We start from the raw sequence: 72,089 nt of genomic DNA, 5'->3' as shown, positions 1-72,089 counted from the left end.
AGTATGCAGTATCTGTGTTTATGCTAGTAGTTATGATTATGCTATGCTATGTTCAGTCAGTTTCGGACTTCGGTCCGATGCAGAGGGCAAGGCCCTGGTTAGTTCCGGACTTCGGTCCGATGCAGTTTCCGGACTTCGAGGGCAAGGCCCTGGTTAGTTCCGGACTTCGGTCCGATGCAGTTTCCGGACTTCGGTCCGATGCAGTTTCCGGACTTCGGTCCGATGCAGTGGGCGAGGCCCAGTATGTGCTTTATATGTTATTGTATGGTATGTGGTAGTTGTGGAGACTCACTAAGCTTCGTGCTTACAGTTTTCAGTTTTGGTTTCAGGTACTCAGTTCTCAAAATAGGAGCTCGGAAAGATTGCAGTGCACACACCATTTGTTCAGCCTGGGATGTTTATACTCTGATATATTTGACAGTTGTTATGATATTTTGAGATACATTGTTTATGATTCTTATATGACATTTGATGAATATGGTTTATTACTGATTTAAAACGAAATTTTCAAACTGTGTTTTTGGGATGTTTCACAAAGACATATCATCCTACATCTAAGGTTGCAACAACGAACCAAAGTTATTTCTCTCATCATCTCCATAAATAGTTTCCCTTCGCTGTGCATCTAATAGAAGCTTCACATAGCTCAACTTTTTCCTATTTTGCATCAATCAACACACGATCATTGCATGTAATATCATATTTATTAGCAATCATATTTATAACATCCAACCAAACATTTGTAGCAAATATATCACCATCGTCGTTCCTTCAACACACACACATCCACCGTCTATTTTACTTTTCTCTATTAAATTGTCTTTATCATTAAACCATTAATTGAACCTGTAAAGACACATTTTTCCAGTAGGGATATGTTCAAGGTTGAGAAGAATTTTCCATTTTTTACGTCTATGAGTGTGTCTATTATATGATAAAGCGCATTGAGATCGTTGGCGACGAGTTGTTGTTGGGTTGTGGGGGATATTGAGTGGAAAGGTGTAAGAATGAGTGTAAGTAGTTGTAGGAAGGAGATTTGAGAGGAAGTCAGTGATAACGCAATAATGAAACTTTGTGTTCACTTTTTTTTGGTAATGTTGTGCAATACCCATGAAAATGAGTACCTCATGGGTATTACACAAACATAAAAACAGAGATACTCCTTTGTTTTCACTTTTTTTGCTGCAAATCAAAACACATACCCAAGATGAAAGAAGCTTTGTTCAACGCTCTTTTAATCAAATTCCCTTAAGGCGCTCTAAAAATGTCCTCCATCGGAAAAGGGTGCTTTGGCGAAGTTGTAACCAATAAAGGTAGGGTTTTGACAGCACATGTGGCGGCGACACGACAGTGGTGCTGGAAGGATACACATCACACACACACACACACAGCGAGAGAAAGAGAGAGAGAGGAGAGGACCAAAAAAAAAAATTAGATCACCCATAGAAGTCCAAAAAAATTTAGATTAAACCTACTGTTTTTCCAACCAAATGATTATTTGGGAAGTTCATTTAATTAAGCATTCCAAATAAGTTGTTTAAAATAAAGAACCATACTTTTTCAATTTTTTTAAAAATGAATATTTTCTTGCGAATGTCCTATTCTCAACTATTATTCAAACTAGGTATAAAACTCGTGTATTACACGGGTTGATTAAAGAAAATAAAATATTAAAATGTAAATAATAAGTATTTTTTAAAATAAAATTTTGAAATAAGTAATGAAGAAACATATTAATTGCAATTTAGTATAATATTTATTACATTTGATACTTTACATATATAAGTATAAGTATTATGTGGCTTTTTAATTTTAAAAATTGAAAAAAAAATCATAAATTGACATGTGTATATTATTTATTTAAAAAATATTACAAAATGACAAGTGTTAAAACTCATTAGAGATTGACATGTGGCAAAATTATCTCATTTATTATAGTAGATTTTGATTTTTTTAATTCTTTTAAAGAAATCTCTCCATTTATATCTGAAATGTTTATTTCGAAATATGTAATATCACTGTTTTTAATCAAATGTCTGATTTTATGTCATAATATCATATATAATTTTCATTTATTATGTTTGTTTAACTTTTAGTTATACTTTAGTAAAAAAATTAAAATTTCAGAATTGTTCATCAGATTTCGAACTTGTTCTTCAAATTCTAGAGTTTTCTTTTTCAAACTCTAAAATCGGAATTCAGTTCGGAATCTAAAATGTTTGACCGAAATGTATTTTTTTTGTTAGAAAAAATATTTTTATTCAGTCTGGAATGCTCTGTTCCATAATTGATGGTTATTTTGTAAATAAAATTTTTTTCAAATATACGTTACATTGTAGTTAATTTAATGAACTTCCTAGTAATTTATCCTTTTTTTATATGCCACCTTAGTTTAAATTAGGGATGTCAAAAAGTCTTGTGGAGCCTCCATCCCGTTTGGAAGTATTTATTAAAAAAAAATCGGGGGCGGGGGCAGGGGTGGGCAATCCCGTCCCGAAACCCCCATGGAGAACCCGTTAATAAATTATACATATATTAATTATATAAATATAATAAACTATAACATGATTTTGAGTTTCCAAAATTCAATAAAAAAACATGGTTTTAAGTTGTTAGTATAATGTTTTTAAGATGTCATAGCTTTTTTATTTTTAACATATAAAATTCTATTATAAATAATTATTTGTTACCTAAAAAATAGTTTTCTTTAGCCAAATAACAACCTCTTTTGGCCCAAAAAAAGGCAGTCCAAAATCAATCGGGGGCGGGGGTAATAAGGGGGTTTCTGGGGTGGGGACGGAGGTAGGAAGGTTGGACATTTTGAGGGCGGGGATGGAAACGATGGAACGGAGAAATTTCGGGGGCATGGGCGGGAGCTGCACTTCCCGTCCCGTTTGCTTCCGTTGACATCCATACCACCAATGCTTGGTTATTTTCCCACACCCCATTAATTTTTCACAATATGTTACGAGATAGATGTAATTACGATTCCTTTACTTGCATAATTAACCTTGCAATTGTATTTAAAATCAATGGTCTATTTACGAAAGCATTAATCAAATATTTAATTTTTCGTACTTGAATGTAGCCATGTAGGTGTTTCAACAATAATTCTATATTGTCTCTTAAACTATTTGAACAATATTTTAGCTGAAAATAAATAAAACGAAATAAAGTTGAAAATAAATAAAACGACATAAACTTTCTACTTGTTTATTTGTCCAACAAACGAGTGGTTATGAATTAAAACATTATTTTGTGTAGCATGTTTTTATGTGGAATGAATATTCAATTCGAGACTTCTAGTAAGACAATTTATATGTATAAAATGTCAGTATTAGTTATATTAGGGTGTTCTAAAATTCCGATTGCTCATTGGTAAATCAGGTTTCTAATTCATCTAAAAATTTCTTTTTTATTACATGTCCAATTTACTTGTATTCCTGCCTAGAGCTAACGTATTTATAAACTAGTTTGCATAATACAATTGAGAAATCACGAATATGTCGTCAATTGGGCATTGAGGATAAGCACGAGACCATTCACTTAGACTCATTGTTGTGTTGTCATTAGATTTAAATAAATAACTTATGGTCTTCATTATTTATTGTTATCTCCACATGGTCTTATAAATTAACATTATATCATGTAAATTATTTGATTAGTCTTTAATGGACATGACTACAGAAAACGATTTGTTTGGCCTACAACCAATGAAATCCCTTGCAATTTCAAAGTATTTATTTCACTTGAGCATGATATTTTTCTACAATAAAATATGACACTCGTGACTTAGGGAAATTTATTTTGATGGATTAGTTTGATCCTCACAAGTAAATTTAAACTGATTTTGGTTTTTAAAATATTGATTCGAAAAGTACTAACTAAATTAAGATATTAATCAAACAGTCTAGATTATAATTCTAGATTATAATTTGATTGGATTGATTTTTACAATTTGTTTCAAGAGTTGGAGCCTTTTAAATTATATATATATATATATATATATATATATATATATATATATATATATATATATATATATATATATATATATATATGGTTTTTAAAGTATTGATTACTAACTAAATTAAGATATTATTTGAACAGTCTAGATTATAATTTGATTGGATTGATTTTTACAATTTGGTTTTCAATGGAGCCTTTTAAATAATATATATATATATATATATATATATATATATATATATATATATATATATATATATATATATATATATATATATATTAGTGGTGTATCTGTGTAAAGCGGCAACGCCGAATAATTTTCGTTTGTAACTAGTTCCATTGGGGAACATGTGATATGCGATGCGGCAACTGAAAATAGTTTTTTCGCACAAATACTTTAGGTGGTGATTATTTTTTTTGGCGAGCTATTTCATGTTAATAGTTTTCTTTTGGAGGATATTTTCTTTTTAAGAAACATGTTATCGATTTTTAATTACATTCGGAAATCGAACCTTCATTTTCTCCAGAAGCATAGATTATGAAAACAAGCTTCATGAAACCTTAGTATTAGGTGGGGGATTAGCTTGTAAATTTAAAGAACACACTTTTAATTGTCGCATGAATACGAGAATATCAATTCGTTGGACGACTAAATGATTAAGAATTTTCAAGATATATAAATCCTAAAAACCGACAAACCGTAACCACTTTTAAGTTAACTATAAGATCATTTTGACTTTGTTCAATTTGGTTAACCAAATTAATAAAATGTTTGATTTTTTTGGTTGGGTTAGAGTTTATGTTTTTGAATACAAGTCAATGAGTTACTCACCATATCTTCTATATGTTTTACCAAATGAGTTATCAAAAGATGGTTATGATTCCATTAATCAATTTGATTATTTTGAACGGGTCCATACATTACTCTTTCACTTTGTAAACATGTCAAATTTTGAAGATTGGTTTCATTAATTTTCTTACACCCATGTAGTTGTAGTAAGTTGAACCTTCTATTTAACTATTTTTTAGTTGGGTTGTGCTTTAATATTTTTGTATGTGTTTAGAGTTTAAGCTCTTATGCAAAGTCTCTTCAGGCAAGATGAAGTCAATACATAATTAGTCTTATTTTTAGTTTCGCTTTCTTATTGTTTTCCTTGAGGGGTCCATATAATAGGCCTTCTTATTGTTTTCATTGATCATATTCCATGTCTCCCATATTCACTAATAATTGTAACGCTTTCGTTAACTTCAAATAAAAATAAAAAATGATATGAGATTGACTTGACTCGTAAAAACTATTTACATGTGATACACAAACCAACATAATAGACACTCAATATTTCTTTGTAATTGCAAAAAAAAAAAATAACAAAACGACACAACATCTCTTTAACATGCCATTTCCACAACACAAAGAATTAGGCTAGAGGCACAAACATCTATTTCACATTAGTAATTATATAAATGAAAACAAACCATCCCAACATCATTTTGGAAACAACACTTCCACAAGAGGAAAAAGACACAACATAACCAGAATTAGGCAAGAGGCACAAACATGATCTGACATGCTCGAGTAAGCACCAATTAGGAAAAATATAACAACTTAGAATGCTACCATAAAGATTATTTGAATAATAAAAAAAATGTCTAGAAGGCTAGAATACATCTAAATGTTTGCAAAACCAATCATTGTGCTAGATATGATAATTAATATAGTAAAATTACCAAACTACCCCCGACTTTAATCAAATATTTATTTAGGTTTTGTTGTATATATCAAGGCATCAGACGGACCCCCCCCCCCCCCCCCCCCCTCAGATTTATCTATAATTTTATTCTTAAGTTTTGTATAAAGGTAAAACAGTTATATGAAAGCAAATATGCATATTCAATGTAACAAATACACAATACGCAAGGCGTTAGACTACAAATCATTTGTATACACCTGAGGATGTGTATACATGTTTCACTTGACTTGCTTCTACATAAAAATAGATAAAAGTCAGTTCCACTTTCAGCATGCAGCTCGTTAAAACTCAGTTCAAAGAAACAAACACAGTTTAAGTTTTAAGATATTATAACATTAAAAATACAAGAATTCATTACACATTTGCATAAATGAAGCTAAAAGCTAAAAGGTCACATTACAACAATCCACTTAAAAGGTTTTCAATCCTATTAGCTCCTTTTGTGAGGAATTTGAGTCTACATTTTTCATTCATAACAGCTTAATCCTCAACCAAAACAAGCCAGAAACATGATTTTACATATACACCCCTGCATAAACTTTTTACATCCTAAGACTTTCATAAAATCAAATAAGTAATGGGTCTTGCAGTCACTTTTGTTCCTTCAACCCATCTCTTTAACCTGCCATTTCCACAACACAAAGAAAGAATTAAAATTAAAATATGCAAAACATATTTTCACCTTTTACCTATTAAACTAAGAAGACCAACTTCTTTTCTACAACTTGTAAAACGGTATCCTCAAGTGCTTCCTTTAGTTTAATTGAAACATATAAATTAATAGAAACTACTAAAAAAATGAAAGTAGGATTGATCATGAAGATGGAAGGGATCAAACGACAATAATAAGACACCATCAGAGCAATTCCATGTATTATAGTAAAACAAATCATTGGAACGGAGAGCATATAAGAAACCATAAAAGTGAAACTAATGTTTGAACAATCAAGAAAATTCATAGAAAACATAGAGTTGTGGACCTGTTGCTGATATCACTTCCAGTTTTTATTCCAAATCTATATGATTTGGCATAGATTTTGTTCTATGTGGTGGTGCTTGTGTGTGTCTATACTGGAAGAATGATAACCACATTACAGTCAAATGAAAATGATAAAATGATGATATCAAATGCCAAATAATGACAACAATACCTTTAGGTAAACATTCCACAACATCAACATCCTTAGTCACTTGTGTCATTTAATTATTTTTTCTGCTACAAACAAAAGCAAGATTAAATACAAAATTAAGTATTGGGGCACTATGTAATTACAATTATGGCATTTCAACTCAAAGATATGGACTTTAGATGTTTATATATTGTATTTGTTACCTTGTAATCCCTTTACTAAGAGGGGGGTTCAGCATTGTTAGATCTGTAGGAAAGTAAAAGAAAACCAAAACATGAAGATGTTTTCTTTGGCTAAAGAGTCAAAAAAGGAACTTAAATTTCGAAGGGAGTGTATAATCGTAATAAATAAAAACCTGGTCACGCCTTGATTATGATTTCCCCAATTGCTTTGAACTCAAATTCATCAATAATTTCTGTCATCTTGGAATTTTTGTCCCTATAAGTCCAGATCCCCCAGTCGAATCAATTATCTGCACCTATCTAAAAGACGATGGTGTAAAAACCCTACCAAAAATGCCTTAGTATTTGGGCGATGGAGAAAGGAGCAAGCGGCTGTACATGTGTCGTCACAAAGAAGGTGAGTGTGTACTCACAATGGGCGAAAGAGATTTAGGGTTAGCTAGAAGAAGGTTGGTACCTTCGTTTTCCAAGCCAAGTATCGATAATACATGGTGTTAACCTCTCGACCCGCACCAAGAAGGTTGTAAGTAGTTGGGATTTCTCGTCGATGGTGGTCCTGTAATGTTATGGTTTCACTGGGCTAGAAGAGATAGTAGTTGTGTCATGTGTGATAGGGTTTATACATAGAAAGCCTCCCTAACCTATGTCAGGTATATTGTATGAATGGTGGTACATGGTGGTGTTAAGGGTTTTCTATGATTCCAACCATCATTTCCATCTACAAAAATTAAGGGTTTGTTCGGTGGTGGTGAGAATCCGGTGATCGTAAGCATAAGTTAATTGTATATGATGTAGTAGGTATCAAGAAATGTATAAAATAGTAGTAATATATATATATATATATATATATATATATATATATATATATATATATGATGGGTTTTGAGCATTACATCAATCCTATGGTGCACATGCAAACCCTAAAGTTTTGGATCTAGGTTTATCTAATTGTACATGCAAATCATCCTAAGCTTGTAAACCCTAATTCTAGCATACAAAAATCGAAAATCATAACTATACCAAGGTTAGGAAATTTACCTTTCAATTGTAGCTTGAAGATCTTGAGCTTTGAGAACCTAACACCTAAAATGTGATGCCTCTAATGAATCACAAACACTAAAGCAAGTTGGATGATCTTGGAGAGAGGGGAAGGAGGCTCAAAATCGGCTCTATGATCTCTAGGGTTCAAGTGGTAGCCGAATTGTGAAGCCTAGGGTCCTTTATATAGGTGAGCTGCTAGAGTTTCAGTCAAAACCCAAATTGGACTGCTTAGGCCTTAAGCAGTCTACAGGATCCTTCCAGAAGCAAGGCTTGGACGAATTCAATGTGGGCATCCCCTTTGATTTCGTCCATCCCATTCTAAGGGATCCGCAGCACAAAATCCAATTATCTTATAATTGCAATTCCAAGCCCCCAAGTTCAATTAATATCTTTTGACCACAAAATTAATTCTTGACCAATATTAATTAACCAATATGATTTCTCTTTTAATATATTAATCATATAATATATTAATAAACCATAATAACCTCTTTCTCCATTATTCATCCAGTCATGTTGCTCTGGTGAAGGCAACCCAAAAGGACCATGCTACAACCGGGTCAAGTACATACCAAATATAGTTATGGGCTTAGACATATAATCCAACAATATATATATATATATATATATATATATATATATATATATATATATATATATATATATATAGAGAGAGAGAGAGAGAGAGATAGGAAGGCTCATTTGAAAACTCATAGTTTCCCGAGAACCCGAGATCTAAAAGTGGAGCATTGGATCAAAAAATGGATGGAAAAGATGGATTGTGGCATTTTTGTAAATAAGTGGAAAAATAAAGGGACGGGGGCAACGAAATTAAATGGTATTAAAGGCATTTTAGGGTTAAAGAAACTACTCCATACACACATGTCTCCTAGTCACCGTTCCTTATCAGATCTCTCTCCCTTCTCTATACACCGTATCTCTTCCCTTCCATCGATCGTCTTAGTCCTCCGTCAATCGACCGCCTCTACATCTGTCGACGATCAATATCAACTACCAATCAACAATCTTTAATATCCAGATCATCAACGAAAAATTTACGAACCAATAGATCGACATCGTCCATGTTCATCTTCGATTGCGATAGTTGAAGCCCTAAATCGCCCGATTCATTATCATCGATTCATCGAGATCGATCAACAACGATCTATCAAGAGTTTGTAAGCATCAATTTGTCATCATTGATCACTGCCTAGGATTGGAAATTCAAGCATATGACCATGGAAATTCATTAGCGATTCATCATATATTGGAACTATTCTTCCACCTCCAGTCTGATCCGTGCCACTCTCTACCCTAGCGACGGTATCGATCCCGAGATCACCAAATCCGTGAAACAAGTCCGAAAAGTTCTATCTCATGCTCAAATTATTTTTTATTTCCAAACTTATCATGATTCCAGTGGTTTGTGTAATGGAATGGATTCTTAACGGTAAATGTTACTCAAAGGAAGTAAAAGTTGATGTTGTGGTTGTGGTGATTGGTGTTGGTGTTTACACTGTGACTGATGTCAAAGTCAATGCCAAATATGATATCTTCGCCACCACTACCACTACCACCACCACCATAAAATATTATGCCAAATATGAAAAATCATCGAAATCTAACTATTTTCAAGAGAATTAAACAATTTAGCACTTTTTCAACTTCAGTAGTGTCTTTTTTTAAAGAGACCTCAACTTTAATAGCATCTAAGATACCACGTCCTTGATGTGTAATGATTTAAACAAAATCAATGAGTTTGACGGTTTTGATTCTTTACTTGAAAATGCAAATGACTTTGTCATTTCATTAATTTGCAAATCACTTTCACAACTAGAGATTGGGCCGCACTTAAGGCGGTCTACAAAACTAGTTGTCATATTAGATGTGATTAATTCAACCCTTATCTATGAGAGATCCATGGATCATTGCAAGAAACATAAATTATACTTTAGAAAAATTGAAGAGACTATACCATCATATGTCATGTTGAAATAAAACATGGATAAGCGATTAATACCTACATGTTCTTAAAACAAAAGCTTTAGCATGTTCCGCTGAAAAAACAAATAGAGATGTCAAATCTGCAACATCATATGGTCATTTTAGTTCAATTACGCAAAAAAAATCCATAACCAAATATTTTTGCATTTTTTACCTATGGAATTATTACCCAAAATCCCACTACTCATTGTCAGATCTTTATATTTCAAATCCTATTGTTCAACCATCATCTTCTTATATATTCACATAATTTTGGTATATTTTTTACTTTGGATTGACGATGACAGAGAAGAACACAACAACGCCAAAAAGGAAGAAGATGTGTAACATCCAAAATTCTTGTAAGTCTCAAAAACCCTAAAAGAGTATATTATTTGCAAAAATGGTCCCTTAAGTACGCTGAGCGTACTTAAGTGTACGCTTAGCGTACTGCATGGATGAAGTCGCGGACGAATCAAGGTACGTTGGGCGTACCTTGAGTTACGCGGGGCGTACGCGCCAGGGTTGCAAAACCCTAATTATCCGGACTTGAGGCCTATTTAAGCAACCTTATGTTCCTTGGACTAAACCCTAGAGAGCCTCCACAACCTTAGAACGTCCATATGCTCCTGGAAACCTTGTGAGATCATTCTTGAGCCTAAAAGTGTGCATTTGTGGCCTTTTTGTGTGTATTTCAAGAAGAAGGGGTGGTCAAGCAAGTTTGGATCAAGTGGGTGCTTCAAGATCCAGCATTAAAAGCATCTTGCAAAGCTTCTGGAGGTAAAAAGCTTGCATCTTTCCTTTCTAATCTTTAGATCTAGCTAGAATTTTGGTGGTTTGTCCCTTTTATGAACTTTGGATCTCTTTTGTTGAGTCAAGCCTTCCCTTTTGATATGAAAGTCAGATCTGAGGTCCCCTAGTCATTTAGGAGCATAAAAATGGAAGCTTGATGAGAGATTTGACCTCATGCATGGGTAAAAGACTTTGGAAAGGTCTTAATGGAGTGGTTGGGTGTATATGAGAAATGCAAGGGCATAAAGTTGCCAACTTTATGCCTTAGGACATCTTTTCAGACTTAGATCTAACTTTTGGTAGTGATAGATTCGAGTATTAAGAACTTAATGGAAAAAGTGCTTAAGCCGTTCATACGCTGGGCATAACCAGCTGTACGCGGCGCGTAGTTCCCAAACCTTCAATACGCTACGCGTACCAGGGTGGTACGCTGGGCGTACGCAGCTCAGTTGGGCCCTAAGCTGTTTTGGGCCTTTGGGCCTTTCGACCTCATTTGGTTGTTGGGCTTGACTGGATTCTGTGAGTTATAGGCCTTTTTACCTGTTTGGGCCATGGACTTATTGGTTGGGCCTTATTGGGCCAAGGGGCCCATTAAGGATATTTTACTTGGACTTTGGGGCCCATTTGTATGAAAAGGGTAATTGGGCCTTGGGGGTAGACTTTGAAGATTGGGCCTCTATTTGGGTAATTAAGGCCCTATTAATGATTGTATTATGATTGTTGTTATTCAGCTCGGGAGGCTGCGAATTATTAGGAAGGCAGTATTCATATTCATCGGACGGAGGTGAGTCTTCTCACCATACCTATGGGTCTACGGCACCAAGGCCGACCCATTATGTATATGTGTTGTATGTGTGTTATTCATTTATGAATTGTTATGTTATGTGATGTTATGTTGGTATGGAAGACCCCGGGGGGAGCCCGTGGCACTAGATATAAGACCATGTGGGGTAGCCCATGGCATTCCTAGGTAAAGACCATGAGGGGTAGCCCATGGCATTGGATGTAAGGCCATGTGGGGTAGCCCATGGCAGTCCTAGGTAAAGACCATGTGGGGTAGCCCATGACATCCTTGCTGAATCATATTGCATAGTTCTGTGGCATGTTTATAGCTTATTTAGCTATCAGTATATGTGTATGTGAATGTGTGTGGTATGCTCTGAGAAACTCACTAAGCATTTCGCTTACAGGTTGTTGATTTGTTTCAGGTACTTCTGAGCCTAAGGGCAAGGGCAAGGCGTGATGACGTGGCGTGCACTCTATCTCTCTTTTGAAGTGTTTGGGACCCTCTGATGTTTTAAAAAGGAAAACAATGATGTAATGAATGTTGATTTGAAAACAAATGTTTTGGGATTTTATGGTTTATGAGATTGGTTTTGATTAACTAAAAATGAAAAATTTTATTGGTAAAATATGGGTCGTTACAAGTTGGTATCAAAGTCTTGGTTTGAGGGATTCGGGCACATCCTCGGGTGTGTCAGGACTCAAACTAAGAAGGTGATAAAATGTTTTCAAAAGTAACCAAAAGGGAATTAAAAGAAACCCAAAAGATGAGAGTGCGACGCACGTGATCAGCCGAGCCAAGTAAGTAGTTTCTCAATTTGAATAGCCATGTTATACTGGTATTTGAGTCTTGTTGCTTATATGGAACTTGCTATGTGTATGCTTTTAGAATTATATACGGTTAGGAGCTTATAGCCTCAGAATGATTGATTTGACCTTATTTTCTTTTCCTTGTCTGGATGTAGGCTTAGGGTAGAATCTCTTATTCGAAAGTCTATTTGATCCTTTCTGTGTATAATTTGCATGCATAAAAGCAGCCTGTTGTGATGGGTTTGATTGTCATGGGTAGGACAAATCATAGGGCAGCCCAGGATTTGTTTCGGGTGTTAGTTGTGGATTATGGTATTGTATTGGGTTGTATTGGAGTCATTAGGTAGATTAGTGGGGGAAAGGTACAGGTAGGTGTGGAAGGTAGTATTGGGCCCGTACTACTGGAAGCATAGGACCTGTACCCAAAGCCATGTTTTACCCTGGGGCTCCAAAGGGGAGGGAAACCGGTGTGAAAGAACCCTCGTTGTAGGTATCCTGATCATTATGTTTTGATATTTCAGTTCAGCATGGTGATGACACAGTTTGGAGCAGGGGGATCAGGATCGGGATCTGGGTCCGGGGCTAGGTCAGGCGGCCCTACTGATGGTATTGATGAGAGGCTGCGTGAGTTGATTGCGGCCGAGGTTACGAGGGGCATCCTTGACGCTACCCCAATCATCTTTGGGATGGCCAAGGAGGGTATGATGGAGATTATGGAGGAGAGACTTGGGGCATTCAGGGCTGATGTTTCTGCGGGTCAGGGTGGAGCCCGAAATCCCTCGTTTCGGGAGTTCAAGGCATATGGAGCTCCATAGTTCTCGGGGGTCAGGGACCCCATTGTGAGCAGACGCTGGGTAGCGGACATTGAGAATGCCCAGCGCACGAGTTCTTCCCCGGAGGAGGCAAAGGTTGGATTTGCTTCCTGTATGCTGAGGGACAGGGCCCGAGATTGGTGGGGCGAGGTTACTAGTCAGGTGGGAGCAGCCGGTGTGGCTGAGATGTTGTGGGATGAGTTTGTTCGACGTTTTGATACGGAGTTTGCGCCACCTATTGAGGTGCAACTGTTGGTGAGGGAGTTTCATGGGTTGCAGCAGACCACCGAGACGGTGGCAGAGATCACCGCCAAATTTCGAGAGCGAGCTTTGTTGATTCCGCAGTATGCTACGGATGAGGAGATGAGGCGGACCCAATATCATGTTATGTTGAGGGATGATATTCGGGAGTTTGTGAGCCTTATAGGGTGCAAAACCCTGAACGAGATGGTGGAGAAGGCCCGTGAGAGGTAGATGGAGTTGGAGTCCCGCACGAAGCGGAAGACTGAGCAGGTACAGGCAGCAGGGGCTCAGGCTAAGAAGCCTAAGACCTCTGATTCTTCGGGTAGGGGCCAACAGGGTCGGGGCCGGTGTGCCAAGTGCGGGAGGTTTCATAGTGGGGCTTGTCGGACAGCCGGGATATCAGGATGTTACTCTTGCGGCCAGCAGGGCCACATGAGTAAGGATTGCCCCAAGAAGGGCTTGATATGTTTTCACTGCAACCAGACAGGCCATAAAAGGCCGATTGTCCGAGGTTGCAGAGAGGAGGAGGAGGATCAGTGGTGGCGCCCGCGCCCGCCACTATGAGGATTACTGACGGCCGCCCTGTCAAGGCGGAAGCTCCAGCGGTGAAAAGCCGCGCTTTTCAGCTGACTAACGAGGAGGCTCGGGCAGAGCCAGACGTTGTGTCTATTCTTCTCTACCTTGTGTTATTAAATGCTTATATGTATGTATTATGTTTTGTATATGGACCTTTTTGGTCAATGGTATGTCGGATCATGTTTTATTTGATTCGGGTGCTACCCGATCGTTCGTGTCTCTCGCGCTTAGCAAGAAGTTCCGAGATGCGCCGGGGACTCTGGATACCCCACTTGAGGTGGAGATTGCAGATGATCGTACTGTGAGTGCTGCGAGGGTATATCAGGACTGCGTCCTGAATGTGCATGGCGAGAGGTTTCGCGTCGATTTAGTTCCCATACCATTGCGAGGATTAAAGGTAATCATTGGGATAGACTGGCTGGGGCCAATGGGGCCATGATCGATTGTGAGCGACAGTTGGTCCGGGTTCGAACCCCAAGGGGGGGGAGAGCTGGTCATTACGGGCGAGAGGGCCTCGCAGGGTCCAACCCTCTGTTCAGCCGCGAGGGCCAGGAGGTTTTTGCAGCAGGGTTGCACAGGATTTTTGGCTTATGTTTCAGATACGCGAATAGAGGTGGTAGCGGATATTGACAGTGTTCCGATAGTGCGGGACTTTCGGGACTTTTTCCCGAAGAGTTGCCTGGGGTGCCTCCGGAGAGGCAGGTGGAGTTTCGCATCGATTTGGTGCCGGGTGCCGCTCCGATAGCCAAGGCACCGTATCGGTTGGCACCACCTGAGATGCAGGAGTTATCTACGCAGCTTCAAGAGCTACTAGACCGAGGGTTCATCCGTCCGAGCAGTTCTCTGTGGGGAGCACCGATCCTTTTCTTGAAAAAGAAGGACGAATCGCACAGGATGTGCATTGATTATAGGGAACTGAACAAGCTGATGGTGAAGAACCACTATCCTTTGCCAAGGATCGATGATTTATTTGATCAGCTTCAGGGTGCATCTTGATTCTCCAAGATTGATCTTCGGTCCGGGTATCATCAGATGAGGATTAGGGATGAGGATATACCGAAGACAGCTTTCAGGACTCGTTATGGGCATTATGAGTTTGTGGTGATGCCATTTGGGCTCACCAATGCGCCGACAGCGTTTATGGATCTCATGAACCGGGTGTGCAGACCGATGTTGGATTAGTCAGTGATCGTTTTTATTGATGATATCCTGGTTTACTCCAAAACCAGGGAGCAGCACGAGCAGCACTTGAAAGAGGTGCTGGAGACTTTGAGGGCGGAGAAGCTTTATGCAAAGTTCTCCAAATGTGATTTCTGGCTGCGGGAAGTGCAGTTTTTGGGGCATGTCATCAATCAAGAGGGTATCTCGGTTGACCCAGCCAAGGTGGAGGTTGTGATGCGATGGGAGGTACCGAGGAATGCCTAGGAGATTTGTAACTTCTTGGGTTTAGCGGGTTACTATCAGAGGTTTATCCAGGATTTCTCCAAGATTTTCGTGCCATTGACCCGTTTGACCAAGAAGAATGTGAATTTCCGGTGGGGTGAGGATCAGCAGAGGGCTTTTGAGGCCCTGAGGCGGAGGTTATGTGAGGCTCTACTGCTTAGGGGTTGGATTATTTAGTGGTATACTGTGATGCATCGACATTAGGGTTGGGTGCAGTGTTGATGCAAAGGGGGCATGTGATTGCTTATGCCTCGAGGCAGTTGAAGCCTCACGAGGCAAATTACCCCACGCATGACTTGGAGCTGGGGGCGGTGGTGTTCGCCCTCAAGATTTGGAGGCACTATTTGTATGGAGTGCGGTTCATTATTTATACCGATCACAAGAGTCTAAAGTATTTGATGGATCAGCAGAACCTCAATATACGGCAGAGGAGGTGGTTGGATGTGCTGAAGGATTATGATTGCGAGATCCTATACCATCCAGGGAAGGCTAACGTGGTGGCCGATGCATTGAGTCGCAAGGCGACGGGGTCCCCGATCAGGGATATTTGTATGAGGATGACTGTGAGTTCACCTTTGTTGGACATGATTCGAGGGGCCCAGGTCGAGGGGGTGAAGAAAGAGAATTGGAAAATGGAGAAAATTCGGGGTCAGTATCCTTTGTTTGTCAAGGATAGCCGCGGCCTTTTGACTCAGTGTGGCCGAGTGTGGGTACCATTGGCAGGGGGAGTGAGGCACATAAGTCCAAGTTTTCTATACATCCAGGTGCAACAAAAATGTATAGGGACTTGAGACTGAGTTATTGGTGGCCCTGCATGAAGCGGGAGATCGCCTGGTTTGTGGAGCGGTGCTTGACCTGCAGGAAGGTCAAGGCCGAGCACCAGCGGCCTCATGGCAAGGTTCAGCCGTTACCCATTCCCATGTGGAAGTGGGAAGAGATCACTATGGACTTCATTACGAAGCTAATGAGGACGACGAGGGGAGTGAATGCCATATGGGTTATTGTGGACAGACTGACGAAGAGTTCCCACTTCATTCCGATCTCCGAGAGTATATCCGCAGAAAAGTTGGCAGACATCTATGTTCGAGAAGTGGTGGCAAGGCACAGAGTGCCGGTGTCAGTGGTTTCGGATAGGGATGTTCGGTTTACATCCAGGTTTTGGAAAAAGTTCCACGAGGAGCTAGGTACTCAACTACACTTCAGTACAACATATCACCCTCAGACTGACGGTCAGAGTGAGAGGACGATCCAGACATTAGAGGACATGCTGCGAGCATGCGTGCTGGATTTTGGAGGAAGTTAGGATACGTACCTTCCACTGGCAGAGTTCTCGTACAACAACAGTTATCATGCCAGTATCGAGCGAGCCCCATTCGAGATGTTATATGGTCGGAGGTGCAGGACCCGAGTATGTTGGGACGAGGTTGGACATCGGGTGATGGGGAGCACGGAGGTGGTACTCAAGACCACCGGATTGATCCAGCAGGTGTGCGACCGGTTGCGGGTCGCGCAGAGCCGCCGAAGAGTTATGCTGATCGACGACGATCAGATCTTGAGTTTCAGGTGGGGGATTTTGTGTTACTGAAAGTGTCACCCTGGAAGGGGATTATCAGGTTTCGTAAGAGAGGCAAGCTAGGGCCTCGATTTATAGGCCCGTTCAGGATCATAGCCCGAGTGGGCAAGGTAGCCTATCGTTTAGAGCTTCCATAGGAGCTTAGTCAGATCCACAACACCTTCCACGTGTCTCAGCTTCAGAAGTGTGTTGCTGACGACTCTGCGGTTATATCCTTGGATGATATTCAGGTGGATGGGGGTCTGAATTATGTCGAGAAACCAGTTGCCATTCTTGACAGGAAGACGAAGGGACTTCGGAACAAGGAAGTGAAGTTGGTAAAGGTGCAATGGCAGCACCGTAGGGGCTCTGAATGGACATGGGAGCCAGAGGAGGAGATGCGGGAGCATTACCCCGACCTGTTTTCAGCCACGGACTTCGAGGGCGAAGTCTAGTTCAAGTGGGGGAGAGTTGTAACATCCAAAATTCTTGTAAGTCTCAAAACCCCTAAAAGAGTATATTATTTGCAAAAATGGTCCCTTAAGTACGCTGGGCGTACTGCATGGATGAAGTCGCGGAGGAATCAAGGTACGTTGGGCGTACCTTGAGTTACGCGGGGCGTACGCGCCAGGGTTGCAAAACCCTAATTATCCGGACTTGAGGCCTATTTAAGCAACATTATGTTCCTTGGACTAAACCCTAGAGAGCCTCCATAACCTTAGAACGTCCATATGCTCCTGGAAACCTTGTGAGATCATTCTTGAGCCTAAAAGTGTGCATTTGTGGCCTTTTTGTGTGTATTTCAAGAAGAAGGGGTGGTCAAGCAAGCTTGGATCAAGTGGGTGCTTCAAGATCCTGCATTAAAAGCATCTTGCAAAGCTTCTGGAGGTAAAAAGCTTGCATCTTTCCTTTCTAATCTTTAGATCTAGCTAGGGTTTTGGTGGTTTGTCCCTTTTATGAACTTTGGATCTCTTTTGTTGAGTCAAGCCTTCCCTTTTGATACGAAAGTCGGATCTGAGGTCCCCTAGTCATTTAGGAGCATAAAAATGGAAGCTTGATGAGAGATTTGACCTCATGCATGGGTAAAAGACTTTGGAAAGGTCTTAATGGAGTGGTTGGGTGTATATGAGAAATGCAAGGGCATAAAGTTGCCAACTTTATGCCTTAGGACATCTTTTCAGACTTAGATCTAACTTTTGGTAGTGATAGATTCGAGTATTAAGAACTTAATGGAAAAAGTGCTTAAGCCGTTCGTATGCTGGGCATAACCAGCTGTACGCGGCGCGTAGTGCCCAAACCTTCAATACGCTACGCGTACCAGGGTGGTACGCTGGGCGTACGCAGCTCAGTTGGGCCCTAAGCTGTTTTGGGCCTTTGGGCCTTCGGACCTCATTTGGTTTTTGGGCTTGACTGGATTCTGTGAGTTATAGGCCTTTTTACCTGTTTGGGCCATGGACTTATTGATTGGGCCTTATTGGGCCAAGGGGCCCATTAAGGATATTGGACTTGGACTTTGGGGCCCATTTGTATGGAAAGGGTAATTGGGCCTTGGGGGTAGACTTTGAAGATTGGGCCTCTATTTGGGTAATTAAGGCCCTATTAATGATTGTATTATGATTGTTGTTATTCAGCTCGGGAGGCTGCGAATTATTAGGAAGGCAGTATTCATATTCATCGGACGGAGGTGAGTCTTCTCACCATACCTATGGGTCTACGGCACCAAGGCCGGTCCATTATGTATATGTGTTGTATGTGTGTTATTCATTTATGAATTGTTATGTTATGTGATGTTATGTTGGTATGGAAGACCCCGCGGGGGGGGGGGGGGAGCCCGTGGCACTGGATATAAGACCATGCGGGGTAACCCATGGCATTCCTAGGTAAAGACCATAAGGGGTAGCCTATGGCATTGGATGTAAGGCCATGTGGGGTAGCCCATGGCAGTCCTAGGTAAAGACCATGTGGGGTAGGCCATGGCATCCTTGCTGAATCATATTGCATAGTTCTGTGGCATGTTTATAGCTTATTTAGCTATTGTATGTGAATGTGTGTGGTATGCTCTGGAAACTCACTAAGCATTTCGTTTACAGGTTGTTGATTTGTTTCAGGTACTTCTAAGCCTAAGGGCAAGGGCAATTCATGATGACGTGGCGTGCACTCTATCTCTCTTTTGAAGTGTTTGGGACCCTCTGATGTTTTAAAAAGGAAAACAATGATGTAATGAATGTTGATTTGAAAACAAATGTTTTGGGATTTTATGGTTTATGAGATTGGTTTTGATTAACTAAAAATGAAAAATTTTCTTGGTAAAATATGGGTCGTTACAAGATGAGGGGGAAAGGAGTGTCGATGAAGATGAAGGGAGGGAGGCGGTGGATATGGAAAATAGAATTTTGGTTTTATTAGGGGTGTGGGTTGAGTTTTATACCAATGTGGGGCATGAGGTTGGGAGTTCGATTCCCTTAAACTACCTTTGGTGGTGCCACATGTGAGAAATTTTTCATTGGAAATTCCTATGAAGGCTGGGTCTGCCGTGTAAAGAAAAGGAGATCGAACCCATGATGTTCGCTGAAATACTACAAGTACTTCTACTTAATTCGTTTGCCGTTTCCAAAAAAAAAATAGATTGAGTTTACTTTATTTTATTTTTAAATTTATTCTAAATGAAGTTATATATATATATATATATATATATATATATATATATATATATATATATATATATATATATATATATATATATATATATAAGAAATTAATAAAAGTAAATAAGTCATTTTATATGGCTAAAGACCTATCAGGCTGGAGGGAGTTTTACCACCGAAACCGCACTCCCTTCACCACCACATGTGCGTCACGTCATTTTTTACCACACAAGTGTGGTTTCTTGTCACACCAAGGGAGTGGTGCCACACTTTTATTTTCTTTTTTTTTAAGTATTTTAATTTAATAAAATTTTTTTTTAATAAAAAACATAATTTTTCATTACTTGAAAATTAAACAAAAAACATTACATTGAAAATTCAATAAACATTACATTGCATTACAAAAAAACACACACACACATGACATTAAAATAATCCTAGAAACTTAAAAAAACACAAATAAAATAACTAAAGCAAACTACATAAAGTCGTTCTCCGAGAACTCGTCTTCGTAGTCATCCGGTGGATCCAAATTAAGGTTAATGTTTTGAACCCTGTATATGTGTTCCACCAAGTCATTGCGAAGATTGTGAAATGTTTCAGTGCAACGTATCTCTGTTGTCCTATTCATATACTCTTCGCCACCAATTTTTATTGGTTGTGTCTCTGGTATGGTTTCTTCCTCGTCAAACGCACATATCGCTCTTCCTTCGTCTTCAATAATCATGTTATGCGGTATGAGACATGTATACATGATTTGTTGATGTTTTTCCTCGCCTAAATTAACTGCTGATTTTTTCAATATGAACCACCGTTTCTTCAGAGCTCCAAAAGCCCGCTCAACATTCTTCCTAGGTCTTTCTTGAGCTCTCTTGAATTTTTTTCATCTAGAATCATGTGGACACGTAAATGATTTAACAAACACAACATACTCAGGATAGATTCCATCGACCAGATAATAACCATACTTATATGACGTTCCACGCACTTCAAAAGAAGAATCTGGTGCAGATACATCATATATGTTGTTAAATATAGGTGAACTGTTAAGAACGTTGATGTTGTTAATCGAACCAAGGGAACCAAAAAAGCATGTCAAATCCACAGATCTTGTGATGCAACCGCTTCAAGTATGACCGTTGGGTGACCATGATCACCTCGAGTAAATTGCCCATGATATGACGTAGGGCAATTTTCTCATGCCCAATGGCGACAATCTAAGCTTCCTAGCATTCCAGGAAACCCATGCACACTAGCATGATGAGCTTGCAATTGCAAGATGTCATTACGTGTAGGCTTACGTAAATATTTTGGACCATAAAACTGAATCACAGTTTTGCAGAAATAGTGGAGACTGTCTTGTGTGGTCCTAGCAGACATCCTAAAACTTTCGTCTAACGCATCAGGCGGAATGCCATATGCTAACTGACGAAGTGCGGCCGTGCATTTTTGTAAGGGAGTGAAACCGGGTGTACCTCTAGCATCATAGCGTTGTTGAAAAAACTGCACTCCCTCGTTCCATCTTCAACTATACGTTTGTATAAACATTTGAACATTCTGAAGCGTCTACGAAAATAGTACCCTTGATAAGTGGCATTCTCTTAAAAATAGTCTTGTACCAAACGTTGGTTGGCTTCTTCACGATTTCTGAAAATATATCTTCGTGTTCTCCGTTGAGAACTTTCAGTTGTGTTATTGCATAAAGCATTGTATGTTTGTTCCTCCATTTGAGCACGCGCAACAGCGACATCAAAAATAACTTGAAATTCTTCAGAAGATGAAGAATATGACATTTTTGGTGATACTTTTTAATAAATTAGAGAGAGAAGGGTTTGTTTTGTTTGAAAAACAAATGAAATGTATGTGTATATATAGGAAAGAAAGGAAAAAGGAAAAATGAAAGAAAAAAAATTAATGCGCAAAGGACCGTTCAACGGTCAAAGGAATCAACAACCAATCACGAGACGCAGCCTTTACTCGCCACACCGCGGTCTAAACCGCAGGAGACCGCAGTTAGGGGGCGGTGTGTGTGGCTGAGGTGCCCTAAACTGCGGCCGCTCTGCAAAGCCTCATATATGGTTTTGAAACCACAAAGACCATGCACATAATTCTAGCTCAACAGTACTAGGTGTTGCATTTCCTCTTTCAGTGTTCAAGTCTCGTCCAAAACATAGGTATGGTATTATGAGTAGTTTAATAGAAGATTTGTTGTTAAAAAAATATCAATTATTAAAATTTTAAAGCAAGATCAAATCATATCCTTAAGATTGTAAAACAAGACCTATATACATGATATTCTCATGTGCGATTTCGTTCTTCAACATTCCAGAACCAAAGAACAAGCGAAATGGAAGATGGGACGAGAGGAAACCTAAGATGTTCTAAACCATCTGCGACTTCATGGGGAAAAATGAAAAATGAACAAAAAAAATTATAGGCCATGACAAAACCGAATGGTAGTTAGTCTCGTCTGCGGTTTCAATAACTATTTTGGGCTAGTGGCTAAGGGGTTGTTTGTTTGCCTCTTAATTGGCAAATTAAGAGGCATCCTCTTAAAAATTCAGATTCAGTCCGTTTGTTAGCATCTTATTTTTTGCCGCTTAATATTTTAAAAGCCTCTTAATATTTCAGACATGGGATTGTATCTGAAAAAGAAAAAGAGGCGTGTGTTCCTATTTTGCCCTATGCGACTTCCCTCTTATCTTTTCTATTTCATACGTCGACCCCTTTTCCCTCCCAACACACTCGGATTATGTGACATCCCTTAATTTCTCGGCCAGAAAATACCGATTTAATTTATGCTTTTTAAAATCAAATAAGAGAAATCTTTATAAAAGATGTTGCGGAATTGGTCCCCAAAACAAAATATGATAAAAGTTTGTCAAAACCTTTCTTTAAGAAATATATAATTTCATTTCATATCAAAACTTCGGGATGTCATGTACCGATACAGACCAAAAGCATAAACAAGACATTATAAGCCTTTCAACAGTTATATACAACTACTGGCCTATAATCCAAAAAAATCTCACGTCATCCTCCGACCATGCTCGGGGTCCACTACCTGTAACATAAAAAGCTGAGTGGGTCAGGCTTGGGAGCCTGGTGAGCATATAGGGTTTTCAACCCACAATAATAATAAACTTATTAAGTTCATCAATCAACAATAACCCTGATTACCCGTTCCCGTTATCCTCACTTTACGTCCCTAAACACTTTTCACAAGGGACCTAGCCTAAAGAATATCATCGGGATGGACACTACTGCTAAGGGGTTTCCTCAGTCATAAATGTCCTAAAGGCAACCATGAGGGGGATGAAGTAAAGAAAATGAACGCCCAAGTTCATTAACACATACAGGTTGCGGGCCTGCTAGCGTTTCCCACTGGACTGTCTAGAAAAGTCTGTGGTCGTCATCCAAACTCCGCTAGATGACCGAATCACAAATCACATCGAGGCCTCTCATCACTTTATTTCATCACACACCAACTATCTACCCATGTTCTACCCAACATGTTTGTAGATAAAAATACTTATACAGTTTAAAACTTGTATAAAACATCAACTCAACAGTCACCTCAAATAAACAATTAATATATTTACACATAGCACGTATTTTAAGATAAATACTTCATATCTATGTGTAAAATGAAAGTGACTATACAGTCACATGATTTGATGATAATCGGGCAGCAATTCGTTTCCTAAAACGTTCGTTTCTAATAAAACCGAGAGTTTTATTCAGAAACCGGGCTCTGCGAGGGTCGGGCTTCGAAACCAAAAAGATAAATTTTCCGGGCTTCTCGGGCTCTTCGTGGCGTATTCCGGGGTTATAATTGATACCGGGGCTTTGGGGAATGTTAAGATGAAGAAAATATGGAAAAAGGGGTTAAAAGTGGCAAAACTCCAAAACTAACCGAGAAGGCTCGCATACCCCTTCTATTTATAGGGTCCGAAGTCGGTTCAGGAGGTGGGGTCCGCAGGCGAGGGTGCGCAGGTGCTCGCACATGCACTGCGCGTGCGAAGTGGCTGCTGGCAGCTCCTGATTGGACCGAGGTCTAGTGGTCCGAGGTAGAGGGTTCGTGGCTCGCTGCGAGGGCTTCGGACACGTGATAAGGGCACGCGTCGGACAGGTATTGGACCGCTTCAGCAGCTCGGATGACTCAGCCTCATTTCGGACACGTGGCACATGCGAGGCAAGGACACGTGGCCGAAGTCCACGTGTGCGAAAATTCCCGGTTTTGGCATTATTCCTCGATTTTCGCGCCAAAACTTCTAAAATCCATAACTTTCGCATACGAGCTCCGTTTTTGACGTTCTTTATATGCACACATAGGTAAAATTACGCTCTACAACTTTCGTTTAGACTTCGTCGGCTAATTTTGACTTTAATTTTTATATTATTATTTTTAACAGACCAGGACAGGAAATCCGTTAAAAATTCATAACTTCTTCATCCGACGTCCGTTTTCGTCATACTTTTTACCGTTGTGCTACTAATGATGAGACCTTCGATTCTCGTTTAGGTCGTGTCGGGTAAACATCAGTCGATCTAAAATTTGAGTTTTTAGCTGTCTACTGCTAAGCTGAAACTTCGAAAAATCATAACTCCCTCATACGAAGTCAGATTTAGGTGTTCTTTTTATACCCACTCTCGGTTTAACGAACACTACGAGTTTCGTTTAGATCACTAAGGCCAAAAAGCAGTTTATCGAAAGCTCACTTTTTACGGCATTCGACCCCGTGCCGGTTTGTCGCGAAACTTCGACAGGTCATAACTTCTTCGTTATAACTCGGATTTCGACATTCTTTATATATCCCTAATCCTTGTCACGCCCACTACAAGTTTCTTAATAGATATCGGCTTTATCTAATATTTAATTTTGACGCTCATTTTTTTTCTTAATTAATTAAACGCTAATAATTAAGCATAAAACACATAATTCACATAATATTCACATAATTCCTTTTCATTTCTTCAAAATGAGTTACAAAGGTTAACCTAGACTATAATGTCAATATTAATGCCTAGCCTAGAAACACGGGCATTACAGATAACTGCAATCTTTTGCCGCCATACGCTCCACCTCCGTCAGCCGCTGCCATCGATGCCTTCGGATCTCCGACACCACCCTCCCATACCTCCGGTGCCAGCCTCCCACGCATACGGCGCCACTGTCGCACATCAGAGGTTGGCTTCAGGCATGTATCGTTCTTTATTTTTTCCTTTTTTCTCTCCCCAAATACGATGAAATCGACGATTTCAGGGTGAAATCAATGTTTTCTTGCTGAAATCGATAATGAATATGTAATTGTTGCTGACATTTGGTATTTTTTTGCTGAAATCTCCATTGTCAAATGTGTCGTTCACACTAACTGTTCCACTGTTCTATTTTACTCAAATTGTTTTCAGGAAGCATGTTTTGATTTAAAGTGACACTAAATTGACATAAAGATTGATGATTTCAATTTGGAATTGAGGAATTTTGATTACATATCCTTTGAGTAGAGATGACAAATGCAATATCAGGGTTGTTTTGGTCATTTTTTCCTAAAATACCTTTTCTTGATGTATTAATGTTGAAATCTGATGTGGTAATGTATGGACACGAAAATCTGATCTGATGCTTATTTTTTTTTTCTAAAATCACAGCTTATATCATATGTGCTGATGTGTTGGAAATATGATGTGCTTGTAGGATTTTATTTGGATTTCAATATAATTTTTAGGATTTGAAAATATTTATGTTTGATTTGGATTTGTGTTCACTTTGATGTATGTTCAATTTGGATTTTATATGATGTTTAGGTTTTTTTAATAATTATTTAAGAAATCGTTTCGGTTTTTATATAAACAAGCATTTAAATTCACTGAAAAATAATACAGAAGGATAATTTGGTTAGTTAATATTGTAGATTTTATCAAAGAAAACAATCAATTCGTTGGTGAATTGGAAATAGAACACAAAGATACATACGTATGTTTCCAACGCACAAGCACTAAATCATGTCACTCTCCGTTTCCTAAGTGAGATTTGGCCCATTCGTATGTTTCGAATGCACAAGCACTAAATCGACCATCTTGCGTCGCAACTTCTTAGTCTTACGGTCAACGATTGCCTCAGGTTCTTCGATCAACCTCTTGTTTTCATCCAACCTTAACTCAGAAATCGGAATTATGTTGGGCACATCTCCTGTGAATTTTCTCAAATAGCACACATGAAAGGTATTATGAATACCCTCCAGTTCTTCCGGTAATTCTAGCTTGTAAGCTTGATTCCCGATCCTCTGAAGAACTTTAAATGGTCCAATAAACCTTGTACTCAACTTTCCTCTTTTACCAAATCTTATAAGTCCCTTCCACGGCGAGACTTTAAGTAAAACCGAATCTCCAACATCGAAGGATATCGGTTGTCTTTTCTTGTCAGCATAACTCTTTTGTCGATCTTGAGCAACTAACATCCTTTCCCTTATCACTTTCAACTTTTCAGCAGTCTGATAGACTATTTCAGGTCCTATAAAATGCTTTTCCCCAGCTTCCAACCAGCATGATGGCGTTCGACACTTCTCCCCATACAAAGCGTGATAAGGTGCCATCTTGATGCTCGAGTGGAAACTATTATTATAGGAAAATTCTACTGGAGGTAAGTGTTCATCCCAGTTACCTTGGAATTCTAGGGTACATGCTCTTAGCATATCCTCCAATGTTTGAATCGTTCGTTCGCTTTGACCATCGGTTTGAGGATGGTAAGTTGTACTCAAACATAACTTGGTACCCAATTCCTCTTGTAGACTTCTCCAAAACCTTGAGGTAAAACGGCTGTCACGATCGGATACAATCGTTAACGGAACACCGTGTAGCCTCACAATTTCCTTCACGTAAGAATTCACAAGTTTATCCATAGACCATTTCTCGTTAGCGGCTATGAAATGCGTACTCTTAGTGAAGCGATCAACGACCACCCAAATCATGTCGTGACCGTTCCTTGTTCTGGGAAGTTTAGTCACAAAATCCATGGTAATATCCTCCCATTTACCCATGGGTACAAGTAAAGGTTCTAAAATCCCATACGGTTTCTGATGTTGTGCCTTAACCCTAGCACATGTTATACACTCGGCCATGTACTTAGCAACATCGAGCTTCATCGTCGGCCACCAGTAATAGGATTTTAGATCGCTATACATTTTCGTACTGCCGGGATGAATCGAGTACATGGTTTTGTGAGCTTCTTCCATCAGAAGACCTCTTACTCCTCCCGTCTTAGGTACCCAAATCCTATCTTTGAATACCTTCAATCCATTACCGTTTGTATCAAACACCAACGTTTTTCCCAAACGTTCCTCCTTTCGGTCATTCTTTTCTAAAGCTTCCTCCTGAGCTTTCTTTATACTTTCCACAATTGTCGAGACGACTTCAATTCTCAACGCTTTTGGCCTTCTCTTTTCAAGATTTACCTTCCGACTGAGAGCATCAGCAACAACATTTGCTTTACAAGGGTGGCAAAGTATCTCACAGTCGTAGTCCTTGAGTAGTTCCAGCCAGCGCCGCTGCCTCATGTTCAATTCCTTCTGATTAAAGAGATATTGAAGACTCTTATGATCAGTGAAAAGTTTACACTTAGTACCATAAAGATAATGCCTCCATATCTTTAAGGCGAACACTACCGCTGCCAACTCCAGATCATGAGTGGGGTAGTTCTTTTCATGCTCTTTCAACTGCCTCGATGCATACGCTATCACTTTATCCCTTTGGGTCAGAACACATCCTAACCCAACTCCAGAGGCATCACTATAGACTGCGAAGTCATCAACTCCTTCAGGTAACGAAAGAATCGGTGCTTCACACAGTCTCTTCTTTAACTTTTCAAAGGCTTCCTTATGCTTTTCATTCCAAGCATAAGTAGCTCCTTTGTGGGTCAAAGTTGTTAATGGAGTAGCGATCGAAGAAAAGCCTTGGATAAATCGACGATAATATCCGACTAATCCTAAAAAGCTTCGAATCTCCGTAGGACTTTTTGGTTGTTCCCACTTCATCATAGCTTCGATCTTTGCTGGGTCAACCATTATTCCTCCATGGTTAACCACATGACCTAAAAATTGGACTTCTTGAATCCAAAATTCACATTTGGAGAACTTTGCATACAGCTTCTCCTTTTTCAAAACTTCTAGCACTTCACGCAGATGCTTGTCATGCTCCTGCTTGCTTTTCGAATTGATCAAGATATCGTCTATGAATACTATCACGGATTTATCAAGATATGGTTTACAAACACTGTTCATCAAATCCATGAAAGCTATTGGGGCATTGGTTAATCCGAACGACATAACCAAAAATTCATAGTGTCCATATCTTGTTCTGAACGCAGTCTTTTCGATATCCTGCTCCCTCACCTTCAGTTGATGGTATCCTGACCTAAGATCGATCTTCGAGAAATAGCTCGAACCTTGCAACTGGTCGAACAGGTCATCGATCCTCGGCAACGGATACTTGTTCTTTATTGTCGCTATATTCAACTCTCTGTAATCGATGCACATTCTCATGCTCCCGTCTTTCTTCTTTACAAATAACACAGGGGCTCCCTAGGGTGATGAACTAGGTCGAATGAAACCTTTGTCCAATAACTCCTGAAGTTGTGTCATAAGTTCTTTCATCTCGGTTGGGGCTAATCGATACAGTGCTTTGGCTATCGGCGTCGTTCCTGGTAACAAGTCGATACGAAACTCCACTTGTCGATCAGGGGGCAATCCGGGAAGATCTTCGGGAAAGACTTCGGAATAGTCATACACCACCGGAATATTCTGCACCTCCTTCTTTTCCTTCTTAGCATCGATCACGAACGCTAAATATGATGTACACCCCTTGGCCAAACACTTTCTGGCTTTCATTAGGGAAATGATTCTAGAATTTACTCTGCGTTTGTCTCCATACACCATAAACGACTCTTTCCCCGGTGGGTTTACTTTTACTATTTTCTGCCTACACAATATTTCGGCATCATTGGCGCTAAGCCAATCCATTCCTAAAACTATGTCGAAACTATTTAACTCAATAGGCAATAATTCCTCGTGGAACTTATTCCCATCCAAGTCAATGATGATGTTTTTCATACGATGGCTAACAGGTACAAACTTGCCACTAGCAATTTCGACTAATAAAGCATTAACTAGTCTATCAACAGGCAAAGCTAGTTTTCTACCAAATTCATGCGAAATAAAGGAGTAATTGGCTCCAGAATCAAACAAAATTTGGGCAGGCAATTCATTTACTAGAAAGGTACCTGAAGCGGCATCGACTTCTTCTTTTGCAGCTTCAAGGGTCATCTGAAAGGCTCTTGCCTTCGGCTTTGGTGGTAGATTGGGCTTTGCTGCATCCTTCCTTTTTGGACAGTCCTTAAAAACATGCCCTTCTTCATGGCACTCAAAACATATCCTCTTGTCGGATGGACACACGTTGGCATAATGCCCAGTCTTTCCATATTTGTAGCAAGTCACCCCCTCGCTACATTTCTCAGAGTGCTTTTTCTTGCACTTCTCACACCATTTCACTTCACCTCCTCCTCCTCCAAACTTCTTAGACTTAGAAAATTTGCTTTTCTTATTGGAACCTGAAGTTCCTTCAAATTTTCTCTTTTCACCAACTTCTGCCCTCTCCAGACCTTTCTCTTTGATCTGAACCTCAACATTCTTGGCAGCCCAGATGGCGGCTTTCAGAGTGGTTGCTTGCTTAACCATCGGACCAAAGTCTGCTGGTAATCCGAGGGCAAACTTGTTAACCTTAGAGAGTTCAGTTGGAACTAGGTAAGGAACAAGCTTCATCTTTTTAGTGAAACTAGCATCATATTCAATAACGCTCATCTTTCCCTTCTTTAAATTCTGGAATTCATTATTAATTTCCAGAAGATCCTGCTCAGAGCAGTACTGCAATTTCAGTTGTACCACAAAATCTTCCCAAGACATTTTACTAGCTTCTCCCTTGGGCATGGAATCAGCTAGTAACTTCCACCAGCTCAGTACACCGGATTTTAATAGAGGAATTGCAAGTGCGATCTTTTGTTTGTTACTGCACTCACAACTTTCAAACATCGTCTCCATTTCGAAGATCCAATTCATGACTTCCACCGGTGTCGGACTCCCAGATAGACACGGTGGTTTAGATGCCATGAAATCTTTGTATTTGCACCCGCGTCCATCAACTCCTCCATCCTGGTGGTTTTGTCTAACTATTGGTGGGTTAGCTTGACCAAGAGTCCCACTATAGTTCCCTACTACTGATTGCCCTTCATTCAATTCGGGCAGTTCAACAGGTATCGTAGTTTCTTCCCTATTCTGTTGTAGTAATCGCCTGGTCTCCTCCATTTGGCGATCTAGCATCATTTGCATCATTTCTTGTACCCCAACCATCGTCATTGGCTTAGGTGCAGCTCCTACAACAGGTACTTGCTCAACTACTTGAGGTTGAGGCTGTTGATCCCTGTTTCCGTTTGCGTTTGCAACTCCACTGCGAGTTCTTGCCATTACAATCTATATACCGAATAAGGTGAATTTAGGTCTTTATCCCCGATAGGTATTTAAATTCCCTTATCACTCCGAAACGTTTACATGTTAGTTCTAATCTCGTAATCATACGCTTAGAATCCTACACACATAAGGTTTCCAGATCCGGTCGGCAACAGACCATAGATCCGAACAAATAATGGCACACATGGCAAACACATAACATTTAGCACATAAGGGCATTTTAGGCATATTTCCTAAAATAAACTAGTGCTCGTGTCTAAAATATGGTACACACTCATCTCACAATCATCACTTAGCATTCTAAGTTTAAGTCTAGAAATCCTATAATCTCTTAGTTCGCTTAAACTAATGCTCTGATACCAACTGTGACATCCCCTAATTTCTCGGTCAGAAAAGACCGATTTAATTTATGCTTTTTAAAATCAAATAAGAGAAATCTTTATAAAAGTTGTTGCGGAATTGGTCCCCAAAACAAAATATGATAAAAGTTTGTCAAAACCTTTCTTTAAGAAATATATAATTTCATTTCATATCAAAACTTCGGGATGTCATGTACCGATACAGACCAAAAGCATAAACAAGACATTATAAGCCTTTCAACAGTTATATACAACTAATGGCCTATAATCCAAAAAAATCTCATGTCATCCTCCGACTATGCTCGGGGTCCACTACCTGTAACATAAAAAGTTGAGTGGGTCAGGCTTGGGAGCCTGGTGAGCATATAGGGTTTTCAACCCACAATAATAATAAACTTATTAAGTTCATCAATCAACAATAACCCTGATTACCCGTTCCCGTTATCCTCACTTTACGTCCCTAAACACTTTTCACAAGGGACCTAGCCTAAAGAATATCATCGGGATGGACACTACTGCTAAGGGGTTTCCTCAGCCATACATGTCCTAAAGGCAACCATGAGGGGGATGGAGTACAACGAATGAACGCCCAAGTTCATTAACACCTACGGGTTGCGGGCCTGCTAGAGTTTCCCACTGGACTGTCTACAAAAGTCTGTGGTCGTCATCCAAACTCTGCTAGATGACTGAATCACAAATCACATCGAGGCCTCTCATCACTTTATTTCATCACACACCAATTATCTACCCATGTTCTACCCAACATGTTTGTAATTAAAAATACTTATACAGTTTAAAACTTGTATAAAACATCAACTCAACAGTCACCTCAAATAAACAATTAATATATTTACACATAGCACGTATTTTAAGGTAAATACTTCATATCTATCTGTAAAATGAAAGTGACTATACACTCACATGATTTGATGATAATCGGGCAACAATTCGTTTCCTAAAACGTTCGTTTCTAATAAAACCGGGAGTTTTATTCAGAAACCGGGCTCTGCGAGGGTCGGGCTTCGAAACCGAAAAGATAAATTTTCTGGGCTTCTCGGGCTCTTCGTGGCGTATTCCGGGGGTTATAATTGATACCGGGGCTTTGGGGAATGTTAAGATGAAGAAAATATGGAAAAGAGGTTAAAAGTGGCAAAACTCCAAAACTAACCGAGAAGGCTCGCATACCCCTTCTATTTATAGGGTCCGAAGTCGGTTCATGAGGTGGGGTCCACAGGCGAGGGTGCGCAGGTGCTCGCACATGGGCTGCGCGTGCGAAGTGGCTGCTGGCAGCTCCTGATTGGACCGAGGCCTAGTGATCCGAGGTAGAGGGTTCGTGGCTCGCTGCGAGGGCTTCAGACACGTGATGAGGGCACGCGTCGGACAAGTATTGGACCGCTTCAGCAGATCGGATGACTCAGCCTCATTTCGAACACGTGGCACATGCGAGGCGAGGACACGTGGCCGAAGTCCACGTGTGCGAAAATTCCCGGTTTTGGCATTATTCCTCGATTTTCGCGCCAAAACTTCTAAAATCCATAACTTTCGCATACGAGCTCCGTTTTTGATGTTCTTTATATGCACGCGTAGGTAAAATTACGCTCTACAACTTTCGTTTAGACTTCGTCGGCTAATTTTGATTTAATTTTTATATTATTATTTTTAACAGACCGGGACAGGAAATCCGTTAAAAATTCATAACTTCTTCATCCGACGTCCGTTTTCGTCAGACTTTTTACCGTTGTGCTAATAATGACGAGTCCTTCGATTCTCGTTTAGGTCGTGTCGGCTAAAAAATCACTCGATCTAAAATTCAAGTTTTTAACTGTCTACTGCTAAGCTGAAACTTCGAAAAATCATAACTTCCTCATACGAAGTCAGATTTGGGTGTTCTTTTTATACCCACTCTCAGTTTAACGAACACTACGAGTTTCGTTTAGATCACTAAGGCCAAAAATTAGTTTATCGAAAGCTCACTTTTTACGGCATTCGGCCCCGTGCCGGTTTGTCGCGAAACTCCGACAGGTCATAACTTCTTCGTTATAACTCGGATTTCGGCATTCTTTATATATCCGTAATCCTTGTCACTCCCACTACAAGTTTCTTAATAGATATCGGCTTTATCTAATATTTAATTTTGACGCTCATTTTTATTCTTAATTAATTAAACCCTAATAATTAAGCATAAAACACATAATTCACATAATATTCACATAATTCCTTTTCATTTCTTCAAAATGAGTTACAAAGGTTAACCTAGACTATAATGTCAATATTAATGCCTAGCCTAGAAACACGGGCATTACAGATAACTGCAATCTTTTGCCGCCATACGCTCCACCTCCGTCAGCCGTTGCCATCGATGCCTTCGGATCTCCGGCACCACCCTCCCATACCTCCGGTGCCAGCCTCCCACGCATACGGCGCCACTGTCGCACATCAGAGGTTGGCTTCAGGCATGTATCGTTCTTTATTTTTTCCTTTTTTCTCTCCCCAAATACGATGAAATCGATGATTTCAGGGTGAAATCAATGTTTTCTTGCTGAAATCGATAATGAATATGTAATTGTTGCTGACATTTGGTATTTTTTTGCTGAAATCTCCATTGTCAAATGTGTCGTTCACACTAACTGTTCCACTGTTCTATTTTACTCAAATTGTTTTCAGGAAGCATGTTTTGATTTAAAGTGACACTAAATTGACATAAAGATTGATGATTTCAATTTGGAATTGAGGAATTTTGATTACATATCCTTTGAGCAGAGATGACAAATGCAATATCAGGGTTGTTTTGGTCATTTTTTTTCCTGAAATACCTTTTCTTGATGTATTAATGTTGAAATCTGATGTGGTAATGTATGGACACGAAAAGCTGATCTGATGCTTATTTTTTTTTTCTAAAATCACAGCTCACATCATATGTGCTGATGTGTTGGAAATCTGATGTGCTTGTAGGATTTTATTTGGATTTCAATATAATTTTTAGGATTTGAAAATATTTATGTTTGATTTGGATTTGTGTTCATTTTGATGTATGTTCAATTTGGATTTTATATGATGTTTAGGTTTTTTTAATAATTATTTAAGAAATCGTTTCGGTTTTTATATAAACAAGCATTTAAATTCACTGAAAAATAATACAAAATGATAATTTGGTTGGTTAATATTGTAGATTTTATCAAAGAAAACAATCAATTCGTTGGTGAATTGGAAATAGAACACAAAGATACATACGTTTGGTGAATGATTCATATCATATGGAGTTTGATACATAAATGATGGTGCATCATTATCTAGCAATTATGAATGAACTTTATATGAATTGAAAGTAGTTTATAAAGATTGGAATGCTCTGTTATCTGAATCCTCCTTTGTAAAATCCCACCTCCATCGTTCTATGCATATCAACCAGAAGATTCTTATGTTCCTCGGTTTCGGGGCTGACTGTACTTCATTCACCGCAAGCCCCTTTCGTTCTCCCGCTATCGAACTCGATAATTTCTTCAAAGTCCCCATTAATCTCGAATCTCAACGTCGACGTTGTTTTGGCAATATCGTTGGATATGTGAAAGGCTTAATATGTTTTATATATGAATTAGGTGATGATTATGTCGTTTATGTTCAGAACCATTCTCTCTCCGCTTTCTTAACTCTCCCGCCATGTTCCATGGGGTCCTCCTCTGAATCAAGAAATACCAATTTCCGGTTTGGGTATGATCCCAAAACTGATGATTACAAAGTTGTTAAGCTTACAGAGCTTTTCGACCCACGAAGAATGGCACCAGTTGAGGTTTATAGCCTGAGAAAAGGTAAAGGTTCCTGGGAGTTGATATCTCAAAGAATTCCATCACACCTGCAATGCATTAAAGATCAAGATTTAGTTTGTGTAGATGGGCATGAAGGCCATCTTCATTGGCTTTGTTATACTTTTATTGGTGGGAAGTTGACACAATTGATATTGGCATTTGATTTGGCGTCGGAGACATTCAAGGAGATACCTTTTCCAGATTCTTTAAGAACATGTTGCTTTGGAGACCGGTTGAATGTGGTGAGAGTTTTGGGTGGAAAGGTTTGTGTGATGTCAAGGGTAAGAGATACCGATTGTGAGGTGTGGGTGAAGGATGAGTATTCATGGGTGAAACGTCATGTGTTTTCCGGGTTTAGTGGTGGTGATCAAATATTTCCATGTGGATTTACATCAAGCAATCAGTTTCTTTTTAGATCTACGAATGCACTTAATCGTTATGGTTTGTATGATCCAGTTACAGCCAAGACTAAAAACTTCAAGATTTGTGGAAGATCTTTTGGATGTAAAGTTGTTGAGTATGTTGACAGTCTTGTTTGGATAAATCGAATAATTGAATTGAAGAGGCATCAATGATATGTAGTGATATGGAGAGGTAAATCCTTTAGATTGTCTATTAATTACAGCTTTTAGTTTCAGTTTTTAGTCCATTAATTACATCTACATTATCCACTGCAAACATGGTGTGTGTTTATTCATTATGTATTTATTCATTATGTATTTATTTACGTTTCGGTTGCTGGTGGTATTGTAAGCATCTAGCCTTAGTGATATTTAAGGAAATTTTAGAATTTTCTTCTAACTATTCTTTGTGAGTTAATGTTTGATAAAAAAAAGGAATTAACACTGTTTTAATTTTTAAATGATGGGTGTGTTTGGCAAAAATAGTTGTTAGCGGGAAGCTGGTAGCGGTTAGCTGGTAGCGGTTAGCGGATAGCTGGTAGCGGAAAGTTGTAGCTTTTATTTGTTATATGAGTCTTTGGCAAAAGTAGCTGGTAGCTTTTGAAATATATAAAATTTCATAAAAGGACAATTGATTAAAAATAAATAAATATATAAATATATTTTTAAGGGTAATTATGGAAATTGATTTCAAAAGCTCAGTAGCGTTTTGTTAAACGCTACATGAAGTAGCTTTTAGATTTGTAGCGTTTTGTTTAAACAAAAAGCTAAACGCTCGTACTGCCAAACGAAGCTTTTTGTTTAAACTAGAGCGTTTTGTTAAAAGTTAAAAGCTAGAAGCTCCCAAACGCTTCCAAAAGCTCCGTGCCAAACACACCCGATATCTCGCTATCATATGGGGACCACTATTGTAATATCGTTATTGTATAGGGACTATTTCTGTAATTATTTTTACATGGACAATTTTTATGACTTTGCAAATTGAACAATTTCTATAACTATTTCCGGACCATTTCTTTAAATTTTAGATTTTTTCCAAAACAACTTCTATAACTTTGTGACTAGGTATTTTTGTAATTTCTTTGAAAAATGAAGGCCTGTTTTGTATATTTTTTTCTTATTTTTTGTGGAAAGGATAATAGTAATGAACGAGAATAAAATCTATGAGTAAAATGTATGGTTTTGTGTGGATTTTCCATCTAAATATCTAAGAGAATTATAATAATTTTAATTATAAATACGGGATTTTGTAAAATCTAAAATGTAATTTTTTATCAGAAAAAATATTTTTTCTTGGTCCGAAATACTTCTGGACCAATTGGTTATTTTTGTTTAAAAAAATTGTTATTTTTTTTCAAATATACATTAAATTGTGGTTAGATTACTTAATTTCCATATTCCCTAAGGAATGAATCAGTGGCGGACCCAGAGAAAAATTATAGGGGTAGCATAATAGAATATACAAGCAGGTAAAAGAAACAAACAAAGAACAAACATAACAATGTACTTATGAAGCAAATCAACAATCATCATAAAAGGCAACGAACTTTGCATGATGTGCCAATGAAGAGCAACCAACCCAAACACGACAATAGAAGCAAAACCACCATAGAAGAGTTGTGTTACAAGAGAGCAAACAGCCAAGGAAACAAAGAGGCACCAGGGGCCAAAATGTCCAAACTAGCAAAAAAGAGGAGAAACCACCATAAAATAATAACATGAATCAATAGGGGCAAACTTGTCCATTCCATAAATTTAAGTTCAGTGAAGTTGCTAAAATTCACCTAAATTGTTACAGAATGACCTGGTTAAACATTAAATAGGTTTATGTAGATGTTGTCTGATCAAAACTAACAAAATAAGTTTCGTGAACAAGAGAAATAATCAAGTTGTAAAAGTTTGTGCAACTACTCTAATTTATTTCTGATCCATATTAGGCTTTCACTTGAACATTACTAGTTTTGTGTAATATGAAAGCTTGGTGTATCTCATGTTTTGGAACAAAAATAAATTAGAGAAAGAATAATCAAGTTATACAAATTTCATCATATATCCTTAGCTTAATTCTAATTTCACATATGCATCGATCTACACTTGAATCATATGAAAAAATAGATCACAAACCAGTTCAAAGTAAGCAATATCTAGGAAACATTTAAGAAAAGCAATATTTGAGGATTCCAGTTGATGCAGGTGTTATGTTTACATTCATCGGTTACAACATTGTTGATGGTTTTCATTGAAGAGTTTTATCAAACACTTGGTGTTCATAAAAAACAAAGACCATAGATTAAACGATCACATCCATATGAAAAATCCTTAAAACACAGTATAATCTATAAAGCTATTTAACTATTTCTACTAGAAGAAAATCAAAAATCATCATTGAATATGGTCACAATCAGAAAGCAAGGAAATCAACTATCGTGGATCTACAATTGAAAAGATGAGCAAGAAGAAGTCAGAAGTTTGAACTGTAAAATAGAGAAATCTGTGTGTGCCTTCACTACGTCTGCTCCTCTTTCTCATCTTCATTGTCCTTGGTCTTCAAGAATATGGGCTAAGGGGTAGCACAATATATTATCTAGGAATAGCGCCTCTTCTTCAACAAATTTTTTTACACTTCTAGGACAAACTTGAGGGGTAGCACGGGCTACCCCTGGCCACTAGTTGGTTCCGCCCCTGGAATGAATATATAATAAGTCGTTGAGATATTTGCTCTATTATAAAAACAATATTTTCATAAAACTTTGTTTAATCTCGGATGAAACATCGTATCTAAAATATGAATGAAGGTCTTGCAAAAGAAGTAAAAAAAGTGTTGAATATGTAATAAAACATGGTTTTTCAATAGTAGTTTCTTACCATTTGATTCAGAAGTCAAACAATAGACATTCGTAAAGAGTTTTAAAAATTACTTCATTAAATGGGAATAAATTTAAGTGTCTGAATGAAATTATATCAGTAACTAGTCGAATCCCCGCGCGTAAATATAAATATTTAATAAAAATAATAAGATTTATCAAAATATGATTTAGTATTTATACATGTAAAACCAATGTCAATATCAAAACAAATTTTATAGTTAACATATTAGTTTTATTAATTTTAATAAATTTATATCATTAGTTATTTCCACTATTAATTCATGATTTTATAGACCGTTTTATGTTGTGTAAATTATATATCAAACATATATTTATTTCTATGTATAAAACAAACAATGTAGCATGAAATAATATTTACTACAACTTTTGATGATTTTATAAAACGTTTTAAGGTGTGGAAATTATATAAAAAATATATGCCGCTTTGTATATAAAACAAATAACAAATAGTATGAAAAACACTATAGCTTTTAATAAAATAAAAACACTACAACATTATAACATTTACATCAAACAAAACTTATTAAACACTTATAAATCATTCAAAATGAATATTTAGAAATCAATATACATTTGATATATAGAAACATTGTTATAAAAAATTTGTGTTGAAATAGCCATTGATACGACAAAACTTTTTTTTTTCAACTCTTTCATTTTGAATCACAAATCTTTTCACACATATGATTTTTTAATCAGAACTTACTTATATACTACTAATAAAGCTACAATGTGTATAATAAATAAATAAATAAATAACATTGCACACTAATACTCATAAGTTTAAAAAACTTTTGAATATAGTGGAAAATATAAAGGCAAATTACATTAAATTTGAAAGCATAATTACATTTTAATAAAAAACTATTGAGTTGCAGTGAGAGTTTTAAACTCTTGATTTATGCCCAATAATGTAATATAAATACTAACAGTTATATGTTATAAAAACAATATTATAAGTATTTATCATTGAAATAATAATTTTTATACTAAATTGTAACTAATATTATAATAATTTTAAGTATACGATAAGAACGATATAAAAAGTTGTGTTTGAATGAAATCGAATTAAGTTTTTGATTTAAAATTATTTTAAACTATAGTTATTTTTAACTAATTTATAAATAATTTATTTGAATATTTTTTATTTCCTATATTATTATTATTATTATTATTATTATTTCGAATAACAATAATTTTTTAATATAATATAATCTATTATTTAGTTTTACGTTATTTTAAACAATTATTACTTTTTACTAATTAAAAACTACTTACTTGAAAATTTTCATTATTATATTTAAAAAAAAAAACTATCATACTTTTTTATTGTACTTTCATTTTTTTCCTTAAAGCTATGAAATGTTGGAAGAGAATGAACGGTCCAAATAAAATGGTGATTTGAATTTCAAAACTATAGTAATTGTTATGTACTGCGACCAATCTTTAAAAAAATATGTTAAGAGTGGGTTAGGGGAGGATGAATGTTACACTTGAGGTATATTTTGATCACTTATATTTTCTTATAAAAATATTAATATTTTATTTATTTTACTTTTCCTTTACGAAAAAAATGAATAGGAAAAAAGGAAATTGACAAATGTAATAAAATAATTTATTTTTATTGTATAAAAACATTTAAAATTAGGTACATCCATATAAGTTTGGTAGAACATAAATAATTCGTTTTTATAACACATATAGTTATTGGTTTTCAACAATAAAGTCATATCATATTAAAAATCATTCGTTCTAATCGTCATTATCACCAACAATTTGGAATAATAATTGTAAACTCCTTTCATCAAAATCAATTATAAAAAACTTCATCGATGTTATTTACAACAAAATAAACGATAGGAACTAACGTAGTATATACATAACATAAAATATATGTTGAATAATGTTCTCTTGTACATAAAATATATTTTCTTAACTTAAAAAAGAGAGACAATATAAAGATACATACATGTTAACAAAGTGAATTGCTCTAACTTGTAAATAGTTTGATGGTTGATTTACCAAAAGCGCATGAGAAGTAATTATCAATCCCACTTCATCATCCTGTGATTATAGAAGGATGCATAACACATAAACTTAAAAAATGATCTCAAGTACACATTTACAAACATACCTAAATTTGAACCTTGGTTAATATCTAAAATTTTACATGCACCCAATTTGAGTTTATATGAATTTATATTTGGAAGAGTTGCAGTTGCTTTCTTACATCCATGAAACCACTCATATAACTCTTCAAACCCTACAAAGATAATCTATCATTTTGTGTTGACATACATGCAATATGTAATCTATAAATTTCTTATATAGGCTAAATATTTCATTTAACTCATCAATTAAATAGCATGATTTGAAGAGTTTTAAGAATTACAAATCATAATACTTCAATTAATCATAAATTAATTTGTATAAGTTGAATAGTCTTGGGAGTTTCAAATGCATGAGGTTCAAGGAAAATGGTACTGGAAGTTTCAAATGCATGAGGTTCAAGGAAAAATGCTAGCTTTATAAGTTATATAGATAGATATAGATATAGATAGATAGATAGATAGATAGATAGATATAGATAGATAGATAAGTAATATCAAATTCGTTGTATCTTATAAATATCATTTTCCCTGTAAAATTGAATAATAAACATTTATCCTCATGAAACCACATCATGGACAAGGACAAACACATGATGCAATCTATGTTTTGAGCAAAGTAAACCAAAAGCCTAAATGAGATAATTAGTGTAAATTTACAATGTTTAAAATAATACAAATCAAACATCGTGAGCATTTTAAATGAAATAATTAGTTTTAAATGAATTAATGATAATAAGAAGAAAATGGTTAAAAACTAAGGCTATAAAAAATCAAAAAAGACACCATTTCAACAATAAGCATCAAACAAACAGTTACAATGTTACATTACACTCACTTTCAAGTTCAAACCCAACATGTTCTCATTAAAAAAATCCATTTTTTCTTTTTTCAGATCAAAAATGAAAAATGCATCGTATGTATTAGACACAAAAACTATTTTTTATAAATTTAGATGTAACGAACTCAAACCTCATCTCAACTACTTCCAGGCTTTTCCAAAGCTGTCACACAATGTAACAGTTCGGTTAAAAATGAGGTTTTCAGGTGTCGAATCCTTATCAGCCACAAAATAACCTGATAATTTTCAACAAATTAATATTTATTCATTTTTTAAAAAAAGTTTTATAATTTTTTATATAATTTACCAAGTCTTTCGAACTGAAATTTGTCGTCTACTTCTACATGTTTGAGAGATGGTACAACATATGCACATGGTATCACCACTTTGGAATTCGAGTTTAAATCATCAAGCCACTTGTCAAGTTCTCCAGGGTTCTGATTTTAAAATAAATAAAAATAAAATTAACCGGATATATAAATTTATTATAAAAATAAAAATGACCAACCTCAAAAAGAAAGAAAGAGTTTGTCAAAGAGTCTAACTTCCGCTTTTAATGGATCAAACTCCCGGAGAAGGCCTTGCAACCCAATGAAGAACACCCTGTGCATATAAATAAAATAAAAAGTTTATGAATAAAAATATCATTAAAGAAAGAAAAGAAGTTTAAACATATTAAAACTTGCTTTTGGTTTTGTCTTTTTGTCCGGATCATATTCAACGTGTACTTCAACAACAGTCTTTTTGTCTTCAGAAAGTATTACTTCTGTACACTTGATAGGAAATACATATCTTAATGAAAAGATATTGTTTGATTAGAGAATTTGGTATATGGTAATTGAAGAGGGAATGGAATCGGAATGAAAAACTGTGTTTCTCACATAGGAATGGAATGGAGCATTCCTCACTCAATTTGAGTGATTCTCATTCCATATAATTTCATGTTGTTTCTAATTGTACATAACAAAGAACATGTTTGAATGGCTCATTCCATTCCCTCAAGCCAACCAAACATGATAAATGGAACAAAATGAACCAATCGATTCCATTTATTTGTGATTCCATTCTATCAAAGTTATGAAAATTATAGCAAGACCCGAGTAGGACAGTCTTTCTAGGAGCAAGTCCATAATAGTCTTTTGAGTCCTTCATTCGAAGTCGGATTGCTCAATATAAACAACTTTTGAAAATGGTATCTTTCAAGAAAAAAAAATAAAAAAATGCACTCGATATAAAAATCTAAAAATAGAAAATATTAATAAAATAAAAAGCCAACCTTGTAGTAAGAAGATGGATCATCTCCTGGTGTGTCCAGTCATTTCTTTGCATCAAGGTCTGTTACTAAACTGCCCTTAAGATTTGTAATAACAACCTAAAAACATTAAAATTCAATAACAAGATTATTAATATAAATCACATTTTTGGTCCCTGAGTTTATCCGATTTTTGCATTTTTAGTCCCCCAAAAGTTTTCTCTTGCACTTTTGGCCCTGCTTTGAGGTTTTTCTAAAGTTTTTGGTCATTGTTTCAAGTAAAATGACCAAAATTTTGAACCAAAACTGGAGAAATCAGCTATATTCAGACCCAAAATAGTCAGTTTACTCGGAACAAGTCTAAAAACGTTACAAAAACCTCAAATAAAGACCTAAAACTGTAAGATAAAACTTTTGGTGACCAAAACTGAATAAATAGCTATACTCAGTGACCAAAAATGCCATATCAGAGTTACATTTTTGGTCCCTAAGTAACCTAAAAGTTTTCTTTGGCAATTTTGGTCCTTATTTGAGGTTTTCTTAACGTTTTTGGTCCCTATTCCAAGTGAAATGACTATATTTTAGGACCAAAATTGGAAAAATCAGCTGTAATCATAGACCGAGAATAGTCATTTTACATGGAACAGGGTGCAAAATGTCATAAGAACCTAAAACATGGACCAAAAATTTAAAAGAAAACCTTTTGGGCTCAAAATTGTAAGATAAAAGTTTTTGAGGTGAAAAATGTAATTTAGTGTACCTTTAGTGGATGCAGCACAACCATTCTACGCGAAGCTGCTTTATTTAACTCTTCACGCACATGATACTCGAGGCGTTCCAACCGTAATCCCAATTCCTCTAACAAAACCATTTATTGCAGTTGAAGTCACACCTCTGCGCGTCAATCCAGCTAGTGTCATCAAGCTAGTGTCATCAACCGCGAGTCGCCCCATCCATCACCATACTTTTCAGTCACAAGCCGATTCAACTATAAAAACAATATAATATTAATGTTTTTTTCTTATAAATAATTATGAGATTGACTTTGACTTTGACTTTTACTTACTTTGCATTTTGACATTACTGTGTTGGTTATATTCAAATGTGAATACTCCCATACGTAAGGCTGGTAAAGGCTTAGGGCCTCTAGCAACGAGTAGTATGAAGCGCGACATGTCTCAAATTCAAGCTTACAAAGCTACAAAAAACACAAATACAAAAAGTAAATGTTTTATTTTTTATATAAAAACACAAATACAAAAAGTAAATAAATAAATACCGAATGTGTAGCACATTAAGAACGTTAGAGATTGAAGTAAATTATTTGTAAAGTACAAGGACCATTTATATAACTTTATCTTTTTTAATTCTTAAGCCGTGAGAATCAAGCAAAAATTTCCGTAGTTCGTCACGTGAAAACCCCTAAAATCATTTCATCCCCCAAAACGTTACATTTGCCAGGGTTTAGTACAGGGGTTTATTTCAATACGCAATCTCTAGAAAAATCTACAGATTTCGGAGAAATTGAGGTGGAGAAAGATGGTGGAAGCTCTTGACCTTTTTCTGAAGATCGGGTTAGATAAGCGCACTGCAGAGAACACCATCGCCAACAATAAAGTCACCACGAACCTCGTCGCTGTGATTAACGAGGTATGGTTTATACTGATACTCAAAAGGTTGCATGCAATTGCATCATGAACAACTTATTTTGGTGTATGCGTGTGATTGGTCTGAAGTAGATTCAAGGAGTTTTGATTTCCTTCGGGAATCTGGATTGCGGCTGTATATCATAATCGAGCTGTTGCTATTAACAGTTACATCAAGTCTTTCTGGAGAGATTTATAGAGATGAGCTTATTAAAAGAACATGCTTCTGTCTTCCGAGTTCCCATATGAAACAAATTGCAAACAACTTTACAGTGAAAAGCATTTTTTTTTTTGTAGTGAAAATTTATCCCATTATGTTATTCCTGCCAGAATAACATCTTTACTGAGAAAAAAAGAGGACAAAACATGGTTTTCGACTTGTTTTTCGCACACAGATTGTTTTTACAAGGATTTGACTACATTTTCGATCTTGGTTAAGCTTCATGAGAGTCAAATTGTATCTTTTTCTCAGGTGCTTAAGAGATTAGTTACACTTCTAAAGCATCCTCTCTTACTTTCAGTTTAATTGTTGTCAAAAGACTATCACTTCAGCTTCATATTTCTCATAAATTTGTTTGGATATGTTATATGTAAGTACGTATACATACCCTTCTTCATATTAAAATATACAATGCTGTCTCTGCAGGCAGCTGTTACTGATGGATGCGAACGTTCTACAGGCAATCTTCTCTATACGGTAAATCTCTTGACATATTGTTTGTCTTTCATCTTTAACATGAACATGTTGATATGCAAATTTCTAGTTTGCATTTCACTTCTACAAGCCACCAGATTTATATTTTCTATTAGAAAAAGCCATATGAAGTTTTGAGTATCATACCAATGATTGCTTCTGCATAACAGGTTGCTACAAAATTTCCAGCCAATGCCCTTGTGCATCGTTCCAAGTTGCTGGAATACATTGTTTCTTCTAAGGTCTGAAAGATTCCTTTTCACATCAGTCTATTCATATATGCTTAAATTTCCAGTAAACTGCTAGAAGAAATACTAAAATATATTCCCATCATTCAGATAAAGACTCCAGCCCAGGTAGAAGCTGCATTTGCATTTCTTACAGTCACTGGTTCAGAGGATCTTGAAATTAGTAAATTTGAGGAAGCTTGTGGAGTTGGTGTGAAACTTCAAACTATTGCTATTGTTTTCCAAATAATTGAAAATATATTATGCTAAGATCCTTAATTCTTGTTAAGTAATATAATTGAAATACTTATTTGGTAACAGGGGTTGAGGTCTCTCTTGAAGATATAGAAAACACAGTTAATGAAATCTTTGAAGAGAAAAAGAGTGCAATTTTGGAGCAAAGGTATCGAACAAATGGTGAGTTTCAGTTTTCTTATGTTTCCTTAATATGTATTGAATTTGTGTCTGATGTGTCATTTAATGATTGGTTTCAGTTGGTGATCTGTTTGCTCATGTCAGAAAGAAGCAGCCTTGGGCAGATCCAAAGATTGTAAAGGTAAATAAGTTAAATAAGTTAAATAACTCACTTTTCTTGTTTTTATCTATCTTTTTTATCAAAAATTGATTATTATCTTTCATGTTTCTTTCACCAGAGCCTTATAGATTCAAAGCTATATGATTTACTTGGTGAAAAAACTGCAGCAGATAATGAAAAGCCTGTAAAAAAGAAGAAAGAGAAGCCTGTTAAAGTAGAGGTGTGACATAGTCAACTGCATATTCTACTAAAAAAACATAATGCTTATGTCTTTCTCATATATAAACTTTTACAGGTCAAAAATACCCCTGAAGAATCTTCTCTCCAGACACCATCTGAAGAAGAACTCAATCCTTATTTAATATTCCCTTCACCTGAAGAGAATTATAAGGTTATCTTTCCTTTATATCGACTCATTGGCTTTCTTCTATAAATCTTTATTACTCTTTTTGGCAAGTTTTTCAATTTCTTTATGATTGTGTATATGTAACAGGTGCATACAGAAGTATTTTTCAGTGATAGACCTGTGCTTAGAGCATGCAATTCAAAAGCATTATTAGAGAAACATTTAAAGACAACAGGAGGAAAAGTTCTTACCCGTTTTCCACCAGAACCAAATGGATACCTACATATAGGTCATGCAAAGGTACGTTTCTATTTATAGTAATATCCTACAAAAGTCAATTTAATTAAACATATTAAGTTATAGAGAGAGTATGATTTTCAGGCTATGTTTGTTGACTTTGGTCTTGCAAAAGAAAGAGATGGAGGATGCTACTTGAGATATGATGACACAAATCCTGAAGCTGAGAAAAAAGAATACATTGATCATATTGAAGAAATTGTAGGGTGGATGGGGTGGAAACCTTTCAAGGTAAAATTATAAAATAATATAAATCTGTGATTATAGTAAAGTATGTTGCTGTTTTTCTCCTAAAGGGTATTCTTGGAATTTAAAATTTTCAGATCACATACACCAGTGATTACTTTCAAGAACTGTATGATTTAGCAGTGGAGCTCATACGCAGGGGCCACGCCTACGTGGATCACCAGGTTTATTATTAAATAAATATTTTATTTGTTTAAATTGTTTTGATATACAATACGTTTAATAATTTTATTTAATAATAGAGTGGTGATGAAATAAAAGAGTACAGAGAAAAAAAGATGAATAGTCCATGGAGAGATAGGCCCATTTCAGAATCACTTAAACTTTTTAATGATATGAAATGTGGATTGATTGAAGAAGGAAAAGCCACACTTAGAATGAAACAAGATATGCAGAGTGACAATTTCAACATGTATGACCTCATTGCATATCGAATCAAGGCAAGTATTTTTTTTTTAAAAAAAAACTATATTTTTTTTTGGTATTAATTGATTTTTGTTTTTACAGTTTACACCTCATCCACATGCGGGAGACAAGTGGTGTATTTACCCGAGTTATGATTATGCACATTGCATTGTGGATTCCCTTGAAAATATCACACATTCGGTATTTATTTATTTATTTTGTATTTGTATTTTTTTAATATAAAAAAAAATAAATAAATAAAACATTTTTTTTTTGTAGCTTTGTACGCTTGAATTTGAGACACGTCGCGCTTCATACTATTGGTTGCTAGACGCCCTAAGCCTTTACCAGCCTTACGTATGGGAATATTCACGTTTGAATATAACCAACACAGTAATGTCAAAACGCAAGGTAAGTCAAAAGTCAAAAGTCAAAATTCAAAAGTCAAAATTCAAAAGTCAAAGTCAAACTTACAGTTTTTTTGTAGTTGAATCGGCTTGTGACTGAAAAGTATGTTGATGGATGGGATGACCCTCGGTTGATGACACTGGCTGGATTGAGGCGCAGAGGTGTGACTTCAACTGCAATAAATGGTTTTGTTAGAGGAATTGGGATAACAAGAAGGTAGTAATCTGTAACTTTTTTTATTTTTTTATTTTACTATAATATAATAATTAATAGCATTCATTGTACTTGTGGTTTTTTTTAGTGATGGTTGTATGATACGGTTGGAACGCCTGGAGTATCATGTGCGTGAAGAGTTAAATAAAACAGCTTCGCGTACAATGGTTGTGCTGCATCCACTAAAGGTACACTAAATTACATTTTTCACCCCAAAAACTTTTATTTTACAGTTTTGACCCCAAAAAGTTTTCTTTTAAATTTTTGGTCCATGTTTTAGGTTCTTGTGACATTTTGGACCCTATTCCATGTAAAATGACTATTTTTGGTCTCTGATTACAGCTGGTTTTTCTAATTTTGGTCCTAAAATATAGTCATTTCACTTGGAATAGGGACCAAAAACGTTAAGAAAACCTCAAATAAAGACCAAAATTGCCAAATAAAACTTTTGGGTTACGTAGGGACCAAAAATGTAACTCTGATATAGCATTTTTGGTCACTGAGTATAGCTATTTATTCAGTTTTATCTTACATTTTTAGGTCTTTATTTGAGGTTTTTGTAATGTTTTTAGACTTGTTCCAAGTAAATTGACTATTTTGGGTCTGAGTATGGCTGATTTCTCCTGTTTTGGTTCAAAATTTTGGTCATTTTACTTGAAACAAGGATAAAAAACATTAGAAAACCTCAAAGGAGGACTAGAAGTGGTAGAGAAAACTTTTGGGTACTAAAAATGCAAAAATCAGATAAACTCAGGGACCAAAAATGTGATTTATGTTAATAATCCTGTTATTGAATTTGAATGTTTTTAGGTTGTTATTACGAATCTTGAGGGCAGTTTAGTAACAGACCTTGATGCAAAGAAATGGCCAGATGCACCAGGGGATGATCCATCTTCTTACTACAAGGTTGAGATTTTATTTTATTAATTTTTTCTGTTTTTTAGATTTTTATATAATTTTTTTATTTCTTGACAGGTACCCTTTTCGAAAATTGTTTATATCGAGCAATCCGACTTTAGAATGAAGGATTCAAAAGACTACTATGGGCTTGCTCCTGGAAAGACTGTCCTACTGAGGTCTTGCTATAATTTTCATTACTTTGATGGAATGGAATCTCAATTCCATTCCCTTGTTCAATTACCATATTATATACCAAATTCTCTAATCAAACAATATCTTTTCATTCAGATATGCTTTTCCTATCAAGTGTACAGAAGTAATACTTTCTGAAGACAAAAAGACTGTTGTTGAAGTACACGTTGAATATGATCCAGACAAAAAGACAAAACCAAAGGCAACCAAGCTTTTTAATTTTTATAAACTTGTTTTCTTTCTTTCTTTCTTTCTTTCATGATATTATATTTTTTTAATAAACCTTTTTGGTTTTATTTATACGCACAGGGTGTTCTTCATTGGGTTGCAGAGCCTTCTCCTGGAGTTGATCCATTAAAAGTGGAAGTCAGACTTTTTGACAAACTCTTTCTTTCTGAGGTTGGTCATTTTTATTTACTTATAATAATAATAATAAATTTCTTCATCAAATTAATTTTATATTTTTTTATATATATACTTTAAAATCAGAACCCTGGAGAACTTGACAAGTGGCTTGATGATTTAAACCCGGATTCCAAAGTGGTGATACCATGTGCATATGCTGTACCATCTCTCAAACATGCAGAAGTACACGACAAATTTCAGTTTGAAAGACTTGGTAAAATTATATAAAAAATTATAAATCTTTTTTTTTTGAATAAATATTAATTTGTTGAAAATTATCAGGTTATTTTGTGGCTGATAAGGATTCGACACCAGAAAAGCTCATTTTTAACCGGACTGTTACACTGCGTGACAGCTATGGAAAAGCCTGGAAGTAGTTGAGTTTGTTACACTTACACAGGTAAATTTATAAAAAATAGTTTTTGTGTCTACATACATACGATGCATTTTTCATTTTTGATTTGAAAAAGAAAAATGGATTTTTTTTTTGTTTTTTTGAATTTTATTTTTTTAATGAAAACATGTAGGGTTTAAACTTGAAAGTGAGTGTAATGTAATGTAACTGTTTGATGCTTATGTTTGAAATGGTGTCTTGTTAGTTGTTACTTGTTTTACTAAATTACTAGTGATGATTGGTTTATGTTCTCTAAAGTCAGTTATAAGATAATTAATAAGGTAAGATAAACTCTTTTTATGGTTTTACCAAACTGTAAATTACAATATACTAGCTTATTTTTGACAAAAGGGCATAAAAACCACAACTTTGCAAGAAATCAACAAATTGCATTTTATCAAGTCAATGAATCCGACATGATTTATCCCGTCTTTAATATAACAGCACAATCAAATAAAACAAACAAAAATGGTCGACTTAAAAACTATATCACACACAACATGGATCTCGGACTAGAAAGAAGTATTTATTTATATATCTAAAAAACTGTTGAAAAAAAGGTACACGAACGGACTCAATAGTATGACTAGAAACTAGTTTTGACTCGAAACTAGTTTGACTCGGTTCAAAAATTACGAGTCACGAGTCAACCCAACTTGAGACTTAGAGTTAAATAACCTGTGAGTAATCTTGTTGTCCACTAATAATTTTACTCTTAGACCAAAGGCAGGACATGTTGGGTTGGAGGATACAAACAATGATTTAAGAAAAAACAAATCGTTCCAGAGAGTTCATCCACGGTCGACTTCTTCACTTCTCTCCAAGGTTTTGAAAATCGGACCGGAGCGTCTGTCTTACTGGTTGATAGTTCAACTGGTCCAATCGGTTGGACCGGTCTTAAAAACCCAAAAAAACAAGATGATGTCATAATTAAATTATTATTATTTTTAAGAGTAAATTACACGAATGGTCCCTATGGTTTGGGGTAACTTGTGCGTTTGGTCCTAACTTATTTTTTTTAACTCGAGAGGAGGTCCTTGCTGTTTGTTTTTGTTACATGCTTGATCAATGTCTTACCTAAAAAGACTATTATTTAAATAGAAAAAAATTGTGGGATATGTAAGGTAATGTGAGAGAGGTGGGGTTGAGGGTGCATTTATTTAAATAAATTAAAAAAAAGTTAAGGGCTAAATAGTCTTTTTAGGTAAGATAGGGACTAAGGGCGTAACAAAAACAAACAGTAAAGACATTCCGAGTTAAAAAAATAAGTTAGGGACAAAACGTGTAAATTACCCTAAACCATAGAGACCATTCGTGTAATTTCCTTTATTTTTAATTATAAATAAAATATAAAAAAAATGAAAAAAAAATATTTTTTAAAATTCTCGGTTTTTATCGGTTCAATTGGACCGATTTTTACCTGTTCACAACAAGAACAATTTTTTGGCCTCTAAAAACCGGATCCAGGACCGGTTTCCGGTTAAACCGGTCGAACATGCCGGTCCATTCCGGTTTTCAAAACATGACTTCTCTCCATTTTTTCATGGCTACAAGACATTGAAATGCTTGCATCTTTAAGATAAGTATGTGTGTAATGGTAAAGTGGATGGGTAAGTAGCGGGCATACGAACACTTGAAATTGGCAAAAACTAAAATAAGACAATAAAGTGTGGTATTATAAAACATAACATTTACATTTACCAAATGTTATTTTACTATTGTTAAGGATAAATCGTTGCAGTGTGCTTTCTTCCTCAGGACACGCTTCTTATCTCATAAGGCTATGAGGTATGGTCACCACCAACCCACTAAAAAATGTTGCCACGTAGGCGCCACGTCATCTCCATTACCTCTTCACTACCAAACCATTAGCCATTGGAAATAGTCATCACTCCACATTATTTATCTTTTTTTTACATCAGATTAAATAAAAAACATAATTAATAAACATAAATAAGCATTTTACTTTAATTAAAACCCCATTACATTACTTAAAAACATAGAAATTTAAAACCTAAATTACTAAAAAAAAAACATAGAAAATACTACTCGTCATCGTTGTCGTCCTCGTCAGATGATAAAGAAGAAATTAAACCTAAAAAGTTATCCTTATTGTTGAAAGTGTGTGTTTGTTAGGTGTAAAAATTATTGGATTAAGGTGTCTAAGCTCATAACTAAATTGATATATTCTTATAATTAGAAGCAAAATATTTTTTGGATTGCACTGATACCTAGAACTTGGTTATAATGATATTTGTAGAGAGATGATAAATTTATTAGTTTATATAATTAATAAATTGTAATAAATGATTTACAAATATATTATATGATTAATATATTAAATGGAAATAGATAACTGATTTGTAATTTATTATGTAATTAATAAATTAATATGAGTTCAATAGTTAAATAATTGGTTTGTTAATTTATGATTAATAAATTAATAAGAAATCAATAAGAATTAATTGATTATTAATTAGAATGAATCTGGAATTAATTCGGGATTAATTGGAATTAATTAAAGGTGCAATGGGTGAATTGTAATTGTTCAATAGTTGAACAGTTGAAGCAATTCTAGATTATTCCTAGGGTTGGACGGTTTCAAGAAGCCTTTAGGGTTTCCGGAATGTTCCTTATAGATGATAAGGATAACAACCTTGAATAGATTAATTCTAATATTTAATTATTCAAATTAGGGTTTATCCTTGTGATGCTCTAGCTATAAATACCTCTCATTTGCTCATTATTTTCGTGGTTCTCACTTCCTAAAAGGTTGTGAATGGAATTTTGCTCTCTTCCTTTCTCCTCTCTTGTCTTCTAGTTCTAGGGTTTAGGTGTGAACCATTAGAGGTATCATCCTTTTGGTTTTAAGCTTTCCAAGACCAACAATTACAAGATATTGAATTAACTTGTTTACTACAACAAATCAAAGGTATGTAACCCTAATTCCATGATTTCGATTATACTAGGGTTCATCTAGTTTTGTTGTTTATAGTATATTGCCTTCAAAGTGTCATTACATAGATCCTTATAGGTTGCATGTACCCTTTTAATTGTTAAATGTTTTTCTGCATTGTACACGTATTTTTAACCTATAAAACTTTTCAGTGGTATCAGAGCCTTGGTGTGTCTAACATTGAAAGTATATGAGATGAACTTAACAAATCCAAATTTTTGAAAAAAAGTTTCTCACGACGTGGCAGGCCTTCTCTCACGACATGAGATTAGTCCAAAAACCGAATTTTGGGATTTTATGCCTAATTTGATTTGTGTTATTTTTGGTGATTATCTGGTTTTAATTCTGCCAAAATCCAAATTTTTAATGCCTTAGATAATTAAAAATAAAACCCTAAATATTAGGAGATAATCTTGAATAGATAATATTTAATTATAAGATTAATTAAATTGAATTATCCTTATAGATTTAATAATAAATTTAATTATAAGATTAATTAAAAGATAATTATAAATCCATGATAGGTTTAAATTGATTAATTAGTTATATAATTAATTTAGATAATTAACATTTAAACTTTGTGTTTTAAAAAGTTTTAAAATACATACATATGTAAAACATTTAATTACTATATGTATAAGGAAAGTCAATCGAATCTCTAGTACACCTCATTCATGAAGTCATGCTATAAGGGGTTATAAGGAAACAACCTATAAAATGACCGTTGAATGGGTGTCCTTTTCACCCATCGCTCCCTTGTGTGGTGGAGGGTCGTTAGCCTAACGAGTTTGATAGGACATAAAAGAATAAAAGTATAATCTATAAACTACTATAACATTCTTTTAAAATCTCACTTTAGTTACTTTAGAAAAATGTTAAATTGTATGCTAATCCATGAAAACACATATTATTTCTTTATGAGTCATTAGTGGAGCATGTGTGGTTAACCAACACACTAATGTGAGACTATAAAGATGAAATGTTGAAACAACTTGTGTTTATAATTGTTGATGGAGCGTGCGTGGGTAGCTGACACATCAGTGAGAGATTATAAAATCGAACGAGGGTGTTTGAGTGGGTTCACATGGTTATTCACATCTAAATTTAGGAGTTTCATGTGATTGAAATGGATAAAATGTTTCTACCTACCTAAAATAGTTTCGTGATATGACTACGACATCCATCTTCATATTATGAAATGAAAATATGGATCATAACCTTAATTTAAATTTTTGGGTTAATTGTAACGTCCCATTTTCACAACCCAAAAATTTCATTTTAGTAAGGTAAAAACTTCCCAATTTATTAGTCCATTATTTAAGAAAACCATTTATTTCAAATTACATTTATAAAAAATCAGAGTATTATTTTCAATGCTGCTGATGAGTATGTACAGTCCCGCCTTCGCCTTCCCACAATTACCGATGACACCTGAAAGGCTGAAACGTAAACAACTGGGTAAACATAAAACTTAGTGAGTTTTCCCCCAAATACCCCATATTATAAACATGCAAACATGCAGTACTGCCGCTCTTCGGCCTTTGGCCCGACTGGACCGCCTCGCAGGCCTTCAGTCTATCCAGACCGGAATACTAGGGTTTGTTAGCCTATCGCCTCAACCCAACCACTCTTCCTGAGCCTCTGTGCCTTCATTTTACAGCCAGTCCACATAGGGTATGTTGGCCTACAACACAACGTAGGACCGCCTCAACCCCACCACCACCATATGTCGACATATAAACAAACAAGGATCAAGCAGGCACATAAAACAGGCAAACATCAATTATACAGCTCACTCCCGCCTACTAGTCCCCTCATGTCACACCCCGATCCTTGTCGGAATCGATCGAGGCGTGATATATTGTTCAAAGTCTCATGACAACTATGTTATAATATGATTAGATTCAATTAAGTACTAAGTATGCAAACAAGATCCACAACATACAAATACAAATCCAAATACGAACAACATTTATTACATCAAATTTAAATAGTCTTGTGGATTTCTAAGGCACAACCTATTTTTCATCAACTTCATTCTTTAAATCTGCATCATGGGTAAAAACAGGTCAACTACGAGAGTTGGTGAGTAATCTAATTTTAGTAGAGAAAATTGTGAAGTTGAAACCTTTATAATTGGAAATTTGTTTTCTTTTGAAGTCGGCAAACAATTGTATTTGAGATAACGGTTTATAAATCAAAAATTGATTAACAAATGATAACAACAACAATAAGTCCTCACCCTATATATACATATGTATATATATATATATATATATATATATATAAATATATATAGGATGGAGCATCTAATCATCATACACACTCAACCACGTGCAATCAATCACCTTAGCGTCCCAAGGCGGGGTGGTCAACCCAATAGCGCTATTATTGTCCATAACGTACCTCAAGAATACGGGCATAGTCATGGAGATTAGACTAAAAATGGTAATGCACTACAAGTACATGTAGCGTAAACAAACAATAGTTATACAATTAATGACTCACGTATAAATGTCCCAACAATGTCTCAATTGTGATAAAACAATAAAATGAAGTTGGAATATATTAGAACCACATGATACACCCCAAAAGTATTGAAAATTATAAAGTATGGGGTAGATTACTCACATTAGTCCCAAAACGAAATGCGTGTGTCGTACGATAGACGGTTCGGGTCAAAATGGCGTAGAACCTAATATAATTAATAGTTTTGGTTTAGGAACTGCTAAACGAGAATAGAGTACTAATACAAATAATTAGACACATATTCTTATATTAGATGAATTAACAATAATTCATTTTGATTATAATATTAAGGTATTCATTTGTTAAATGAATTTTAAATTGAATTAATTACTTTGCATAATTAATTTATATTTTCAATTTAGGCCAGATTTTAATAATTTCTTATTAAAATAATAATTTGCCCAATTATAATTATTTACAGATTTTAACAATTATTTATATGAAATAATCATTAAAATGCATTTTTACATGCTTAAATACTTAGGAAAATGGTTTTAAATAGTACACAGTATTGAAAAATTATGAAATTATTAGGAAATCATTATTTCATACAATATTAATTACTGTAAAATTTTTATATTTTTCTGAACTGTTTTAGTATTTATTTAATACTTTAATGATTAAACAACAACAAAATTCAGGAAAAATAATAAATGATTCCCAAAATTTTTGTAAAATTAACCATAGTTTTATAACATGATATAGAGCCCAGTGTATAAGTTTCGGATATTTGTGACTATGGGAAGTATTTTTTTATATATTTCATTATTAATTAATCAATAAAATCATAAATAATAGTAAACAGTAATATAAATGCATGAAACTTCATAAATTATGTTTAATCAATATATTGGTCATTCCAGAATTTTCTCAGAATTTATTGAATGCAAAAAGTATTTTATGTGAATTATTGCCCTACTTTATTGCAATAATTATAGTAATTCAATAAAAATAAGTTATTTTCTGAAAATTTTCAGAACTTCTTATTTTATTGATGGGATTCTGAGAAAAATCAGGTTTATGCATAAAATGAGTTTTAAATATTTTGGTGGATTTAATTTGTTTCTTGTATGAATTTGAAACTTTTAACAACATACCTTGATGAATGCTTCAAGAGGGATGAAGATTTGAGTATAATAGATTGTTCTTGGCTGGAATATGAGTATTTCTTGGATGAATTTCGAGATTGAGAGTGAGAGAAAGAATAGAGAAGGTTTAAGTGGTGAAGAGAATAATGTGTTGTGAGAAAAAGGAAAGGAAAGTGGATGGGAGGTGTGAGTGGGAGACCATGGGAATAATCTTTTTGCTTTTGGTGGTCTTCATAATTTCCCACTAACACAAGCATCTTTTACATAATTAATATAAGAGTTTTATAAAATTTAATGTAAAGTTTATAAAAATAGAGTTTTATAAAATTTAATGTAAAGTTTATAAAAATGGAGTTTTATAAAAGATGAGTTATTATTTGATTATAACAATCTACTTTGATTTGAAGTTTAATTATAGCATTCAAGTTTGATTCTTTTAAATTTAATTAGAGCATTATACTTTGATTTGATTTTAATATGGTATCATAATTTAATTTGATTATAGTTATAACGTTGTACTATACTATGTTGCTATTAACGTCAATTTATATCGTAGTGTATGAGTTTTGATCCTATTAGCGTCAAGTAATCTTGAGTAGGGTTTGAATGAGATTGAGAGAGGTTTCGTTTGTGATCTTTTTGAGTGTCCGGCTTCGCAACGCAAGGTCCATAGACCCCGTTAAGCCATGATTTAGTGTCCTACACAATCCCGATGATTGTGCAATAGTGTTTTATCGCTTTGGTTCGTTGTTTAGCACTGTTAAGGCTAATGAATATCAAACACATGAACTTTCCAAATGATGTTTTCTCATTAAAATAGCGAATTGTACAGTGATTACATAACGTAAACCCTAACATACAAGGGTTAATGGAGTTGACCGGTTTAACTTGTTGACTTTGTTTGACTTTGACTTGACCGAAATTTGATGGTTGTCACATCATCCCCCCGTTAGAGGGAATTTCGTCCCGAAATTTGCATTTTGACTGGGACTTCAAGAGTTTGGAAAAAGATGTGGAAAACGTTTCGTAGTACAAGAAATTAATTTTGGTGAGGAACAACCCGCCTGATGTCACATAACGACCTTGGAAATTTCTTATTGTAACTTGAACTGAGTCGATTTAAAAGGAGTTTATTGTTTTGGGATGATAGAGTATTCTATGTGTGCTTTTATACTCCCTGTTTTATCCTTGGTATTACCACTATGAATATTTTATAACGTAGTTAGCGAGTTCCATCATTACTTATGTTTCAACAAATTTTGACGAAATTTGCATTATAAGTCCTACCAGTTCTTTTATAGTAGCTTGGCGTAAACTAGTCGTATATCATTAAGATTGCAAGGGCATTCGGATGGGTGACCCCGCCTTAAGCCCACAACCAAACAAGGAACAGGGAATGAGGCGGAATCACACATTCTAAGTCCATAGAATCTTAATGATATATGACCATAATGTTTACACTAGCCATCATAGATTCCAGGGGCGTAGTATTATTGGGGCCAGGAGGGGCAGTGGCCCCCTCCTGATTTTTGGGCTAGAAGTAGGAATTGTAGTTCAAAATAAAATAGTTATAAGCCTGCTATCTTCAAACTTGGGCTTTGGCCCCTCCCGATTCCTAATCAGAATTGTCCAATACTCCAAATTCTCCAAGCGACCAAGCGGTATCAAGAAATCAAAATCGATTCATCCCCATTTGCCCAATTCGCTGCCTATCTCGCCTGCTGTTCGTTTGTCGTTGTCTCGCCAAGTCAGTCGCCTGGTCTCACTCTCGCCAATCGCCATCGCCAAGTGCCCAAGTCCCCATTCTCACTTCACAGAAATCAGGTATGTAATCCCGAGACCCAAATCCTGTTCAGCTGTTCTTTCTTTTCTGATTGTAAGATTGTTGATTGTTGGTGTTGGCGTATTGCACTGCTGCTGCTGTTTTCTGTCAATCTGTTGCCTATTTATGCGTTACTACTGTCTTACTGAGTTTCTTTTTAATTTGGCTGTCATTTGCGATTTGGCGATTTGCCAATTTGATTTATAAGTTATGAACTTATAGATTTGGTTATTGTTGGTGTTGGGTCTTGTACTGTTGCTGCTGTTTTTAGTTTGATTTTTTTTTTATTTTTAGATTTCGTTATTGATTTGGTTATGCTTAACAGCTAGGCAGCTTCAAACAAAACTGAAAAGTGAAAACAAAGATTGATTTGGTTATTGTTAAATGAGTTATTGGTTATTGTTCAAATTTTGATTTTTGATTTTTTTGATTGAATCAATTGTTCCTTCATTTTGATTTTTCTAGATATAATCATGGGAAAGATGAAAACATTGAAAGAGAAATTGTTGTCTGCTTACTAATATATCATTCATAATCTGTTTTTAAAGACATTAAAGGCCGTCGGGCTGAGTTGTAATTCTTTTTCTAGGTGTTTTTGGTGTTTATTTGTTGAAAACAATCTGTTATTATTATTTTTTTTTTGTTAATTTCAGTTTATAATATTTTCGCCCCCCCCCCCCCAAGTTAATTGTTCAAGCTCCGCCACTGATAGATTCACTAGTAAAAACCCTGAGTTTTTACATAGATGATAAGACTTATTTGGGTTTTGTCGTGTTCTCAAGATTCATGGTTTATATACTTGAATTGATGCTAGTTTTAGTAATAAAAAGAAATTTAGAATTTAAACGTCGATGTTAGAAGCTTGTACTGATATTTAAGGGGTTAAAAAAAATAAAGTTTTATTAGTTACCTATAGCGACACACAAGTCATAATTTGCATGTGTGAAGACTTGGAGTACTTTCTAATTGGTTCATGTGTGAAGACTTGGAGTACTTTCTAACTGGTTCATGTGTGAAGACTTGGAGTACTTTCTAATGAAAAGTGTGCTACTGGGGAAATTCAAAACTGGTACGTAGCTTCAAAGTCAAGAATATGCAGTAGGCATGTGATGCATTAAATGCATGAGGCACATAAGTCATAATTTGCAGCAACATATACGTATATGTGTGTGAATTGAAGAAGAAGGTTACGGCTCATAGACCATATATATTCATTTCCTCTTTATTTGTTATTAATTACTTCTCCCACTTCACTTATATAAATCATCACATTCTTACCGCAATTTTTAACTTCTCCCTCACAAATGGATCCACCTGCAGATCATCAAAACCCCATATATGACCTCGATTGGTTTCAGTACTTTGATCATCAAGATCTTTTCAGGTATATATAAACGTCACTCATTACCCCATCTTTCGCACAAAAAAGTGATTTTGTCTATATTGATCAAAACATGGTTTGGATTTGTAGTGATCAAAAAGAGTCTTCCATCGTGTTGGATTTGATTATCTTGAGTTTTTGGATTTTTGCAGTGGTGACAGGCTCGACCATCATGATTACGAGTTGTCGGAAAAATTGCATGAAGTGCTCGATCAGAACGTTTCCACAGTACTTAACAAAGATCAAAACTTTCATTTCTAGAAATGAGTTTCACGATTTAGATCCCCTTAAAGACATAAGCTTATGGGATTGTTGGGAGGATGGTAATTTACCATTGATTAGTTTCAGTGAAGACTGTAAATCCGGTGGTGAGGCTACATGTAGTTCTAGTGCTGCCACCACTGATCACGGTGGCCGGAAGGTGGCAAAGAGATTGAGACCATTGGAGTTTGAAGAGATAGCGAAGTACTTTGAGATGCCGATAATCATGGCGGCAAAGGAACTAGGGATAGGGTTAACATTGTTGAAGAAAAGATGCAGAGAGCTAAACATAAACAGATGGCCTCATAGAAAACTTACGAGCCTACAATCCCTCATTCAAAATGCCAAGGTAAATTACGATAATAACCTTCTATACATTACTCATGCATGCATGCCTGCACTTGGTAACCAAAGTAGTTTTGGTATTTTCTAAAATTTTAATTATTAGTTTCTTTATAACATAAACAATGGCCCTAGGCATATTCCACATCAATTCAATTGATTTACTACGATTTCCTGATTTATATTTATATAAACTTAACTCATTGTAAATTTTGTGAACTCACACGAAAAATATATTGCATCTACCTTTTATTAAAAAAAAAAAAACTAGGAGTTGGGATTAAAGGAGGAGATAGAGACGTTAGAAGGGCACAAGAAGATGATGGAGAAATTGTCAGGTATGGAATTGACAGAAAGAACAAAGAAGCTTAGGCAAGCTTGCTTCAAAGCTATTTATAAGAAGAGAGGACTTAACAATCCTTAGTCCTTACCTTTTCTTTTAGCCATTTTGTTATAATTAGTGGATTTTAATCTACATTGTATGTGTTTTTCTCTTGATAGTTTGATACCCTTTTTAGTTTCATTGTGTTTGTTTGTCTATTGATTTTTTTATGCAGAAAATTTTGTATAATTTAGGTATTATAGTTTGTATTATGTATTTAGCCATATTCTAGATTGCCGACACGACTACGCCGACGACTCTATACTAGAGGTCTATATAAATAGACTTATGAATTTAGTAGGAATAACTTGATTATAATCTTGTGATTTGTTCCATGTCTGATCCACTCCTAAGATTCACTCGACATGCCCCCAGTTACGTGTAATTAAAATTTTATTAGACTGTTGATCCTAATGAGTCTACCCTAAGTCCACAACCAAACAAGGAACAAGTCAACTACGAGAAACACGCATATGGACTTGTGAGTTATTTGTAAATTGATTATGGAAATAAAGTTTTTAGACATTGTTGGGTAAAATAATTGTAAAACACTTGTTGGGCCATGGTTAGGAGTGTTGGGCACCTTTTGGGCTTTCCATGGTTACTAAATGTGAAACATGTAGCACTTGCGTGGGCCCCCACAAAACTAAGTTTTCACATTTCTTTCCCACTTCTAGGCCCATTAGGGAACTTAATAGTCCAATGAGTTGGCCATTTTGGAGTGTATCCTTTCGGATACGTTTGATAACGTCGGGTATTTTGATGGCTCAAAAGTAATGTGAATGACGCGCTTTGGCCTATAGGTTTGGGAACTCTCGCCTTTGGTCCCCAGATAAGCAAACTGGTCCCTCGGTTGATTGGGATGTATACGAATGCTTACCTAGTCAGGACTTTCGGGCTACCGGCACCTCCCCCTTCCAGTTACTACGCGTCCATTACTATGATCCTACCCAACTAGAGTGGATGACTTTGAATTTCCTATGAGCTCTAAGGAATACATATATGTATATACATTTTGTTAAACAATTTGAGTATGTGTGTGATTTTCAGAGAAAGTGGAGAATATTCACAAGTGTATGCACACATATAAGTGTCAGGAGTAATACGTATGCACATAAGGGAACAATTAACACACAAAGGTATTCCTAGGATTTTCTAAGTGTGAATTGCATGCAATTGTGTGTGCATTTTATAAACTAGCATACGAGAGGACCCTAGAGGCTATAGACTAGGTCAAGGCAATTAACCTAATTCCCTATAGTCAAGGGCTCTGATACCAATCTGTCACACCCCGATCCTTGTCGGAATCGATCGAGGCGTGATATATTGTTCAAAGTCTCATGACAACTATGTTATAATATGATTAGATTCAATTAAGTACTAAGTATGCAAACAAGATCCACAACATACAAATACAAATCCAAATACGAACAACATTTATTACATCAAATTTAAATAGTCTTGTGGATTTCTAAGGCACAACCTATTTTTCATCAACTTCATTCTTCAAATCTGCATCATGGGTAAAAACAGGTCAACTACGAGAGTTGGTGAGTAATCTAATTTTAGTAGAGAAAATTGTGAAGTTGAAACCTTTATAATTGGAAATTTGTTTTCTTTTGAAGTCGGCAAACAATTGTATTTGAGATAACGGTTTATAAATCAAAAATTGATTAACAAATGATAACAACAACAATAAGTACTCACCCTATATATACATATGTATATATATATATATATATATATATATATATATATATATATATATATATATATATATAAATATATATAGGATGGAACATCTAATCATCATACACACTCAACCACGTGTGATCAATCACCTTAGCGTCCCAAGGCGGGGTGGTCAACCCAATAACGTTATTATTGTCCATAACGTACCTCAAGAATACGGGCATAGTCATGGAGATTAGACTAAAAATGGTAATGCACTACAAGTACATGTAGCGTAAACAAACAATAGTTATACAATTAATGACTCACGTATAAATGTCCCAACAATGTCTCAATTGTGATAAAACAATAAAATGAAGTTGGAATATATTAGAACCATATGATACACCCCAAAAGTATTGAAAATTATAAAGTATGGGGTAGATTACTCACATTAGTCCCAAAACGAAATGCGTGTGTCGTACGATAGACGGTTCGGGTCAAAATGGCGTAGAACCTAATATAATTAATAGTTTTGGTTTAGGAACTGCTAAACGAGAATAGAGTACTAATACAAATAATTAGACACATATTCTTATATTAGATGAATTAACAATAATTCATTTTGATTATAATATTAAGGTATTCATTTGTTAAATGAATTTTAAATTGAATTAATTACTTTGCATAATTAATTTATATTTTCAATTTAGGCCAGATTTTAATAATTTCTTATTAAAATAATAATTTGCCCAATTATAATTATTTACAGATTTTAACAATTATTTATATGAAATAATCATTAAAATGCATTTTTACATGCTTAAATACTTAGGAAAATGGTTTTAAATAGTACACAGTATTGAAAAATTATGAAATTATTAGGAAATCATTATTTCATACAATATTAATTACTGTAAAATTTTTATATTTTTCTGAACTGTTTTAGTATTTATTTAATACTTTAATGATTAAACAACAACAAAATTCGGGAAAAACAATAAATGATTCCCAAAAATTTTGTAAAATTAACCATAGTTTTATAACATGATATAGAGCCCAGTGTATAAGTTTCGGATATTTGTGACTATGGGAAGTATTTTTTATATATTTCATTATTAATTAATCAATAAAATCATAAATAATAGTAAACAGTAATATAAATGCATGAAACTTCATAAATTATGTTTAATCAATATATTGGTCATCCCAGAATTTTCTTAGAATTTATTGAATGCAAAAAGTATTTTATGTGAATTATTGCCCTACTTTATTGCAATAATTATAGTAATTCAATAAAAATAAGTTATTTTCTGAAAATTTTCAGAACTTCTTATTTTATTGATGAGATTCTGAGAAAAATCAGGTTTATGCATAAAATGTGTTTTAAATATTTTGGTGGATTTAATTTGTTTCTTGTATGAATTTGAAACTTTTAACAACATACCTTGATGAATGCTTCAAGAGGGATGAAGATTTGAGTATAATAGATTGTTCTTGGCTGGAATATGAGTATTTCTTGGATGAATTTCGAGATTGAGAGTGAGAGAAAGAATAGAGAAGGTTTAAGTGGTGAAGAGAATAATGTGTTGGGAGAAAAAGGAAAGGAAAGTGGATGGGAGGTGTGAGTGGGAGACCATGGGAATAATCTTTTTGCTTTTGGTGGTCTTCATAATTTCCCACTAACACAAGCATCTTTTACATAATTAATATAAGAGTTTTATAAAATTTAATGTAAAGTTTATAAAAATGGAGTTTTATAAAAGATGAGTTATTGTTTGATTATAACAATCTACTTTGATTTGAAGTTTAATTATAGCATTCAAGTTTGATTCTTTTAAATTTAATTAGAGCATTATACTTTGATTTGATTTTAATATGGTATCATAATTTAATTTGATTATAGTTATAACGTTGTACTATACTATGTTGCTATTAACGTCAATTTATATCGTAGTGTATGAGTTTTGATCCTATTAGCGTCAAGTAATCTTGAGTAGGGTTTGAATGAGATTGAGAGAGGTTTCGTTTGTGATCTTTTTGAGTGTCCGGCTTCGCAACGCAAGGTCCATAGACCCCGTTAAGCCATGATTTAGTGTCCTACACAATCCCGATGATTGTGCAATAGTGTTTTATCGCTTTGGTTCGTTGTTTAGCACTGTTAAGGCTAAGGAATATCAAACACATGAACTTTCCAAATGATGTTTTCTCATTAAAATAGCGAATTGTACAGTGATTACATAACGTAAACCCTAACATACAAGGGTTAATGGAGTTGACCGGTTTAACTTGTTGACTTTGTTTGACTTTGACTTGACCGAAATTTGATGGTTGTCACACCTCACAGCACAAAGTCCCACTACCAGCTAACCTCCACGAAATGCGTAACCATAAGCAGCTAGAGGTGAGATAGCCACCTGAACAGATGATCCTAATCTAGAGCCACAACCAAACAAGGAACATACAAGAGAGCCTAGACCAAGAGTTCTCAGGCTATCCTACATAACCACAAACAATCCCTAGGGCACTCCACCAGACAATAACCAGTAAGTACAAATAACATACAAATCCAACAGTGCATTATAACATAACAACATCCTACATGCCAGAATATTGATCTAACAGATCACTACAACATAACAATATACTCAATACCGGAATACAAATCTAACAGATCACTACGACATATCAACATACTCGATACAAGAATACATATCTAACCGATCACTACAACATAACAATATACTCAATACCAGAATACAGATCTAACAGATCACTACGGCATATCAGCATACTCGATACCAGAATACATATCTAACCGATCACTACAACATAGCAATATACTCAATATCGGAATACAGATCTAACAGATCACTACAACACTGCGTGTAACGCCCGGGTTTCGGGGCTAAGCATTTTTAGACGATGTAATAGTCTAGGTCAACTATTATAACACTTTTTGAGGTAATCAAGATGAAATATTTGAGTATTATGTGAATTATGTGAATTTATATGCTTATTACTTATTTATAAATGTGTAATAAATAAAGAATAAAAATAAGCGTCAAAATTAAAGTGTGAGATAAGCCCGATATCTTTACATAAAGTCGTAGTGGTCGAAACAAGGATTCCGGGGATATAAAGAACGCCGAGATCCGATTTATAACGAAGAAGTTATGACCCGTCGAAGTTTCGAGACGGAACCGGCACGGCACCGGGAAGCGTAAAAAGTGAATTTACGATAGAAGACTTTTTAGCCTTAGTAATCTAAACCAAAGTCGTAGAGTATGTTAAACCAAGAAAATCCATAAAAAGAACGCCCAAATCTGACTTCGTATGAGGAAGTTATGATTTTTCAAAGTTTCGGCTTAGCAGTGTACAGCCCGAAACTCGAATTTTAGTTCGAGCGGTTTTTTGGCTTATGCGACCTAAATGAGAGTTGAAGATCTCATTAATAGGAACTCAACGGTAAAAAGACAGACGAAAATGGAGTCCGTATGAAGGAGTTACGAATTCTTCGCAGTCATTTAGTAGTCTAATATCCTCCTACTGCTGAAAGTCGGAACACAAACTTAGAGATCATACAGGGTTCACGACTTTGAGCAGTTAGTGGAGCATCAAGCAGGTTGTGGAGCACTAAGCAATTAGTGGAGCAGGTAGTGGAGCACAAAGCAATTAGTGGAGCAGGTAGTGGAGCACTAAGCAGGTAGTAGAGCACTAGTGGAGCACCCAGAGCACTATAAATTGAGGCTCGGGGCTGCCTCATTCTTCACACCTTCAACCCATTCTTTCACTCTCTATACTCTCTCTATCCATTCAAGCTGAAGCTCTGCCCGCAAGAAGCCCGGTTTTAAGAAAAACTCGCTGTTTTATCGAGGGATAATTCTTTTTGAGATAACAAAGCGTTGTTCAAGGGCAGAATCATCACCTTATCAGGTGAGAGCATAGTTACTTTCATCTTACACATAGATATGAAGTATTTTATATTAATTACGTGCTATGTGTGCATATTATCTGAATACTTGCTGCCTATGCTGATGAAAGATTTTTATACATGTTTTAAATAATTTAAACTGTATATGTATTTTTATATCTACAAAAATGTTGGGGTAAAACATGGGTAGATGTAATAAGACGATGTGTGATAAAATGATGAGAGGCCTCGATGTTGTTGTTGTTGATTCTGTCATCTAGCGGAGTATGGATGATGACCACGGACTCTTCTAGACAGTCCAGTGGAACGCTAGTAGGCTCGCAACCTGTAGGTGTTTTGTGAACGATGTGTTCACCGGTGTACTCCATCCCCCTCATGGTTGCCTTTAGGACATTTATTGCTGAGGAAACCCCTTGGCAGTAGTGTCCATCCCGATGTTGATCCTTAGGCTAGGTCCCTTATGATATGTGTTTTAGGGACGTAATGTGAGGATAACGGGAACGAGTAATCGGGTTATTATTGGTTGATGAAATTAATAAACTTATTTATTGTGGGTTGAAAACCCTATGTGCTCACCAGGCTCCCAAGCCTGACCCACTCAGTTTCTTGTATTACAGGTAGTGGCGCATGAGCATAGATATGATGCTTGGGATGAGAGATTATGAATAAATGTAGTAAGGCTTATATTGTACTGTTTATGCTTTTGATCTGTATTGAACATGACATCCCGAGGTTTTTAATGAAATACATTTCTACGGAAATGCTTTGATAAATCTTTATCATATTTTATTTTGGGAACAAATTCCGCAACACTTTTATTTAAAATGTTACTCTTATTTTTAAACAAAGCATAAACAAAATCGGTCTTTTCTGGCCGTGAAAATGGGGATGTCACAGTTGGTATCAGAGCATTAGTTTAAGCGAACTAGGAATTTGTAGGATTTCTAGACTTAAACTTAGAATGCTAAGCGATGATTGTGAGGTGTGAGCACTTACTTATTTTAGGAATTGTGCCTAAAATGCTTTTATGTGCTAAATGCTTTGTGCCTGATATGATGATATTTGTTCGGATCTATGGTCTGTTGCCGACCGGATCTGGAAACCTTATGTGTTTAGGATTCTAAACGTACGACTACGATATTAGAACTAACATGTAAACGTTTCGGAGTGATAATGGGAATTTAAACGCCTATCGTGAATAAAGATCTAAATTCACCTAATTTGGTGTATAGATCGAAATGGCAAGAACCCGAAGTGGAGCTGGAAACGCAAATGGAAACAGGAATCAGCAGCCTCTTCCCGAAGTGATTGAGCAGGTGCCGATAGTCGAAGTTGCACCTGAGCCAGTCACAATGGCTGGAATTCAAGCCATGATTCGAACTATGATGGCGGAAGAGAGGGAAGAAATGAGACAATTGTTGCTGAATAACAGAAGTGAACCTTCAATGCCTGTTGAACAACCCGAACGAAATGATGGAGAGTCGGAAGAAGGGAATAACAGTCGCACTGTCAGTCAAATGGAACCCCCAGTGGTAAGAAGGAATGACCCGGGGATGGAAATCGACCGAGAGGGACGTATGTACAAGAATTTCTTGGGTGCGAAACCACCAAGTCTCTCAGGAAGCCCAAAGCCTATTGAGATTATGGATTGTATCTCCGAGATGGAGATGGTGTTTGAGAGCTGCGACTGCAGCGAGAAGCAGAAGACCGTCTTCGCTGTGAGACAATTGAAATCTGGAGTCTTAAGCTGGTGGAAGCTATTGGCGGATACAATGCCGCGAGGAGAAGCTCTGAAAATGTCATGGGATGAGTTCTTGGAACAACTGAAGGCGCAATATTGTTCAGAAATAGATCTGATTGATCTGAATAATGAATTCCAAAACCTGAAGAAAGGAAGAATGAGCGTTGACGACTACGCTACTGCATTTACAGAAAAGATGAAGTTGTTTCCATATTTAGTGCCAACCGAAATTTCCAAGGTTGAGAAGTTCGCAAATGGACTGCCAGCCGACTATGGCCCGACAGTCAAGATGGCAACCACTCTGAAATCAGCTGTTCAAGCAGCTAAGAATGTGGAGACCCAACAAAAGGAAAGGGGTCTGGAGAGGGCCGAGGTTGGTGAGAAAAGGAAATTCGATGGATCTTCAAGGTCCAACAAGAAAAGTAAATTCTCAAAGTCCGGTTCGAAGGGAGGAGGAGCCGAAGCAAAGTGGTGTGACAAGTGCAAGAAGAAACACTCCGGAAAATGCGACGAAGAAGTCACCTGCTTTAAGTGTGGAAAGACCGGGCACTATGCCAATGAATGCACCCTCACCAAGAAAGTCTGTTATGGGTGTGGCGAGGAAGGGCACATTTCAAAGGATTGCCCGAAGAAAAAGGAGGCAGGAAGACCCAACATACCGCCGAAGCCGAAGGCGAGAGCCTTCCAGATGACGCTCGAGGCTGCAAAGGAGGCAGCAGACGTCGCTTCAGGTACCTTTCTTGTAAATGGATTACCTGCCAATATACTATTTGATTCCGGAGCAAACTATTCCTTTATATCGCATAGATTTGGAGGGAAATTAGCATTGCCTGTAGAAAAACTTGATAATTCCCTAATTGTGGAAGTTGCCAGTGGCAAATTCGTACCTGTTAGTAATCGTATTAAGAACATCGTCATCGACCTAAATGGAAACGAATTCCACGAGGAGCTATTACCCATAGAGTTAAACGGTTTTGACATCGTTCTGGGAATGGATTGGCTTAGCGCCAACGATGCTGAGATTCAATGCCGAAAGAAGATAGTAAGGGTAAACCCACCCGGAAAAGAATCATTTATGGTGTACGGGGACAAACGCCGAGTAAATTCTGGAATCATCTCCCTGATGAAAGCCAGAAAATGTTTGTCCAAGGGATGTGCATCATACTTGGCATTCGTAATCGATGCTAAGAAGGAAAAGAAAAAGGTGCAAAATATACCGGTCGTGTGTGATTATCCAGAGGTCTTTCCCGAAGATCTTCCCGGATTACCACCTGATAGACAAGTGGAGTTCAGAATAGACTTGTTACCAGGCACAACACCGATAGCGAAAGCACCATACCGATTAGCACCGACGGAGATGAAGGAGCTTATGACGCAACTTCAGGAGTTGTTGGACAACGGTTTCATTAGACCGAGTTCATCACCCTGGGGAGCTCCGGTGCTATTCGTGAAGAAGAAAGACGGAAGCATGAGAATGTGTATAGACTACCGAGAGCTGAACAAGGCAACAGTGAAGAACAAGTATCCATTGCCAAGGATTGATAACCTATTCGATCAGCTGCAAGGCTCGAGCTACTTCTCAAAAATCGATCTTAGGTCAGGATATCATCAGCTGAAGGTGAGAGATCAGGATATTGAGAAGACTGCGTTCAGAACGAGATATGGACACTACGAGTTCTTGGATTGTGTCGTTTGGACTAACCAATGCTCCAACAACATTCATGGATCTGATGAACAAGGTTTGTAAACCATTCCTCGATAAATCCGTGATAGTGTTCATAGATGACATTCTCATCTACTCGAAAAGCCAGGAGGAGCATGGCCAGCATCTACGAGAAGTGTTGGAAGTCTTGAAGAAGGAGAAATTGTATGCAAAGTTCTCCAAGTGTGATTTTTGGATCCGAGAAGTCCAATTCTTGGGTCATGTGGTTAACCAGGAGGGGATAATGGTTGACCCAGCAAAGATCGAAGCGGTGATGAAGTGGGAACGACCAAAGAGTCCCACGGAGATTCGAAGCTTTCTAGGATTAGCTGGATACTACCGACGATTTATCCAAGGCTTTTCTTTGATAGCTGCTCCATTAACAGCTTTGACCCACAAAGGAGCTACTTATACATGGAGCGAGAAGCACGAAGGAGCATTCGAGAAGCTAAAGAAGAAGTTATGTGAAGCACCGATTCTTTCTCTACCCGATGGAGTTGAAGACTTCGCGGTCTATAGTGACGCATCTGGAGTCGGGTTGGGTTGTGTTCTAACCCAGAGGGAAAAAGTGATAGCATATGCATCTCGACAATTAAAGGAGCATGAAAAGAACTACCCCACTCATGACTTGGAGTTGGCAGCGGTAGTATTTGCTCTAAAGATATGGAGGCATTACCTCTATGGTACCAAGTGTAAACTCTTCACTGATCATAAGAGTCTCCAGTATCTCTTTAATCAGAAGGAATTGAACATGAGGCAACGACGCTGGTTGGAATTGCTTAAAGACTACGACTGCGAGATACTTTACCACCCTGGTAAAGCCAATGTTGTTGCTGATGCTCTCAGTCGGAAAGTCAACCTTGAAAGGAAGAGGCCAAGAGCGTTGAGAATTAAAGTTGTCTCGACAATTGTGGAGAGCATCAAGAAAGCTCAGGAGGAAGCTTCTGAGAAGAATGACCGAAAGGAAGAACGTTTGGGCAAAACGTTAGTGTTTGGCACAAACAACCAAGGGTTGAAGGTATTCTAAGGCAAAATTTGGGTACCTAAGACAGGAGGAATAAGAGATCTTTTGATGGAAGAAGCACACAAGACCATGTACTCAATTCATCCCGGTAGCACTAAAATGTATAGAGACCTAAAACCCTACTACTGGTGGCCGACGATGAAGCTCGACGTTGCGAAGTATGTGGCCGAGTGTGTAACTTGTGCAAGGGTTAAGGCACAACATCAGAAGCCATATGGGAGTTTAGAACCTTTACCTGTACCCATGGGTAAATGGGAAGACATCACCATGGATTTTGTGACTAAACTGCCCAAAACTAAGAGCGGTCACGACATGATTTGGGTGGTCATGGATCGTTTCACTAAGAGTGCACACTTCATAGCAGCCAACGAGAGGTGGTCTATGGATAAGCTTGCAAATGCTTACGTGAAGGGAATTGTGAGACTTCACGGTGTTCCTCTAACAATTGTATCGGATCGTGATAGTCGTTTCACGTCAAGGTTTTGGAGAAGTCTACAAGAGGAATTGGGTACGAGAGTACAGCTTACCATCCACAGACTGATGGTCAGAGCGAAAGAACGATTCAAACACTTGAAGATATGCTAAGAGCATGTACCCTTGAGTTCCAAGGGAACTGGGATGAGCACTTACCTCTGGTAGAGTTTTCCTACAACAACAATTTCCACTCGAGCATCAAGATGGCACCTTATCAAGATTTGTATGGACAGAAGTGTCGTACGCCGTCTTGTTGGCTTGAGGCCGGAGAAAAGCAGTTTATGGGCCCCGAGATAGTCCATGAGACTGCTGAAAAGTTAAAAGTGATCAGGGAAAGAATGTTAGCAGCTGGAAGGGACTTTCGACCGATGACTTTCGAAGTTGGGGATTCCGTTTTGCTTAAAGTCTCACCGTGGAAGGGACTTATAAGATTCGGAAAGCGAGGAAAGTTGAGTCCAAGGTTTATTGGACCGTTCAAAGTTCTTCAGAAAATTGGGAACCAAGCTTACAAGCTCGAATTGCCCGAAGAACTAGATGGTATTCATAACACCTTCCATGTGTGTTATTTGAGGAAATTCACGGGAGAAGTTCCCGACATAATTCCAATCTCGGAGTTAAGGATGGATGAGAATAAGAGGCTAATCGAAGAGCCCGAGACAATTGTTGACCGTAAGACTAAGAAGTTACGACGCAAGATGGTCGACTTAGTGCTAGTCCGATGGAAACACTTGAATGGGCCGAATCTCACTTGGGAAACAGAGAGTGACATGATGAGTCGCTACCCGCATCTGTTTGCTGATGCATAATTTCGGGACGGAATCATCCTAAGGGGGAGAGAATTGTAACGCCCGGGTTTCGGGGCTAAGCATTTTTAGACGATGTAATAGTCTAGGTCAACTATTGTAACACTTTTTGAGGTAATAAAGATGAAATATTTGAGTATTATGTGAATTATGTGAATTTATATGCTTATTACTTATTTATAAATGTGTAATAAATAAAGAATAAAAATAAGCGTCAAAATTAAAGTGTGAGATAAGCCCTATATCTTTACATAAAATCGTAGTGGTCGAAACAAGGATTCTGGGGATATAAAGAACGCCGGGATCCGATTTATAACGAAGAAGTTATGACCCGTCGAAGTTTCGAGACGGAACCGACACGGCACCGGGAAGCGTAAAAAGTGAATTTACGATAGAAGACTTTATAACCTTAGTAATCTAAACCAAAGTCGTAGAGTATGTTAAACCAAGAAAATCCATAAAAAGAACGCCCAAATCTGACTTCGTATGAGGAAATTATGATTTTTCAAAGTTTCGGCTTAGCAGTGTACAGCCCGAAACTCGAATTTTAGTTCGAGCGGTTTTTTGGCTTACGCAACCTAAATGAGAGTTGAAGATCTCATTAATAGGAACTCAACGGTAAAAAGACAAACGAAAACGGAGTCCGTATGAAGGAGTTACGAATTCTTCGCAGTCATTTAGCAGTCTAATCTCCTCCTACTACTGAAAGTCGGAACACAAACTTCGAGATCAGACAGGGTTCACGACGTGGAGCAGTTAGTGGAGCATCAAGCAGGTAGTGGAGCACTAAGCAATTAGTGGAGCAGGTAGTGGAGCACTAATCAATTAGTGGAGCAGGTAGTGGAGCACTAAGTAGGTAGTGGAGCACTAGTGGAGCACCCAGAGCACTATAAATTGAGGCTCGGGGCTGCCTCATTCTTCACACCTTCAACCCATTCTTTTACTTTCTATACTCTCTCTATCCATTCAAGTTGAAGCTCTGCCCGCAAGAAGCCCGGTTTTTAAGAAAAACTCGTTGTTTTATCGAGGGATAATTGTTTTTGAGATAACAAAGCGCTGTTCAAGGGCAGAATCATCACCTTATCAAGTGAGTGCATAGTTACTTTCATCTTACACATAGATATGAAGTATTTTATATTAATTACGTGCTATGTGTGCATATTATCTGAATACTTGCTGCTTATACTGAT

At 36.3% G+C, this 72,089-nt stretch overlaps 1 protein-coding gene, 2 long non-coding RNA genes and 1 pseudogene across 3 annotated transcripts; 2 read left to right on the top strand and 2 right to left on the bottom strand.

Annotated features, from left to right (window-relative positions):
• Positions 1 to 6,031: 6,031 nt before the first annotated feature.
• On the bottom strand, positions 6,032 to 7,822 carry LOC145128694 (uncharacterized). The gene is made up of 4 exons (XR_013717052.1): positions 7,206 to 7,822; positions 7,054 to 7,096; positions 6,872 to 6,933; positions 6,032 to 6,342 (listed from the first exon to the last, which is right to left on the bottom strand). It is a non-coding gene; the product is annotated as an uncharacterized LOC145128694 (long non-coding RNA).
• Positions 7,823 to 40,770: 32,948 nt separating this feature from the next.
• LOC145130458 (glutamine--tRNA ligase-like) lies at positions 40,771 to 42,752 on the bottom strand (annotated as a pseudogene).
• A 524-nt stretch (positions 42,753 to 43,276) lies between these two features.
• On the top strand, positions 43,277 to 49,000 carry LOC145132045 (glutamine--tRNA ligase-like). Its single transcript, XM_079066686.1, has 22 exons — positions 43,277 to 43,531; positions 44,174 to 44,224; positions 44,392 to 44,463; positions 44,560 to 44,659; positions 44,770 to 44,865; positions 44,943 to 45,004; positions 45,102 to 45,203; positions 45,279 to 45,374; positions 45,477 to 45,629; positions 45,711 to 45,857; positions 45,950 to 46,036; positions 46,115 to 46,312; positions 46,380 to 46,478; positions 46,557 to 46,688; positions 46,765 to 46,901; positions 46,987 to 47,086; positions 47,709 to 47,804; positions 47,874 to 47,974; positions 48,087 to 48,192; positions 48,300 to 48,389; positions 48,480 to 48,609; positions 48,678 to 49,000. Exons 1-22 carry the CDS (start codon positions 43,421 to 43,423, stop codon positions 48,770 to 48,772), a joined length of 2,361 nt encoding a protein of 786 aa, XP_078922812.1. The 5' UTR covers positions 43,277 to 43,420; the 3' UTR covers positions 48,773 to 49,000.
• A 9,979-nt stretch (positions 49,001 to 58,979) lies between these two features.
• On the top strand, positions 58,980 to 59,783 carry LOC145128369 (uncharacterized). Its single transcript, XR_013716835.1, has 2 exons — positions 58,980 to 59,175; positions 59,440 to 59,783. It is a non-coding gene; the product is annotated as an uncharacterized LOC145128369 (long non-coding RNA).
• Positions 59,784 to 72,089: the final 12,306 nt, after the last annotated feature.

Source organism: Lactuca virosa, chromosome 8, assembly GCF_052849685.1.
Source record: "Lactuca virosa cultivar CGN04683 chromosome 8, Lactuca_virosa_CGN04683_v6, whole genome shotgun sequence".
NCBI lineage: Eukaryota > Viridiplantae > Streptophyta > Magnoliopsida > Asterales > Asteraceae > Lactuca > Lactuca virosa.
The sequence above is the reverse complement of the archived record's forward strand: the minus strand, read 5'-3'. Positions and strand labels throughout refer to the sequence as shown.

Coding starts and splice junctions, on each gene's coding strand:
- LOC145132045 (XM_079066686.1), top strand. CDS start 43,421: ATGGTGGAAGCTCTTGACCTTTTTCTGAAGATCGGGTTAGATAAGCGC. Junction 45,375..45,476: donor CACCTGAAGAGAATTATAAG/GTTATCTTTCCT, acceptor TATATGTAACAG/GTGCATACAGAAGTATTTTT. Junction 45,630..45,710: donor TACATATAGGTCATGCAAAG/GTACGTTTCTAT, acceptor TATGATTTTCAG/GCTATGTTTGTTGACTTTGG.